At 37.1% G+C, this 72,089-nt stretch overlaps 4 protein-coding genes and 2 non-coding genes across 6 annotated transcripts; 4 read left to right on the forward strand and 2 right to left on the reverse strand.

The window, feature by feature from the left end:
- Positions 1–326: 326 nt before the first annotated feature.
- Positions 327–433, reverse strand: LOC116115298. Its single transcript, XR_004125652.1, has one exon. It is a non-coding gene; the product is annotated as a small nucleolar RNA R71 (small nucleolar RNA).
- A 16,538-nt stretch (positions 434–16,971) lies between these two features.
- LOC116115290 (probable xyloglucan endotransglucosylase/hydrolase protein 8) lies at positions 16,972–18,266 on the reverse strand. Its single transcript, XM_031401447.1, has 4 exons — positions 18,044–18,266; positions 17,778–17,878; positions 17,481–17,683; positions 16,972–17,390 (listed from the first exon to the last, which is right to left on the reverse strand). Exons 1-4 carry the CDS (start codon positions 18,225–18,227, stop codon positions 16,988–16,990), a joined length of 891 nt encoding a protein of 296 aa, XP_031257307.1. The 5' UTR covers positions 18,228–18,266; the 3' UTR covers positions 16,972–16,987.
- Positions 18,267–19,977: 1,711 nt separating this feature from the next.
- Positions 19,978–20,057, forward strand: TRNAL-UAG. The gene has a single exon. It is a non-coding gene; the product is annotated as a tRNA-Leu (tRNA).
- Positions 20,058–39,972: 19,915 nt separating this feature from the next.
- Positions 39,973–41,897, forward strand: LOC116115287 (pentatricopeptide repeat-containing protein At4g21170). Its single transcript, XM_031401443.1, has one exon. The coding sequence runs from the start codon at positions 40,036–40,038 to the stop codon at positions 41,743–41,745; it is 1,710 nt and encodes a 569-aa protein (XP_031257303.1). The 5' UTR covers positions 39,973–40,035; the 3' UTR covers positions 41,746–41,897.
- A 16,271-nt stretch (positions 41,898–58,168) lies between these two features.
- On the forward strand, positions 58,169–59,496 carry LOC116115280 (probable dolichyl-diphosphooligosaccharide--protein glycosyltransferase subunit 3B). Its single transcript, XM_031401435.1, has one exon. It carries the CDS (start codon positions 58,206–58,208, stop codon positions 59,256–59,258), a length of 1,053 nt encoding a protein of 350 aa, XP_031257295.1. The 5' UTR covers positions 58,169–58,205; the 3' UTR covers positions 59,259–59,496.
- Positions 59,497–62,305: 2,809 nt separating this feature from the next.
- On the forward strand, positions 62,306–63,080 carry LOC116115292 (nuclear transport factor 2B-like). Its single transcript, XM_031401449.1, has 2 exons — positions 62,306–62,880; positions 62,986–63,080. The coding sequence occupies exons 1-2, from the start codon at positions 62,578–62,580 to the stop codon at positions 63,058–63,060; spliced, it is 378 nt and encodes a 125-aa protein (XP_031257309.1). The 5' UTR covers positions 62,306–62,577; the 3' UTR covers positions 63,061–63,080.
- Positions 63,081–72,089: the final 9,009 nt, after the last annotated feature.

Below are 72,089 nucleotides of genomic sequence, written 5' to 3' on the forward strand. Positions count from 1 at the left end.
GTGGTCCAAGTATCACTATGCCACTAGTACAAGCCAACACTTTTGAGATAAAGCTGGCAATCATTCAAATGATCCAACAATCGGTACAGTTTGGGGGAAATGCAAATGAAGATCCAAACTCACATATTGCTAACTTCTTGGAGATATGCGACACATTTAAAGTAAACGGAGTGTTAGATGATGCCATCAGGTTGAGATTAATTCCATCTTCACTAAGAGATAAAGCTAAGGGATGGTTATTGGCACTACCAGCAAGAACAATCACCACCTGGAATGAATTGGCACAAAGGTTCCTAACTAAATATTTCCCACCAGCAAAATCAGCAAAGATGAGAAACGACATTACATCATTTCTGTAGGATAAGAACGAGTCACTATATGAAGCATGGGAAAGATATAAGGAACTAATGAGGAAGTGTCCACACCATGGTTTGCCTGTTTGGATGCAAGTCCAAACCTTCTATAATGGGTTGCTTCCAAATGTGCAAACAATGGTGGATGCAGCATCTGGAAGAGCATTGCAAAACTAGACACTTGAAGCAGCCAATGAGTTACTTGAAGTCCTAGCAAGTAACAACTATCAGAGACCTAATGAGAGAATACATCCGAAGAAGTCTATGGGTATTCATGAAGTTGATGCTTACATAGCCATTTCAGCCCAACTAGCAGCACTTCAGAAATAATTAAGAAGTATGCAGGTTAATTCTATTCAAGCACCTCAATTAACATGCAACTTGTGTGCAGGTAACCATGCAAGCATTGACTGCCAAGTGGGGAACACCTTTGCTTCATCATCTTCATCTTTAGAGCAAGTCAATTAGGTAGCGGGAAATCAATGACCCTAGAATAATCCTTTTTCCAACACCTACAATCCTAGATGGAGAAATCACTCAAATTTTTTCTGGAGCAATCAAGGCAATCAATCGAACCAAATGATAGTATCAAATCATCAACCAGTAGTGAATCTTCAACCAATAAAGTAGAGGGTATCAAAGTTGGAAAATATGTTTGGGAAATTCATGCAAAAGACCACATGTTAGAGTAGGTGCCCTAGAGCCAATCTATTATTGTAAAATTAACTCTGTAATAAATGTTTATTTATCAATAAAAGGCATATTCTTCTATATCGTATAAATCATAGTGATATATGTCCTTAGGATGGTAGAACCGTGACGAGAGTATCTAGTGTTTCAAATCTTGATAGTGAGAACCCTATGATCACATATGGTGGCTATTCTAAAAACGTTCGTAGCCCTAGTATTATTCTAACCAATGACACAGATAATACGATAAGGCTATCATAGTGTTGAACGACCATGTCGAAAGGTAGTGACTGATCTCACTTGTCAATGTTGTTTGCCGACAACCTAGTGCAACGCATGGGTGCTTGCTAGAGGCAAGTTCACTGGATAAACCGACCAGAGGATTCCATATGGATGATAACCCTAGTGTTTATGGAATAAATCCTCTAACAAATGGTGGTGCTGTTAGAGTAGATGCCCTAAAGCCAATCAATTATTGTAGAATTGACTCTTTGTAATAATGTTCATTAATCAATAAAAAGGCATTTTATTCTATATCGCGTAAATCATTATTATTGCAATATGTATTGATATATGTCCTTAGAATGATAGAACCGTGACGAGGGTATCAAGTGTTTCAAATCTTGATAGTGAGAACCCTATGAGCACATATGGTGGCCATTCTAGAAACGTCCGTAGCCCCAGTATTATTCTGAAGTAAGGGCACAGATAATATGGTAAGGCTATCATAGTGTTGAACGACCCTGTCGAAAGGCAGTGACTGATCTCACTTGTCAAGGTTGTTTGGTGACAACCTGGTGCAACACATGGGTGTTTGTTGTAGGCGATTACACCACAGCAAGTTCACTGGACTGACCCACCAGAGGATTCCATATGGATGGTAACCCCAGTGTCTATGGAACAAATCCTCTAACGAATGGTGGTGCATGTGATCCTTAGACTTGAGATCACCGGAGCGCCTTGTGCACCGATTGGTGTAGTTTGACACTAGCCTAACGCAGTTCTTTTCAGAGCTGTCAATACGGTGGTGATTGGCTGCATCAAGGAGTGTATCAAGACTATGGTGGATTGACAGAGGATTTATCACTCCCGGGTACGGGAGAAAGTTATCTCACGGCGCAATTCAGTATATGGCAATGACACTAAAACTGTGGCCACAGTGGGATTGAGTTGTTGCTCTATCCAGTTTATAATACGGGTCATTGGTCCAGAAACTGAATAAATAATATCGAGAGTAACCGAAGGTTGACACTATTTCTATGCCTTCGTCTCGTCGAGATAACGTATGATGAAAGGATCGAATTGCACGGTAACCATATCGTTGACAGGTAGCTACTTTGCTGAATCCGAATCTATCGGGTGGCCATGATGCCTTGCTAGGGGCCAATCTTGGTCTGTGTATTAGTGAGACGATTAATTGGTGTTAATCGCGATACTATACACTGCCGATATGATGAGGAGCCTATGGGTCACACACATAGAAGACAATTTAAGATCCAAGAAGAAAGAAGGGCGTTTTCGTCTTTTAAGGCGAAAGGGTATTTTGGTAATTTCACAGTGCAATTAAATTTGCTGAGGTCGTAGCCTTTATTTAATTTGTTAGAAAAATTAAATAAGTGAAATTACGTTTAAATGTGTGTTCGCACATATTTAAATATATATTATCATTATTGTTAAATGTTAATTAATATATATTTAAATATATATTAATTGATTTTAATTGAGATAATTATGAAAAATAAAATAAATCAAATTGAGAGTGTTTGGCAACATGGGGCGTTTGGGTTGGAGCCCAAGCCTATTCCGTATAGGATTAGGGCAAATTGATTAACTATAAAAAGAAAAGTGTGTGTGTGTGTTAATTAAGATTTTAATTAATTTTTCTTTGAAATTAACACACAGCAGCCCCTTTTGAATAGACTCCCACAGTAGAAACCTTTTAGCCTAAAATCAATTCAATTGATTTGTTTTCTTCTTAATCTTGAAGCCAAAGAGGATCTAGCAAATCCCTCTTTGGTTCTTTTGAAATTGTCTTCGTGTGGACTACACAGGTTCGATCTTACACTTGGATCGGTAGCAAAACAATCGTCGACAAATTTGGAGAAGCCTCCAACATGCGTTTGTTTCTCTTAACTCATGTTTAATATTTCTGCAAATTCTTATTATGATAAAATTGTAAAATTATACCCTTGATCTTGGCTCATGTAAACGATCCCTGAGTTATTTATTTTTGTTTCCGCTGCGTATACGGGACCGTTTACTAACAGGTGCATGTGATCCTTAGACTTGAGATCACCAAAGATCTTGTGCACTAATTGGTGTAGTTTGACACTAGCCCAACGTAGTTCTATTTAGAGCTATCAATATGGTAGTGATTGGCTATATTGAGAAGTGTATCGAGACTATGGTGGATCGACAAAGGGTTCATCACTCCTGGGCACGAGAGAAGTTATCTCACTGGGTAATTCAGTAAATGGCAATGACACTAAATCTATGGCCACAGTGGGATTGAGTTGATACTCAATCCAATTTAATATTCCTGTCATTGGTCCATTAACTGAATACAAACATGTCGAGGATATCTGAGGTTGACACTATTTATGTACCTCAATCTCGATGAGATAATAGTTGATGAAAGGATTTGATTGCACGGTAACCATACCGTTGACAGGCTATAACGCCCCATTGAGGTACGTAGTAGATTATGTTGTATGTTGTATGAATACTTACTGTTTTGCTCTTAGGTACATTGTTAATATTGTTTGGTTGGTCTTTGGTTGAATAGATGTATTGGGTATGGTGAGTAATTGCCTTGGAATTGCTTAAGACTTGAGGAATGTTGGAGTTACAGGCTTCGCCGGGGCGAAGAGGTGCTGCAGCCCACGGAGTAGCTGCGGGAGTGTTTCGCCGTGGCGACGGAATTGTCTTCGCCGCGGCGACGGGACGGCCAAAAAGTTTATTGAGTTTTAGATATTTTCTTCCTTTGGGGCACAATGACCATTCTACCCTTAATTAGCAGGAAAAGTGGGGAGTGAAATGCAAAAAAATTTCATGGAGAATATGTTAGAATGGGGGTGTGAGTGTAAAGATTGAAAGGACAAAGATGAAATTTTCAAGAAAGAGCAAGGGCAATATGGGAATGAATGATTATCTTTTGAGCTAAAAAGGGGATAAACTTCATAAACCCTTCATTCATTCTTCTCCACCGCCTCTTTCATTCTCCATTCCCTCTCAATTCTTCTTTCAAGCTTTCAAGGATTTTTTAGGGTTTTTAGTTGGTTTTTGCTAGAGAATCAACCTAAGGCATCCTAAGGTAAGGATCCTTGCTTTAGATGTGAAGTTGTGCATGTATTTGAGTATTGAAATCTCATGGTTTTATTATTTAAAGGGTAGAGAAGAAAACAAGTCTTGTAAAGGAAAGGAAGTGCTAATGTGATCTCTCCTTTTCAAGGTAAGTAAATCCCAATCCAAGTTGATAATTGTGAAATCCCTTGAGTAGAGATTTATTTATGCATGATATATATATAGTGTTAGTGAGAACTTGGGTTGAGATGAGTATTTATTTATTGTGGTTGTCAAATACACTTCAATTGAGGAGTGTGATGTGTGAGGAGAATGTAGTTTGTGATGAAATTGGAGGAGATTGAGAAACATTTTTGGAAGTGTTATGTTATAGCAGGAATTATTGCTTGGTGAGGGAGTTTTCTCCCATTTTGGATGGTTCAAGAGAGGGATATACTTATAAATAAAGTGGAGTGTGGGTATGCACACTAGTTGTTTGATGAAATGCCTAAGAGAAGTATGAGCATGAGTTGTGAACCTTATTTGTTGCAACATTGCATATTGGCATTTCCTAAGTGCATTCTTGAACATGAACCATCCATATGCATTAATTGTACATTTGAGAAATAGTGTGAGAAAGAATAGAGAATTTTGTGACTAACCTACTCTAAGCATTAAGCTACACTATGATTACTAGTTTGAGAAAGAGTAGAGAATTGTGTGAATGAGCTACTCTAAGAATAGAGAGAATGAGTAAAGCTATGAGAACGGGTTGGTGTTTTGTGATCTCCACCCAATAGGTATGAGAACGGGTTGGTGCTTTGTGATCTCCACCCGATAGGTATGAGAACGGGTTGGTGCTTTGTGATTTTCACCCGATAGTAGAAACAGTAAAGGGTTGGTGCTTTGTGATCTCCACCCGAAAATCACAAAGAGTGGGTTGGTGCTGTATGAACTCCACCCGGCCGTGCCTTCGGTAAGATGAGGCCGTGATATATAGCGGAAGTTAAGAAAGAGAGCTGTGTGAAAGAGAAAATAAAGGAAATGAGAAAAAGAGTAAGGGAAGAATTAAGAGAAAAAGTTACGGGGACAGTCGAGTAGAGTATTTACTTACTGAGCATTGTTTTGTGCTCACCCCGTTATTTTCTTTGTGGTTGTGGGTTCTAGGTGAGAACGCAGTTGGACGGGCGTCGGCAAGCGAGGAGCAATAGCTACACTGTCCACTGTTTTAATATCATTTTGTACATGATACTCTGTTTTGTATAAATAATGTTTATATGTAATAAAAGAGAATTTTGGGCCCATTTACTTATATATTCTACATGAAATTTTTATGAATATCTGAGTATAAAGCAGTCATTACACAGGCTGCGGTTTCGCTGAATTTGAATCTATCGGGTGGCCATGATGCCTTGCTAGGGGCCAATCTTGGTCTATGTGTAGTGAGACGATTAATTGGTGTTAATCGCGATACTACACACTGTCGATATGATGAGGAGCCTACGGGTCACACACTTAGAAGATAATTTAAGAATCAATTTGTGAGAAGGGTATTTTCGTCTTTCAGGACGAAAGGGTATTTTCGTAATCTCATAGTGCAATTAAATTTGCTGAGGTTGTTACCTGTATTTAATTTTAATATTAAAATTAAATTAGTGAGATTATATTTAAATATATCTATGTATATATTTAAATGAATTATTATTATTAATTGAATGTTAATATATTATTATATATTAATTGATTTTAATTGTAATAATAATTAATTAATTAAAATACCATAAAGGGTGTGTTTGGTTGCAAGGGTGAACTAGGGTTAGAACCCATGGCTATTACTAAGTGGAATGGGATTTTGATTGTTGCACTATATAATTGCAACTTAAAATTAAAACATAATGAGAATTATTCATTCAATTAAAACCCTAGCCACCTTCTCTCTCTCTCTCTCCCTCAAGAAGAAAATTTTTCTTGTTGTTCTTTCTTTATTCTTAAAGCCCTTGATTGTTCTAGCAAAATAATCAAGGATACTTTGGATTATCTTCGTGTGGACTTCCATGAGTGCAATCCTACTTTGGATCGATTGGCGAACAATCACGTGAACAGTAGATGGTAAACAGTAACTGTGAATAGTAGATAGTGAATAGTAACCATGAACAATATCGTTAACAGTAGACGATGAACAGTAACCATGAACAGTGTTCATGTCCTAAATCAAAGATATTTGAAGGAGCCTCCAAACGTACGTAAGTATTCTAATCCTTGAATGGATTTACTTTATACTGATTTTTGTTTATAAACATATAAACAGTATAATCTATACTCGGATCTAGGCAAAGAAAGGTAATTGATTTACCGATTGAATTTTTGTTTTCTGTTGTGTATGGTAAATCAATTACTTACAAGGAATACTGGTCACTACTTGCAAGGAATTCAAGAAATTGAAAAGTCATGGCAGAATCAGGTTTTTTAATCTTTAATTTTTAAATCTAATATTCTATAATCAATATGCAGATCTTGGGATTAATTGATAAAATTGGGTGGAATTCATGTTAGAATACCCATACACCACTCTCTTCATAAGTAGTCATCACCCTCTTAGTCTCTTCTAAGATCGACCTATTATCCTCTACAACGTCCATCTTCCTCCCACCTCCACGTTCCACAAGATTCTCAATTTTCAACCTTGCAAGACCAAAATCTCCAATCTTTGCATTAAAATCACCATCTAACAAAATCTCCGACTAGATCTTGGCCAAACTATGTCGTTCAAGGCAAGGCCAAAATGACCATCCCGGCCGTTTACTATCCAGTGAAGAGGATTTTTTTTTTTTTTTTCACATTGAAGAGATTGATCAGAAGAGCAGGAAAGTCATTTTGGGTGGGAAAGTGTACTGAGAAAGCAAGCAAAATGATTATTCTATCCTTCTGTCGTTGCTTTTAACAAACAGAATATATATTTTGGGTGGACATTTGTATTTTAGGCATTGAAGGGATGACAACTCTTATTTTCAGCAAAACTAGAGTGGGAACTAGGAACATATATTTCACTCTATCAAAAAATGGACGAAGTTTATATTACAAGATAGAGCTACATTCATGGCCATCCTGGCCTCTCAAAATTTAAAACATTAATTAATAAAGTCCTTATAAGTTCAGCTTTTCTTTGGCTACCTCCTAGTTTTTAAACTTTACACTTTGGACCATATAAATATAAATTCTATTTGGTCACTCTATTCATTGAAGATTACATTTTGAACCCCCAGAATATAATTCTGGCTTTGCCCATGTGTTTATAGAATAGTATTACACATACAACATTCTCATATAACATTTTTCATACAACATTATGTGGCAAAAGATGATTAGTGAAAGTTTAATTTTAATTTAAAATAAACCAATCATATTTTACCACATAATGTTGTATAAAAAATGTAGTATAAAAATGTCGTTGATGCAATATGGAAAGGAAATCATATTGACTGCTGGAATTATGCATCCTGGAATCAAGCAAATTACAAGATATCTAGGAGTAACTTCAGCAATTGCTTTATTAAGATTATTCTGTAATTACACTATTGATTACATTCCTTATTTCATTCTTACATTTTTTGTATAAATTGAATACTTTGTAAAGCACAATATATACAGTACAAATATACAAAAAAGTCTTCTTACATTTTGTCCTCTTCTTGCATTCTTGGGCAACTTAGTTGTCTCTTTTGCATCTTGTTGCTCATATTCTGACATGGTATCAAATCAATCCTTTAACTTTGCTTCCGCCCAGCAAACCCTGTCCAACCAAATTTTTAGAGTCAGTGAAACAAGGCACTTGGATTGAGCATCCTTCTCCCTCAGCAAATCCTTCCTAGCCAGATTTCCTGAACCCGCAAACAAGGTACTTGGGTTAGTAATTTGTCTACCAAAACCAAAAAAAAAATTTTCCCAGAAACTACAAAACTTTATCCAAATAACTTCCCTCATGGATTCAACTACTGACCCTCAAATCACAACTCCGCCAACAAACCAGTCCATACAAAGTGAAAACCAAAACCAAGATTCCAAACAAACCCAAACTCAATATGGCCCAAATCCATTCAGGTTCATGGGTCAAGCATCCAACCAAACGGGACAAAACCCCTACCCAATATTCCAGCTTATGCCAAACACCTCCAATCGGCCAGAACCCGGCGATCCACTCTACTCACCAGTGTCTGATGGATCAAAATTGGTGCTTGTCAAACAACCTCTTACTGGCTCCAAAAATTATACCACATGGGCATGTGACTTCCGGTGATCACTGATCACGAAGGCCAAAGTAGGGTTCATCAATGGAACCCTTCCCACACTCACTAAACCAAATCAAGCCAAGCACTGGATACGGTGTAACACTCTTGTCCGAGCATGGATCAGCAACTCCCTGACCCGGGAGATTGCCGTTGGACTGCCACAGAAAAAGAATGCTCAAGAGATGTGGGAAAATATAAAGGAGATGTACGGCCAACTTGATCTGGCCAAATTGTTCACCTTGCGGCAAAACCTCGCCGATATCAAGCAAAATAACCTTCCGATGACAACATATTTTAACCGATTATCGGCGGTGTGGAATGAATTGGATGCCACTGAAGAACCCCTTGAGGCGCCGACAACAATCCTTCAGCAGATTCAGAGAGGGAAGGATCAAGATAGATTGATCCAATTTTTGATGGGTTTAAATAATAGTTTTCTTCCTTTTAGGACTCAAATGCTAGCGACGTCGCCGGCGCCGCCACTCTGATGGACATACCAACTCCCTATACAAGATGAAAGTCAGCGCCTGATCTCCTATGATGGTCTCACCGATGACGCTGCTGCCTTCACAAATAGCTAACAACAAAATTTGGCAAAAGGAGTGAAAGGTGAAATGGGAAATATGGGTACTTCTCATGAACGGCGCTTAGGTTTGCAAAATGAGAAGATTGTTTTATATGGGAGTAAATATGGGTTGAATGGTTCAGATCCTATAGTGCAATCCCACGGGTCTAATGGCTCCAAGCCAAATTCCTTTTTAAATGCATCACATGGATTAAATTCTACTACTTCAAATGGGCCAACCTATTTCACATCAAATGGTCTACAACACATCAATGGGTCCACGCCAAATTCCTTTTTAAATGCATCACATGGGTTAAATTCTACTGCTTCAAATGGGCCAGCCTATTTCACATCAAATGGTCCACAACACATCAATGGGTCCAATGCCTCGGGGTCCAATAAATCTGGAAAAAGTGCACGATATTGTGATTATTGTAAGAGAAGAAATCACAATCATGACACTTGTTGGAAATTACATGGCCGACCACCCCATCAGAAATCTGGATCTACAGTAAATCAGATTGATACACATACCTCTTTGGGCAATGGGATTTTAGCACCCACATTCAGTCTTGAGCAATACCAACAGATTCTCCATATGATCAATCAGGTTCCCTAGGCTAATACGACATCTTATGCAGGTACATCATTTTGTTTAAATTTCATTAAAGATGATATTTAGATAATTGACTCAGGGGCTAGTGACCACATTATTTGCAATCCCAAGTATTTCTCTCATACACCCACAAAATCATCCACATCCATCCGTATGCCAAATGGAACCATGGCTCCCACCACCCAAATAGGATCTGTTCAACTCACTTCAGCCTTAGTTCTTCATAATGTTTTATTTGTCCAAGCTTTTCGCTTTAACCTTCTTTCCGTTTCCAAGATCTTTCAAGATAATCGTTGTTGCTTAAATTTTTTTCTTAACACTTGTGAGTTTCAGGACCCTTTGACTGAGATGTTGATGGGCTCGGGTAAGGTTCATAATGGTCTATACTACTGGATCACCGATTCTATAGGCACATCTCAAAATTTTCTGTCTTGTATTGCAAATAATAAATTTTCTGATTGTAATACAAATCTCAATAAAAGTTCTTTAATTTTACACCAAAGACTGGGTCATGGTGCTTCTATTCCACAACCACATTGTCCGATTTGTCCATTTGCCAAGCAATCTAAACCCACTTTTCCACACAACACCACACACACTACTCGCCCATTTTCCTTAGTTCATATTGATATTTGGGGACCCTATCACACTCCTAATAATGATGGGTCTCGTTTCTTTCTTACCATAGTTGATGATTTTTCCGAGGGACATGGGTTTATCTCCTAAGTTCAAAAACCCAAACACTTACCAAAATTAAGGCTTTCATCACCATGGTCAAAACACAGTTCAATATGTCTGTCCAACGCATCCGTACGAATAATGCTCGTGATTTCTTTAATCACCAATGCTCCTCATTTTTTTCATCCCTTGGCATTATTCATGAAAGTTCATATGTCTATACACCTCAATAGAATGGCATAGTTGAACGAAAACACAAACATCTCTTAGAAGTAGCCCGGGCTCTCAAACACCAAGCCAACATCCCTTTTTCCGTTTGGGGTGAATGTGTGGTCATTACTACTTGCCTGATCAATCAAATGCCTACCAAAGTTCTTAATGGTAAGACACCCTATGAACTTCTATTTGGTAAACTCTCGAACATTGATCATCTCAGAGTTTTTGGTTATTTATGTTATGCTACTCATTTGGGGACCCACGACAAGTTTGGTCCTCGTGCCACTCAATGTGTTTTTATGGGATATCCTATGCATCAGAAAGGGTATCGCATATACAATCCAATAGAGAACAATTCATGATTTCCAGAGATGTGGTTTTTCATAAAGGTAACTTTCCTTTTTTGGATACTACTGATCTATCTAGTATTGCTCCTCATCAGACATCTTCTTTCCTAGAATATGATTTGTCTCCATCGGGACCACTTTTCACTATAAATCCCACATTTGATCTGGGTTCCTCTACAACAACTACAGACTTTACTCTTGTTCCTTCTACATAGTTTGCTCCATTGACAGACTCGCCTCTTGATCTTACAAATAGTCTTGAGCATCAACCAGAACCGGCCCCATGTCGATCCACATGGTCCACATGACCACCCCTTTGGAAAGTTGACTATATATGCCCTATTGTTCAGAATGCCTCAGGTACTCCTTATCCTGCTTCTGATTATGTTAGCTATGACCGTCTCTTTACTACCCACAGGATCTGTATCAGTCAGATCTCTACCAATCAGGAACCTTCTTGCTATTCAGATGCTGTTCCTCATGCTCAATGGCAGCAGGCTATGGTAGATGAACTCCATGCACTAGCCCAGAATAATACTTGGGAAATTGTCCCTCGGTCGCTTCACAGGAAACCTATTGGATGCAAATGGGTTTACAAGATTAAGCACCGACTTGATGGTTCCATTAAACAGTACAAAGCCCGCCTTGTTGTCAAGGGTTTTACTCAGCGAGAAGGGTTCGTGTAACACCCCACTTGAAATACGTAGCCATTGTTTATAGTATGGCCTAAAGGATTACTGAATTGCCCCTAAATGAGTTTGTATATTGCTCATGTTGTGTGGTTGGCCTTTGGTTGAGTTGATGTTTTGGGTTTGATTGAGTGTGTATCATGGAATTGATCAAGACTTGGCGGATTTTGGAGTTACAGCCTTCGCCGGGGCGAGGAAGAAGCTTCGTCGTGGCGACGTTGGTTCTGTGTTGGCGGTGTCGGTTCTGGAATGTTTCGCCGGGGTGACAGGAAGTTCTTCGCCGCGGCGACAGGACGGCAGAAAAGTTCCTTGAGTTTTCTAGAGAATTCTTCATAAGGCTAAAATGACCATTCTACCCCTAATTAGCAGGAAAAGTGGGGAATAAAATGTAAGGAAATTTCTTGGAGAATAGTGTAAAATGGGGGTGAGTTTGTAAAGAATTAAAGGACAAAGGTGGAATTTTCAAGAAAGAGTAAGGGCAAAATGGGAAAGAGTGTATATTATAAGAGCTAATAAGAGTTAAGTTCTCTAAACCCATTCATTTCACCCATTTCCACCGCCTCTTCATCTCCCATTTTCTCTCAATTCCTCACTCAATCTTCCAAGGGAGTTTTGAGAGTTTTGAGTTGGAATTTGACAAAGAAGTGATCCTAAGCAAGAAGAGGTAAGAATCCCTACTTTAGAGATGAGTTTTATTCTTGTAAGGGTTAAGTTCTTACTAAGTTTATGCTTAGGAAATAAGGGAAAACTATGGTCCAACAAGAGTAGAGAGCTTTAGTGGAGACTACTCAAGTATGAGGTAAGTAAATCCAACTCAAGCTAAAGTTTAAGAAATTCTTAAGTAGAGATTTATTTATGCATGTATATATGATGCTTGTTGAGAAATTGAGTAGAGATGTATGTCTATTTGTTGAGGAATTGAGTTGAGCAGAGTATTTATGTTATGTTTGTTGGATATTTCCTTTTTGGGAAGTGTTAATGTGTGATGAGTTTGAGATGAAGTTTGAGGGATGTTGTGTAAACTTTTTGGAAGTGCTTTTCTTGACAGGGATTATGGTTATATGAGGGAGTTTTCTCCCATTTTGGATGGCTAGAGAATGAAGTATAGTAGTAATTTTAGTAGAGTGTTTTTATGCACATGAGTTGCTCGATGAAATGCCTAGGTGAAATCTGCCCTGTCACTGCCGTGACTTTGTAAGTGATTTTTTGGCATCTTACAGATTTAACTTGGCTGAGACCAAAAAATAGAAGTTATAGCCCTGATTCTAAGCTTTAAAACGAGACCAAAACCGTAGCAATCCGATGTGTATAACGCACGTTATGCCCTTTTTAGTGTGACCTGTGCAGAATGACGATTTTAGAGCCATATTGCATTTGACATGTCATAAGTGCATTAATGAGTATGAACCATCCATATGCATTAATTGTGCATTGAGAAGTAGTTTGAGAAAGAATAGAGAATGTTGAATATGAGCTACCTTATGAGTACTAGCTTAAGAGTAGAGAATTTTGAGTATAAGCTATACTATGAGTAATAGTTTGAGTGAGAAAGAGTAGAGAATGTTGAGAACAGCAACTCTTAAGAGTAAATAAATGAGAATACTTTGATAGTAAGAGAAGAGAAAAGATTGAGCACTAGCGAATAAAAGAGAGAAAAGTGCTACAGAAGAGAATAGAGTAAGTTGTGCGATGGGGAACTTGTGAGTGCGCAGTAGAGTCACGAGGGGGTGCTTGTGATCCCCAGCCTTGCCCCGTCAGATGAGGCCGTGACCGTCACGTAGAGTGGAACATGAGGTTCCACAGTGCCTCCGGTAAGAAGGTCGTGACATTTGAGAGAGATAGAGAGAAAGCATGTACACTCACATGGCCAAAGGTTCCGAATCCATGCATGACTAAATCCGATCGGTAGAGGAATAGCGGAAGTCACGTAAGTGGTAGCGCCCAGCCGTGCCTCCGGTCAGATGAGGTCGTGACATTCCAATGAGTAAGAATGAGAAAAAAAATAGAAAGAACAGAGATGAGAAAAGCTAAGAGTTAAGCTATATTATGAGTACTAGCTTGAGAAAGATGAGCAAACATGAGAAAGAATAGAGCGAGATAAAGACATAGAGTAGGTTATGCGATGGGGAACCCGTGAGTAATGGGTAGAGATTCCCGCATGTACGCCGCATTGAGAGCGGCATGAGTATGAATAGAGAAGTGGTGTAGCCCTGAGAGTGCATGCGGATGAGGGCTATACCCAGTACCCGGAGAGAGATTGTCACTCACTGGCCAAGGGTTCCGAATCCATGCATAACCGAGTCCGATCGGCTAGATGAGTAGAAGTCACGTAGAGTGGGAGCCGTCCCGGCCGTGCCTCCGGTAGAATGAGGCCGTGATTACTAAAGAGAGTTAACAGAAAAGAATTATGAGAAAGAGAAACAGAAACGAGAATGAGATAAATAGAAAGAATTAAAGAATGAGAAAGCTTGAAAAAAGCTTAAGAAAGAATGAGATATAGAAAGAGAGAGAGAGTATGAGAAAGAATGCGGAAGTTTGAGCTAATAAGAATAGAGAGTAGAAGAAAGAAACATGCAGTTCTTTTGTATTAATTGCATGTAGAGCTTATACAGGCGAGAACCATGATTTTTCCTTCATGGTGAGGATGATGAGAATAAGAGAGAACCATGATTTTTCCTTCATGGTGAGTATGATGAGAATAAGAGAGAACCATGATTTTCCTTCATGGTGAGTAAGAGTAAGAGAAAAAGAACAGAGAGAAAGAAAGAAAAAAGAGCAGAGCAGAGTTAAAGGAGAATAACAGTATTAGAAAGAAAGAGGAAGACAGTGAGAGATAGAAATAGAAGAACAGTAGAGTGAGAAAAGAACCAAATAGTGGGTTGCGGGAACAGGTAGTAGAGGTTTTACTTACTGAGCATTGTTGTGCTCACCCCATTGTTCTTCTCTATTTTGCAGGAAATAGGAGCAGCGGTCGGATGGACGTCAAGGAGCGAAGAGTTTTGGCACCACTGTCCACCAGCTATGATATTTTGTATTAATTAGAAAGTTTTGAAATACATAGTCTTTTGAGTTTGTAAAGAATTATATTTTATGAGTAAAGAAAAATTTGAGCCCACTATTTTCCATACGCTACGTATATTTATAATCTACATAGTATGTATAAGAATAGTACTAAAGAGGAGGTGTTACAGTTCGACTACCAAGAAACCTTTTCCTTTGTTGCTAAACATGTGATTGTCCAAGCTTTCTTATCTGCTCCTGCTATTTGAGATTGGTTGCTTCATCAGATGGATGTCATAATGCCTTCCTCCATGGCGATCTTCATGAGGAAATTTACATGGATCTCCCACCAGGACTTCGCCGCCAGGGGAAGAATATCGTATGTCGACTGCGAAAGTCCCTCTATGGTTTAAAGCAAACGTCTCGTCAATGGAATGCAAAAATTATAGAAGCATTTACAGGCATCGGATTTGTACAATCAAAAAATGACTATGCCCTTTTCACATGGCGTAAAGGTACCTCATTCATTGCTTTAATCATTTATGTGGAAGACATCCTTATCACAGGGAATGATGAACCCGCCATTCAAGCCCTAAAGAAACACCTCAACAGACACTTCCGCATAAAAGATCTAGGAGAGCCTAAATATCTCTTGGGAATTGAGATTGCAAGGTCTCCCACCAGCATATCCCTCAGCCAGAGAAAGTATGTTCATGAGCCCGTATCAGATTCTAGATTATCCGCATGTAAACCAAGCATGATTCTCATAGAACAGAACACTAAACTCACAAGCCAACAATATGATAAAGAAGTGCCATCCTCAAAAATTGATCCTCCATTAAAGGATCCAACCATCTATCAGAGACTTGTGGGAAGATTGATATATCTCACCATGACGCGACCAGACATAAGTTATGTTGTTCACATCCTAAGCCAATTCATGCATGGACCAAAGGAATCTCATATGGAGGCAGCAACAAAGGTACTCAAATATCTAAAAGGTTGTCCAGGTTTAGGCCTTCTTCTACCAAGAGATGGAAACTTAGAAATAACAACCTTTTGTGATTCAAACTGGGGCACATGTCCAATGACTAGGAAATCACTCACTGGCTACTATATAAAACTTGCGGGATCCTTGATTTCCTGGAAGATAAAAAGGTAGTCAACGGTATAATTATCTTCAGCAGAGGCCAAATACAGAGCTATGGCAAAAACCACATGTGATATTGTTTGGATTCTTGGATTACTAAAGGATTTGGAGATACAAACAAAATAACTTGTCAGCCTACACTATGACAACAAAGCTGCCAATGATATTACAGCAAATCCTATATTCCATGGAAACACAAAGCATATTGAAATCAACTGTCACTTTATCCAAGACAAAATTCAAGAAGGAGTTATCAAGACAAAGCATATCCGAACTTCAGAGCAACCAGCAAACATTTTTATGAAGCCATTGTGTAGTCGACAACATTCATATTTGCTTCACAAACTTGAAGTTTTTGACATCTACAAACCACCAGCTTGTGGGGGAGTGATGCAATATGGAAAGGAAATCATATTGACTGCTGGAATTATGCATCCTGGAATCAAGCAGATTACAAGATATCCAGGAGTAACTTCAACAATTACTTTATTAAGATTATTCTGTAATTACACTATTTATTACATTCCTTATTTCATTCTTACATTTTTTGTATAAATTGAATACTTTGTAAAGCACAATATATACAATACAAATATACAGAAAAGTCTTCCTACATTCTATCCTCTTCTTGCATTCTTCGGCAACTTAGTTGTCTCTTTTGCATCTTGTTGCTCATATTCTGACAGTTGTATGTGTAATACTACTCATGTTTATATAGCATACTATGTCCAAAATAAATTTATGATAAAGTGTAGGAGTTTGAACAATAATCCTTGAACTTATGGATGCAAATGGACTCTATTGTCCATCATTTGTTGATTTAAAAATAGCACCGTCACATTTTGGAATGTCGGTGAAGGAGATAGTTATTGAAAGGCTGAAATTCACGTTAGTAAGGGTTCAATACTTTGATTTTGAACAAAACAAAGTGAGCCAAGCTGGGAATATTTGCAAGTGGCATAAGCTCGATTCAAACTAAAATAATATAATAAAATTAAATAGATATTGATTAATGAAGTACAATAATAGCCAAAGAATTTAATACACATCTTTGTACTCATCACAAAATTGAAACTAAAGAAAAGAAAGAAAAAATCAAATAATTCTCTGGTTCATCAATCCCATGGACTCAATGAACACTCAACAGGCAATGTTGGGTACCTTTCAGTGTCCTTACAATAATCATAAATAACAAGGTTTCTCTGAACCCAAGCATAGTCCATTTTCTGAGAATCTGAGAGATGCCAAGCTTCGTATTGATCCCACCATTTCTTAGTGGTGGTTGATACACATTTAGGATATGGATCTTCCCATTGGCATCCATCAACGCTGAAATCTTTGTAAGTTGATACAAATGGAGCCCTTTTCCAATCTGTCTTCTCCAATCCACCGCGCGTTGCCCAATCATCCGCGTTCCATATGCTGGAGAACAAGTACATTGGCTTCTCATTAGGGAAGAAATTATTTTCTTCACCATTGTTTTTTAACACCCTCACCGGAACCCTGTCCACAAAAAACCTGCATTTTGCATACTTAATTTAGTGGAAGATTCAATTCAATGTGTTTGTGAAAATGATTTTGGTTTTTAATTTCTCTAAAGTTTCTTACACAATCTGGTGGTTGTTCCAGAGGATGGAATAGGTATGGAAGTCCTCAGTGGGGTCAAACCAAAGCATGTGCCTCATCTCACGTCCACCAGTTCCATTCTTGTAAACGTTTGTTTGAATAAGATAGGGCTGCCCGGTTCTATTCCCCAAAAACTCAAAATCCAACTCATCTCTTGTTGGCCCAGCCCCATTTTCTGTGCACATCTGCAACATTTTTAATCTTAAAGATTCCTCTCGCAAACGGCTTGAATTAAATGAAATTTAGACATACAAATTGTGTATATAATCAAGAGCTTACATAATAAGCAGTGACTACACCGGCTGAGTCACCTCCAACCAACTTGAGTTTCATGCTAAACCACCCGAATCTGTATTTCTGCTTGGTTTGAAACCCACAACCTATTCAAATTTGCTTCAAGAAATTAGTATTAATGCACTGCTATCAATGTAAACAAAAGCTTCAATACGAAGCAAGGTGAAAAAAAAAATAAAGCATTAAGCATTAAGAACCCAGAATATCAATTAATTGGTATTATATTTGTCATGAACATTAAGTCTGTGTACCTGTTTCTTTGTCCAAAGAGAGGTACCAGATCTGCCCATCTTCAGAGGTTTTAAAATGATCTTCAGACCACATTATACTGAAGTTATCTTGAAAAGATCCTTTTGATTCAGCGGCTACAAATGAAGAATAAGAAGCAGCCATTAGAGCTGCAATGAAGAGAAGAGTGGCCATGGAAGAGACCATTCTCTCTAATTTTAGATGCAGAAAATAATAAAGAAAATAATGAGCTTTCTCAGCTGGAAATCTGAGAAGATGAAGTTCATTAAATACTATAGTGTTTGAAAAAGGATTGTTCATATGAAGGGTATAACTGGCAACCAAATTGACATTATTTTAACCCAATTAAGAAATACTGACAATTGATATATTTAATTTAAAATAAATTGCATCAAGGTCAATTATGAAGTTACAAAGCCAAGATGGCATTTTGGGAAGCAAGAGAACATGGGGCATGTTAGAAGTGAAAGCTTGAGCCAGGCTGCCCTCCAATTGGTTTTAGCAGAATAAAACTGGAAGTGGGGACCCTGTGTAGCATGAATAAATGTGAGTGATTTTGATTGGCCATACAATAACCAGAAAGTTATTGGATTTGAACTGGATTCGGCGGTCGGGAACAGCGACCTGTTGTAGATTTAAGCTCAATGTTCACTAGTATCAATAACAACAGGATTAAACTAACCAACAATCGCTTTAACTTTAATTATCGAAAGTAATTAAAGTCCCTAATCAATTTTGTCTTTCTCTGTTTCTTTGTTTTACTTTTATGCAGCAACTTCAATGGTTTTATACGAAACAGAAACATTTACCTCAGTCATAGGGCAGTGTAAATGACCCTGCTTTTGTTGATTATAATATAAACATGACCAACATGCCAGTCACAGTCACCAAGGTGATGAGATAAAAAAATATAAATCATCTTCAGTCTTCCCTGTTGCCAAGATGAAAAACTTGACAAAGGGTAAGATGGAATAGTAACCGTTTGATGGAGTGAATGCATGAATCATTGACTTATGAGAAGTAGAAGGCTCCACATGCTATGCCGGAAAGCCAGATGGGTGATGAAGGATACATATATACATATAGAGGTCCCACCATTTGCATTATTAGGAGTTTATTGATGGATTGATTGTGATCTCAAAGATCTATATTAGCTGTAAGTTAAGAAATAAAATTGCAACTGTTAGTGAAATCCTGAAATCTGATACAATACAAAAAAGAAATTAAAGCATGAGTAGAAATTTTTTCTGTGAAAATTTGATTTCTTTTTTTTTCTTAAATGTTGGATGTATATGTTACTTGTATGAATGGTAGCTGGGAACCCTTTTTTTAAGTGTCTCTTTCTGGGTACTCTGGCTCTTTGCAATTGAGAACCTACTAGCTATTAGATATATCTACTAATCAATACTTACTTGATTTCAAACCAAAGTAATTTGAATTGCAGTCACTTTTTTTAATTTTTTTTGAGTTTTGGACTAAACAAGGTTGATGATTAAAATGTCAGCTTTAGTTCTGTGAGAAGATAATTTGATGATTTGGATTTAGATTTCAATTTAAATTTTGGTGAAAAAAAAAAAAAATGTAGTTAGTGGCAGAATGCTTAAGCCATTTAAGATGATCATGGTAGACTTATTTTACAGAAAAATTGTGAATTTAGTGATATGCTTGCTATCATGCACTCACAAAATCACATGCAGCAGATAAAGCAGTCACGTGAGAAGCCATTAAAAAAATAAAAGCAGAATACAAGTCTAGGGCTGCAGTGTCGGTAGAAAGGGAGCACCGCCATGTTGAATCTAAATCCATTACATTCTATAAGAGCCTGCGAAGAAAGAAATAGATAATTTCAGACATTTTTTCCTTTTTTGTTGATCATCATGATTGAACTGTACAACTATTATAATTATATATTAAATTACTAATAGTAACATCCCAAGACAGTTTGGCCGAGTGGTCTAAGGCGCCAGATTTAGGCTCTGGTCCGAAAGGGCGTGGGTTCAAATCCCACAGCTGTCAAATTCCAAAGTTCATTTTATTTAAATTTACAGTCAAATTGAAGTTTAAATATGTTTAAGTTTTACTATTCATTTCTATAATATAAGAAATTAATATTTTGAATACACTTTAAGAAAAAAGATTACTAAATATTGGTTCATAATATAAGACAAAATAAGTCAATAACAAATTATAATACTAATTCATAATTAAAAATAAAATAAATAACTCATGTAAGCATTCTAGTTGAATTTGAAACAACTCCACAGAATTTACTATTAGTGCGAAGAACTTTTTCACTAACTAAATTCGGCTTTTGTTTCTTAAAATGTTGATTTCTCTCAGGGCATAGAAAACGGAAATGCACAAAACAACTAAAAGATGTTTTCTCCCTAATTTGCATAACTCTTTCTCTTTGTAAGAGAATATTTATGCTGCTTTGGAATTGATGAAGTAAAAAATATTTTGCCTTATGCTAGCCGCTTTTCTCATATAAAATTTGTAGAAAAATACTACATATTAGTACATAACATTATTGAGCCTTTTTATAAATATTACATACCGTTGTGTAAAGACTTAACAAGTGCACTAAATTGATCAAGTAATATAGTGATAAATAAAATGTCAATGTTGTAGACGTAAAAATCTATCTGTACGGAAGAGGGGTCTGATCTCGTGAGGTTGAGGCCACTAGTGATCCGCTGTACCTGCACACGTAGAAAAACAAACGCGTGAAGCGAACGAGAAACACAGGGGTGGTGTTTGTCGTAGGCACTCCGACGCTCAAGTCAGCAAGGCTGAAAGAGGCTAGTATAGTGAGGGCTAGGGAGTAAAGGGGTTACCGAAAGTCTAGTCGGAGATTGTGACTACGGCAGTGATGTAAAGCTCTCAAGTAGGAGCTTCGGATGTGAAGGTGTAATGTCGTGTGCCTTGTGAGATGGCTGACCTCTGTTTATATAGTGACTGTCTGGTCTCCCAATCCTGGTAGGAGTAGGAGTCCTAATGTGACTCTGATGCAAACCCTAGAAGAATTAGGGTCGTGGTATGTTGTCTTACCAGTGTCCGGATAGGAAGGTGATTCTGATCAGGAAAGTAACTTTGAATAGGAAAGTGTTCTGAACAGGAAAATGACTTCGAGTAGGAGACTGATCAGGAACCGGAATGTGATTAGTGGGCTGTGAGCTCGGAACTCGCCTATAGGCCCATAAAGTGAACTAGAACTGGGAGACCCGTGCCCAGATGGTTTGGGTCGGTCGTATCTTGTATCAAATGGGACTAATCTGGCTTGGGCCTCTTTAGGACTGGGCTTGGTCTTTTCTTCACTAGTGGTCCTGTTTTCCTATTTGGGCCAAGGACGATTTTTGGCCCTAACAGTTTGTCCCCCATTCTCTGAGTTAAGAGTTTCTTGAGTCAGAGAGTAGGTAGTGATCGAGGCGAGCTCAGTCTTTCTTCATGGACGAAAGATTGTCGGGGTGGCCAATCTGACTGTTGTAGGTGATTCTTGGTTGGATGTCGTTCGGTATCCATTCTTGATCCAGAGTATGCCATCATTGCATAGTGTGCCTAGTCGGTGCGACGGGCCGAAGAGAAAGAGAACTAGGCCTCGGGGCTCATGCTCTCGTTCGGTACGTCAGACCGACTAGAACGGTGAGCTGCAGTGTTATAGTCGGGGCGTTCGCTCGTCATACCGGGTCGAACAAGTTGGGAAGCTTATTAAACTAAAAGCTTCAATCAGTCGGGATACAGGCATGATCAGGTGGATGAGACACATGGACCTCGACTGAAGACTGTCCGTTCGTTCGCTATGGAAGGATGAACGGGCGAGGACTCCTGCCTTGTTCTGAAGAGGGCTCGAACCGGGCCGTTCCAAGCTGATCGACCGGTTGGCCAGGCCTTCCGGGTCGGCGAAGCATGGGACATTTAGAATGCCTTCGGAAGCCGATTCGGGTCCAACTCGAAGGTGCGAGTTGTAGGTCGGGCTGAGCCGATTTGACTGTGTCTCTTCGTGGATCGGGCAAGGCCGATCCGAAGGTGTGATAATGTGGATAGAGTAGGGTCGATCCGAGGGGATGATTCCGTGGATTAAGCAGGGTCAATCCGAGGGTGTGATAACTTGGATCGAGCAGGGTCAATCTGAAGGTGTAATTCCGTGGATCGAGCAGGGTCGATCCGAAGGTGCGATTCTGAAACCAAACGGGGTTGATTCGAAGGTGTTTTCGTGACCCGAGCTTGGTCGATTCGAAGGTGCGAAATCGTGGATCGGACAGGGTCGATTTGAAGGTGTAAACAACAATTGATCAATCGGAGTCGATTTAGAGATGCAATTTCGTGGACCGGGCATGGCCGATCTGAAAGTGTTAAAAATAATTGATTGACCGGAGTCGATTCGAAGGTGCAATTTCGTGGATCGGGCATGGCCAATCTGAAGGTGTTTAACAATTATTGATCGACCGTAGTCGATTTGGAGATGAAACATTTCTAAATAATACTTCATTAATATTTGGCCATGAGGCCGACTGTCTAAGAGGAGGTGGATAGGCCCACTCATCCTTTTTGAAATAAAAAGGAAAACAGAAAAAAGATAAGTTCACCTAGAAGTAGTAGCATTTGAGGTGAACGACATTCCAACTGTTACTGATGTCTTTACCCTCGGGGGTCTGGAGTTTGTAAGCACCCTTCCCTGCTTCTTTGGTTATCTTGTAGGGGCCTTCCCAGGTGGGGCCGAGTTTGCCCGAGTTGATTTCCTTGGTGTTTTGAAAGACTTTGCAGAGGACCCAGTCGCCTATCTTGAAAGTTCGGATCCTCACGTTGCGGTTGTAATGTCGGACAGCTTTTTACTGATAGACTGCGTTACGAATGCTCGCCCATTCGCATAGCTCATCGATGGTGTCCAGATTCTGGCAAAGGTTCTGCTTGTTTGATTCCTCGTTCGCCCATTGGAGCCTGGCGGACGGGACTGATACTTCGGCTGGGATGACTGCTTCAGAATCGTAAGTGAGGGAGAATGGGGTCTCGCCCGTTGACGAGCGAGCCGTGGTTCAGTATGACCAAAGGACTCCGGGTAGCTCATCTGCCCATGCACCATTGGCTTTCTGTAACTGCTTCTTTAGTGTCTGAATGATGGTCTTGTTTGACGACTCGGCCTGGCCGTTAGACTGGGGGTTGCGGGGGGTTAAAAAGCTCAACTTTATCCTCCACATATCGCAGAAATCCCTGAAGCCTGAGCTAATGAACTGGGATCCATTGTTGGTGACGATCTCCTTTGGTATCCCGAACCTGCAGATGACATTTTCCAGATGAAAGCTTTTACCTCTCGGTCTCTAACTTGTGCGAAGGCTTCGGCTTCAATCCACTTCGTAAAGTAGTCTGTCACAGCTAACATGAAGACTCGTTGTCCAGGTACAGTAGGTAGTTTTCCCACGATGTCCATTCCCCACTTCATAAAGGGCTAGGGTGTGAGGATGGAATGTAGTCGCTCTGGTGGGAGGTGTGAGACATGAGCGAACCTCTGACAACTATCGCACTTCTTCACATAAGCGGTCGAATCGGCACGTATGGTCGGCTAGTAATATCCAACAATGATCACTCGGTGTGCAAGGTTGCGTCCCCTAGCATGGTTTCCACATTCGCCTTCATGTAACTCAGCAAGACACGTTGGGCCTCCTCTGGGCTTGTGCACTTGAGGTAGGGCCCCGAGAATGATTTTTTAAGGAGTTGGCCCTCATGTATGGTGAATTTGACGGCTCTTTCTTTTAGCCGTCGTGCCTCGTTCTTGTCAGCAGGGAGTTCGTCATGCTCCAAGTATTTCATTATCGGAGTCATCCAGCAGTCGGCTAGTTCAACTCCCATGGCTTCCTCAGGCGGCTTGTTTGGTTGTCCGTCCTAGTTGGCTAGCCACTGCATGAATAGTATAGGGATGGACGAGGAGGAAGAGCATTTGAGGGCTGAGCCAAGATTGGCAAGAGCATCAGCGTGGGAGTTCTCCACTCTAGGGACTTGGACGATAGAAAACTCATCGAATTGTGCCTGCAGCTCCTTGACCATGCTCAAGTAGGATGTCATCTTCGAGTCGCATGCTTGATACATGCCTTGTAGTTGATTGACCATGAGCTGGGAGTCAGACTTCACTTTAGTTTCTTTGCTCCAATTTCTTTGGCTAAGGAAAGTCCAACTATGAGGACCTCATATTCGACTTCGTTGTTCGTACACTTGAACTCACACCGTATTGCCCGCTGGATGATGTCTCCTTCTGGCGCAACCAGTACCACTCCAAGTCCACTTCCATTTAAGTTACTCGAGCCGTCCACTAAGAGGGTCCACTTAGATGGTGATCCGCCGTTCATGCATAATAACTCACTTTCTGCTTGGGTGGTGGTATTCGGGGTGAAATCAGTAATGAAGTCGGCCAAGACCTGGGATTTAACGGTGGTGCGAGGCCGGTATGATATGTCAAACTCACTGAGCTCTACTGTCTACTACAAGAGTCGTCCTGATAGTTCCGGTTTGTGTAGTATCTTCTTGAGTGGGAAGGAGGTGAGTACAACTATTAAGTGGCACTGAAAGTACGACCTGAGCTTCCTGGATGCATGGATGGGGGCAAGGGCTAACTTCTCCAGCTGACTGTATCGCGTTTCTGCGTCAAGGAGTGACTTACTTACATAGTAGACCGGCAACTGCTTCGTTTCTTCTTCCCGAACTAGTAATGCTGAGATAGCTGTCTCTGAGACCGCTAGGTAAGAGTAGAGCTTCTCCCCGTCCACAGGTTTGGATAGGAGCGGAGAGGAGGTAAGGTACCTTTTCAGCTATTGCAAGGCTTCTTCGCAGGAGGCGGTCCACTCGAACTTCTTGGACTTCTTGAGGGCATGGAAAAAGAGATAGCAATTGACTGCTAACCTGGAGATGAAGCGACTCAAGGTGGCTACACGTCCTGCGAGGCGCTAGACGTCTTTCACTCAAGTTGGAGACGGTATACCAAGGATTGCTCTGATTTGGTCGGGGTTGGCTTCTATCCCTCGATGAGTCACCATGTAGCTCAAGAACTTTCCTGACGAGACCTCGAATGAGCACTTGGCTGGATTTAGCTTCATATTGTACTTCTTGAGGACGACAAATGCCTGGCTGAGGTGGTCGAGGTGTTGTTCGGCCATCAATGACTTGACGAGCATGTCGTTGATGTATACCTCCATGGTGTCTCCTAGGTATTCGACGAACATTTTGTTGACCAGCCGTTGGTAGGTGGCTCCAGCGTTCTTCAGGCAGAATGGCATCACCTTATAGAAATAGGGTCCCCTTTCCGTGATGAAAGTTGTCTTCTCTTGGTCGTCCAGATGCATCAAAATCTGGTTGTACCCTGAGAAAGTGTCCATGAAACTAAAGAGCTCGTGACCTACAGTTGCATCGACCATCATGTCGATATGTGGGAGCGGGAAGGAATCTTTGGGGCAGGCTTTGTTTAAGTCTGTGAAGTCGATGCATAATCTCTATTTCCCGTTCTTTTTCTTTACGACCACGACATTTACCAGCCATTCGGGGTAGTGGACCTCTTTGATCATACCATTGCTTAGGAGCTTCTCGACCTCTTCGTTGACAATTCGGTTATGCTCTGGTGCGAATTTCCTTCTCTTCTGTTTCACTGGTGGGTGATCTAGGTCTACCTTGAGCTGGTGGACCATTGCTTTCAGACTGACTTCGGTCATGTCGGTGTGGGACCAGGCGAAGCAGTCTTGGTTCTGTTTAAGAAATTCTATTAGCTTCTCTTTTGTCTCGGGCTTGAGGCGGGACCCTATGTGTGTCTTTCTCTCAGGGTCATCCGGATGTATCTGTATCTCATCCAACTCTTCCATAGATGGTTGATCCGGATCGATCGGTGGGGTTGGATGAGACTGTAATTGCTGCGAAGAGTTCCCCTTGCCTTTGAAGGCGTTCTTGTAGCAATCCCTGGAAGTTTTGGGGTCGCCATTGATCTCTCATACCCTCCACTTGGTAGGAAATCTAATCATCTGGTGGAAGGTAAATGGGACTGCCCGCATGTCGTGGATCCAAGGTTGGCCCAAGATGATGCTGTATGGCGAGGGGCAGTCGATTACCAGAAAAATGGTATGTTTGTTCACTCCTCCGGCGTAGATAGGGAGGATGATCTCCCTGATGGTGTATTTCTGCTCAAAGTTGAAGCCAACTAGCAGCGTCGGCCGCCTGTTGATGGTTGCCTTTTCCAGTCCCATGGCCTTCACTATTTCGAGGAATAAGATGTTTGCTAAAAAGCCTCCATCTACGAATACTCTTTTCACTAGGATGTTGGCGACCTGCAGGGAGATGACTAGGGCATCGTGATGAGGAGCGGCCAGGGTGACCGGCTCTTCATCTTTAAATTGAATTACTTGATGAGTGTGTGACCGTGAGGCCGGATTGATGGACTGGACTTCATGGTGGTGGTTAGCTCTGGCATATCGCTTGGCTGATAAGTAACTTACCCCACTGATCTCTGATCCTCTGGAGATGAGCAAACAGAAACCTTTCGGTGTAAGTTCTCGTGGAGGTGGTGATGGTTCTTTTGAACTCTTATGGCTAATGGTGTTCTTCCCCTTATTAGTTAGCAGATCCCGAAGGTGTCCCCTCTTTAGAAGTGCAGCGACCTCTAGTCGTAAAGCGATGCAGTCTATGGTGTTGTGCCCATGATCGCCGTGGAACTCACACCATTTGGTCTTGTCTCTCCTTGCCTCGGGATTGAGCTTGCCTGGCCACTTAACAGTGGATCCCATTCCTTTCATAATCGCGACGACCTGGGTTGGCTCGACATTGAGGCTGTAATCTGGTATTTTGTACCGGTTCGATCCGAATTGTCTGCTATCGGTTCTTGTTGGCTGGCGATCATACGGTTTTCTGACTCCACTTGAATTATGTGCTGGGGGTTGGTAGCGGTGCTCCGCTGGCCTATGCTCTAGTTTCCTGTCATTCTGCCTTGAATCATATCTGGAGTGAATCGTTCGGTTTATCTCATCCTCCTCCCATCTTATTTGGATCACTGCCCGGGCCAGGGCGTCTTCCATTGTTGTGCATCCCAGCTTTGTAAGTTCTTTGTATAGCTCTCCGTCCGGGAGGAGACCCTTCCTGAAGGCATCTACGGCTGTCTTAGGGTTGCATGCAAGGATTGAGATCTTCTCTTTGTTAAACCTGCTGACATACTCTCTCAGTGGCTCGCCCCTTCTCTGGTATACTCTGTATAAGTCGGCTGACAGCTTCTCGAGTTTCTTGCTGCTGGCGAACTGTTCCACAAATGTGTCGGTGAGTTGAGCGAATGAATCAATAGATCCGTTCGGAAGGTTCGTGTACCATTGGAGTGCTGGACCGGATAAGCTCGAACCGAAACTTTTGCACATGCAGGCTTCCCTAAGTAGTCCGGGTATTGAGACGGTGAACATCCGCTGCTTGTATGAGGCTATGTGATCGTCCGGATCGATTGTGCTATCGTATATTTTCATGTTAGGGATAGTGAACTTCTGAGGCATGTTGGCTAGGGCGATCTCATCCACGAAGGGCAAATCCGCTTAACAATGTGGCATGCTCTTCTTGGTCGGGACCGGCATTCTTGGAATGCATTGCATCACTGCTTCCACATCGGCCAATCTCTTGGCTAGTGCCTGTTCCATAGGAGAAAGGGACGCCATTAGGTCATCCCGCATGACCGGGTCAGCCTTTGCATTTGAGTTTGGTACATTCCGTTGGGTCATCCCTCTTGGGGTAGTCTGACGAGTTGTTCCTTCGTGCGTTCCCTGGTAGCATGGATCTTCGGTCATTCCTTCCGGTTGGATGACTCCTATAGTAACTGTTCTGGTGTTTCGCCCTACATGGATGGTCAGGGGAGTCCTCTGATAGTCATTCGGTTGGTCAGGATGGATGGGCTCGGGTGCTGTTTGTTTAGTTTGGACGTTCATCCCGTGAGGATGAGCCGAGCCGAGTGGAGTATGTGTTGGGATGGTCGACTGGATGTAAGATGGGATAGTTAGATTGGGCTGGTCTTGTGGATGAGGGCTTTCTCCCACCGGGTCGTCTTGATCTTGATGCTGGGATGAATCGGCTGAATGATGTTCCACAGGCATATCTTTATCTCCATGGATCAGGACAGAATCGTCGAATGCAGACAGGTTTAGCAAACACAGCCTTTTGACCGAGGGTCGGTGCTCTGGAGTAAGGAGAGGTTACATGGACGGAACAGGGGTGCGAAACCGATTGGGGGGTGCCTGGCCAGGCAGGAACTCTAGATTGTAGAATTGACTAACCTTCTCCTTGAGAGACTGGTTTTCTGACCTGATGGACGCGTTTTCTGTCTGGATTGCATTGTTCTCGGCTTCCAATGCGGCTACCTTGTCCAAGCTTTGTTGCATGAGAGTGGTTAGAGCCTCCAGTTTGGCCTCGAGGCCGGGGTTAGCATTGTCGGAGTTGTCAGCCATGGAGAGTTCCTCTACGTAGCAGGGTTCGTCGAGCCGAATGATTGCTACAGGCCCCACGGTGGGCGTGGTGTGCTGTCGTAGGCAACCAAGATTAATACCTTTCTAACCTAACGACTAAACTGTAAATAGGATAAGCAATGATCGATCCCACGAAGAGCGTCTAGCCGAATTTTTCGATGATGTGAACAAAGCTGGGGGGTTTTGAGTAAAACAGAAAACAGTCTTGGCAAAAATCAAAACAAAAAAACAATTTAAATCGAAATCAATTAATAAAACGAAACTTGGTCTCCGTCAACATCCACCATCGGAATCTTACAACTGATCATTGATGCAAAATAAATCAATTCTTGCTTTAAATATTCACCGTTGGAACTATTTTCCTATCTCTCCTTAATTGTAATTAATTAGGAAACAAGCGATCTTAATTAATCTTACCATTAAACAACCCTAGACAAGCGCTAAAGATTTAATCTAATGGCAGCCTTAAGAATTAGAGAAATCGATGAAGCTAAACAACACAAACACAAGCGGTTGTATTTAATTTAGTTGAATGTTCCTCTTAAGATTACTAATTCCTGACGCAGCAAATTATTAACCCTAATTGCTTCACAAGTTAGAGGGATCAAACAATTACGGATTTGATATCAAACTTAGCAGTAGATTGCTACAAATAATCCACTAGTGGGCCTCCTAGTAATTAAATGCATCAATCATGAAGATATGCATAGAATAACATCAATACTCAAACACGAAAAGTGAACACTAAAATAAAATAGATTAACACTCACAGTTGGTTGATTCCGAGGTTTCCGTTTCCTTCGACACAGTTACAACAGTTTAGCGCTCAGGCCATCAAAAACTCAAAAGACAAGAGAAATTACAGAGAAGAGAAGAGAGAGGTGTGGCCCCCTTTTTCCAAAACCTAATCTCATCCCCTTAGCAAAAATCTAGTTCAAGTATTTGAATCCCACTCAATCTCCTAAAAGAAATATTCTAATATCCTAAAATAACATTAATCCTAATTTGATTCTAATTAATTTAAAATAAGATAAAATCCTAAAATAAAATAGGAAAGTGGTGATTCTGAGCTGTAACTTGTGTGCCACATGTCCTCAAATCTTCCAATAATAAACTGCCCAATTGATTTGCATGACAAGGCAGAATGCTCCAGGACGTCCAGTGCAGATGTGTCAACTTCAAGCTCGATTACAACCTTGATTCAGTGAGTATCTCTCCAAAATCAAAACATGAAAGTTGTAGATATATTTCTCAGCGTTCCACAGAATTTTGAATCATCTCAATCGGAGCTCGGATGAGAGAGTTATGTCCAGATTACGAAACAACGTCGAAACTGTCCAAATTCACTTAATTAGTTCCGTTTTGCAATTAACGCCTCCATTTGCATCCTAAATCAAAATAGAATAATAATAAGTACATTTAGGCAAAAAATACGTATAAAATACTAAACATTAAGGGGGGTGAATATAACATTTTGCATTCCCATCAGGGCGCCAAACTGTAGACGTAAAAATCTACCTGTACAGAAGGGGGGTCTGATCCCGTGAGGTTGAGGCCACTAGCGATCCGCTGTACCTGCACACGTAGAAAAACAAACGCGTGAAGCGAACAAGAAACACCGAGGTGGTGTTTTTCGTAGGCACTTCGACGCTCAAGTCAACAAGGCTAAAAGAGGCTAGTATAGTGAGGGCTAAGGAGTAAAGAGGTTATCGGAAGTCTAGTCGAAGACTATGACTACGGCAGTGATGTAAAGCTCTCAAGTAGGAGCTTCGGATGTGAAGGTGTAATGTCGTGTGCCTTGTGAGAGGGCTGGCCTCTGTTTATATAGTGACTGTCTAGTCTCCTAATCCTGGTAGGAGTAGGAGTCCTAATGTGACTCTGATGCAAACCCTAGAAGAATTAGGGCCGTAGTATGTTGTCTTACCAGTGTCCGGATAGGAAGGTGATTCTGATCAGGAAAGTAACTTTGAATAGGAAAGTGTTCTGAACAGGAAAATGACTTCAAGTAGGAGACTGATCAGGAACCGGAATGTGATCAGTGGACCGTGAGCTCGGAACTCGCCTATAGGCCGATAAAGTGAACTAGAACTGGGAGACTCGTGCCCAGATGGTTTGGGTCGGCCGTATCTCATATCAAATGGGACTAATCTGGCTTGGGCCTCTTTAGGACTGGGCCCAGGGGTGAGCGGCTCCGAGTACCCTGCATTTTTCGGGGGAACCGAAACCAGAACCGCACAGTGTAGGTTCCCAAAAAAAGGAACCGGAACCAGAACCACACAGTGCAGGTTCTTCAATTCAAGGAACCGGAACCTAAAATGCAGGTTCCAGTTCCTTTCCAGGGTACCCTGTAAAAAATCAATTACCCCCCTATTAGTTTAAAAAATAACAAAAACACCTTAAAGTTTACAAATACACCCCTAACAAATTTTCATTATTCATTCATTTGTGTCCAATGTAACTCATAACCTGTAATCTCTAAGCAACACTTGAATTCAATCAATTCATCACAATTCACGTAAAATTCGTCAATCAAAACCAAAACACAAACAATTATTCATCACAATTCACATAAAATAATTCACCAAAATCATTTAGGGTTAAATTTATTAATTTAATGTTATTATTGACAATTGGGTATTTAAATATACCAAAATAATTTAGTAAATTTAATATTAGAAACTAGTAATGTATAATTAAATAAGTGATCATATTACAATGTAAATTGTAATGTTATATTAATTAGGTGATCATACTACAATGTAAATTGTAATGTTATAATTAATAAGTAATATATTTAATTATAATTAATTAAACTGTTAATATTAATTAAGTATTGTAATATTGTTTATAACAGAATGTTATAATTATTAAATAATCATACATAAATTTTAATATAATGTTTAATTAATAAAATTATAATAATTTGATTAAGTATTATGTAAATTACTAAATTACTAATGTTAAATATAATGTCATATCATTAAGTAATCATTTAATTATGTAATGTATATTAATTATATGATCATACTATAATAGTATAATGTAATGGTATAATGAATTAAGTAATCATAATAAATATAAATTTATTATAATTAATTAAATTTCAAATCATTTAATTAATATACTAATGTTATAAGGAATGTTATAATTGATAAGTAATATATTACAAATATATAAAGTAATGTTATATAAATTAAATTTTTAATTGTTTAATTAAGTAATGTAATAATATAGTAAATTACTAATGTTTAATGTAATGTTATAAATTATAACTAATTAAGTAATTATGTAATCATTTAACTATATAATGCTATAATTAAATAAGTGATCATAATATAATGTAAATAATAATATTATAATTTAATTGAGTAATATTAACATATGTAATGTTATAATGAATTAAGTAATCATACTATAAATCTATAATAATATTATAATTAATTAAATTTCAAATCATTTATTAATATACTAATGTTTTAATGGAATGTTATAATTAAGTAATCATATATAAATATAAGGTAATGTTATAATTAATTAAATTTTTAATCGTTTAATTAAGTAATGAATAATATAGTAAATTAAAATTATTATGTTATAATGTAATGTTATAAATTCATAACTAATTATATAATTATGTAATCATTTAACTATGTAATGTAAATTAAGTAAGTGATCATAATATATAATGTAAATTATAATATTATAATTTAATTGAGTAATTATTTACTAAATGTAAGCTTAATTAATGTTATAATGAAAGTTTATAAGGTAATGTTATAATTAATTAAATTTCTTATCATTTAATTAATATTGTCCTAATGTTTATGTAGTAAATTAGTAATACTAATGTTTAAAATATAATATCATAACTCAATCAATTAAGTAATCATTAATTATGTAATGTTATATTGATTATATGATCATACTATAATAGTATAATGTAATGTTAAATGAATTAAGCAACATACTATAAACTATAATTATATTATAATTAATAAATTTCAAATCATTTGATTAATATACTAATGTTATAATGGAATGTATAATTGATTAAGTAATTATATTATAAATATATAAGGTAATGTTATAATTAATTAAATTTTTAACGTTTAATTAAGTAATATAATAATATAGTAAATTACTAATGTTTATAATGTAATGTTATAAATTCATAACTAATTAAGTGATTATGTAATCATTTAATATGTAATGCTATAATTAAGTAAGTGATCATAATATATAATGTAATATAATAATTTATAATTTAATTAAGTAATTATTTAATTATAATGTATGTTTAATTAATGTTATAATGAAATGTTTATAATGTAATGTTTAATTAATTAAATTTCTATCATTTAATTAGTATTGTGTTATGTTTATGTAGTAAATTAGTAATATTAATGTTTAAAACATATATCATAACTCATAATCAATTAGTAATCATTTAATTATATAATGTTATTTAATTATATGATCATACTATAATAGTATAAGTAATGTTATAATGAATTAAGGAATCATACTATAAATTTTAATTTAATATATAATTAATTAAATTTCAAATCATGATTAATATACTAATGTTTATAATGGAATGTTATAATTGATTAAGTAATCATATTTAAATATATAAGGTAATGTTATAATTAATTAAATTTTTAATCGTTTAATTAAGTAATGTAATAATATGTAAATTAGTAAATTACTAATGTTTATAATGTAATGTTATAAATTCATAATGAATATGTAATCATTTAACTATATAATGCTATAATTAAATAAGTGATCATAATATATAATGTAATATAATAATATTATAATTTAATTGAGTAAATTTAATATAATGTAATGCTTAATTAAGTTTATAATGAAATGTTATAAGGTAATGTTATAATAATTAAATTTCTTATCATTTAATTAAGATTATGTAATGTTTATGTAGTAAATTAGTAATACTAATATTTATAATATAATGACATAATCAATTAAGTAATTTTTTAATTATGTAATGTTATAATTAATTATATAATATACTATAATGTAATGTTATAGTGAATTAACTATTAAGAATTATACTGTAAATTTTTAATGTAATATTAAATTAATTAAATTTTTAATCATAATTAGTTTGTACTAATGTTTATAATAAAATGTTATAATTGATTAAGTAATTATACTATAAATCTATAACGTAATGCTATAATTAATTAAATTTCTAATTATAAGTCAATTATAACTATTTAATTATGTTATAACTTATAAGTCAATTAATAAGTAGTAATCAATTAATGTAATGCTTAATTAATTATACTATAAATCAATTAAGTAATGTTATAAAAATTATAATTAATTAAGTAATTTAACTATAATGTAATGTTATAAATTGATTAAGTATGATATTTAACTAGTAATTAAATTTATTAATGTTTATCAATTTATCATATATAATTAATTATTACTAATTATTATAGTATGCTTAGAATTGATAATTGAAGTAAATAACTAAATATATTATTACTCAATCAAATATACTATTTTATTCAAAAATAATTATTTTAATAACATTAAAAATGTAAAACACTTTTAATTGGATCATAATTCCAATTATTCACTTAATTGATCAAAACTTTAATATTAATGTATTATAATATATTAAAGCTTTTAATATGGTGTAATTTTTATGTAATAAGTATAATTGTATTCGTATATTTATTTAATTAAGTTATTCTAAAAATTTAACTTTTTCTATTTTAAATTTTTTTATATGTAAAATAATAGAAACTCCCTTATTATTTACATTTCACAAATATTTCACTATAGTCTAGGTTCCAAAATAAGTTCTAAACAGGTTCCAAAACAGGTTCCAAAGCAAGTTCCCAATAGGTTCCAAACAGATTCCAAAACAAGTTCCAAACCGGGTACCCCCTACAGGTTCCAAACAGGGTACCCTTTTTACAGGTTCCGGTTCCGGCTCCTCCACATGCAAGAACCAGAACCGGAACCGCACAGTAGCGGTTCCAAAAAATTGGAACCGGAACCTACCCGCACAGTGCAGGTTCTGGGTAGGTTCCGGTTCCGATTCCGGTTCTTACCCCCGGTTCCAGTTCTACCCGCTACCCGTGCTCACTCTGGGCCTGGTCTTTTCTTCACTAGTAGTCCTGTTTTCCTATTTGGGCCAAGGACGATTTTTGGCCCTAACAAATGTCATGAGTAAAGTTTACTTATTAACTATTAAAATTACTAGTTTTAACCATAATTGAATAATTGTGATTGATTGAACACTAACATAAGTAAAAATTAACACAAAATAAAAGCAGAAAATCAACTATCGCTAAAGTCTAACAATCTAAACTGGTTCAATAAAAAGAAAACACTAAAGCATCTAATTTACCTAGTTATTTCGATACAACTTATAAGATAGAACTTATAAATCCTATTAATCCAACCCTATCTTCTTGATTGATTATTAAATACTCATTCTCAGATTATATAGCCCCACCCTTCCTATTAACCTTCTGAACCAATTAATGAAGTTTAATAGTTTTTGGCTCATTAAGTTCTATGAAATTCTACCCTAGGTCACAAAAATCACGTCTATCTATCTCTAATTTTATTTTATTTTATTTTTTTATTTTTTTATTTTTTTGTTTTGGTAATCCCGGCAATTGCATTGGAAAAAGAATAAAGAAACATGGGGAGGAGAGTGAAGTCTGTTTTACGCTAACACCTTGGACATGCCCAATGGAAAGCTAATCAAAGAGGCCAAGGACTAAAAGGATATACAATCCTCTACATACAAGCCCAATTAAAAGACAGGCCTTAACAAAAAGCAAAACAATATTTATACAAGGCCGTATTGCCCACAAATGGACCTGTGCACAGTCCCTAGCAAGAGTCCAAGCAAAATAAAAATAAAAGATAATTCTACCAGCCCACTCAACAGCCCATTGAGATGGCCCAACAACCTGTCCGAGCAAAAGATCCACACAGCCTGCCCATCAGCCGAGAATTGCAAAAGGGAGCCCAAGGAGAAACAAGAAACGGGTTGACGAAACCGGCCCAAGCGTCTGTATCATTTAAATTTATGTGATTTTTTCTAATTCTTTTTTAGCAAAATTTACGTGATTTTAAGTTTAAGGTTTGTATTATTTAAAACTTAAAAATTTTATTAGTTATTTTATTTTGTTTTTAATTTAAAGTGATGTGTTAATAAATGTTAGGGAACTAAGTTTTAATTTGCAAGGGAATTAGGGTAAAAAGGTAAATTACCTTCTTCCTTTAGCAAAAAAAAATTGATGGAATTAATGGAAAGGGTAGTTTTAGCATAATATTTTGATAGTATAAGGGTGTTGTGTGAGGAAAAGTGTCAAACTTGACATGTGCATTTAGTTTCAAAATACACAGGGTAGAATGTGAAATATACTGTAATAACATTCCCTAATTTAATATTAATGTCGATGTAAAAATTAATATTAATTTCTAAAGGAAAAGAAAGTTAAAGAGAAAAAAAAAAATTTCTTAGAAAATTTTTCCTAGGAAAATGTAATGGAAAAGAAAGAATTTTTATTTTTTTAGGAAACTGGGAAATAGAAGAATTTTTGCTTTTAATTTGGTAAGTTGTATAAAAGGGTAAAATTTACTTTTACAAATAGACTAGAATATATATATATATATAGACAGTAAAATCTCTCTATAGTGATATTCTATATAAGAATAAACTCTACATAATCATAAAAAAATTTATTCCTAATTTGGGATAGTTATAAATAAGAATAAACTCCACATTATAATAAGTTATAATTTTTTTAATTCCCGTCTTAAGGAAAGTTACCTCCACATAGTAATAATTATCTGTATATTGAAAAAAAAATATATACTACCTTATATTAAAGGTTTAAGATGAAATAAAATATTTATCTAAAATTGTTTGCAAGAATGATTTATGTTTTAGATTTGTTACCACATCTTTTAACTTACGGGTATATTATCCGCTAGCATGAATATCTTCTTGTTGAAACCAAAATATTTCTAGCTTCTCAAGCATGTTTAGAGCTTATTGGCACAAAACTTTTTGTATTTCCTTACTATCATCTTCATGATTATTTCTTTTCTCTTTGTGTCTAATTGCAACAATGATTTCTTTTTCAGTTATAGTATATATGACTTGTTGCTCATTTGAATGATTGAGGAAAACATTAATATCCATTCGATTAATGTAGTAAAGTTGTTGAATCTGTTCACTCGATTCTACAATGATTCTTTGATTCTCCTTACCCACTTTATTTGTAACTTGCAATTAATCGACATCGGGAGTCTTAGTTTTGTAATGCTTAAAACAATTGGCAATTGTCTATGGCTTCACATTAATTTGACCATGTAGCAATTGCATTTACAATTTCATTAATGGCACTTATCTTTGTTGGTTTCAAGACACAATCTTCTATCTGTTTCAAAAGTAGGCAATTGAAGCGCTGAATTGAAATCATAATATTATACCACAAAAACATGAATTATAAAATAAGAAATTTTTGTAACTACACCTCTATTAAGTTATAACCTCTTCATAGTAATAAAATTAGTCAATCTCACCATTATTACTATAGAGAGGTTATATATATATATATATAATGGAAGGGTAAAATTGACTTTTATAAATATATAAATATAATGGATGTAATCATAAATTTTATCTGACGACAATAAAGGTGTATTGAGCTGATAAGTGCTTGAAAATACATATATACTTAGTGGTTTATAAGTATTGTTTGTGGAAAATTAGGGTTAATTTGCATGAATTAACTTAATTATTTCATAAATGCACTTTTCGGGATCACGGTATTTTTGTTGTGTCTTTTAGGGTATAAATGCTTAAAAATAATATTCGAATAAAGAATGATGTTGGCGAGAGAGTTTGTAATGACTAGAAACAAACGATTCAAGCATCGGGGAGTTGAAACGAGGAAGTTGTGACGTATTTAGCATGACATACAAAATCTAGAAAATGCTTGAGTTTTGAGCATGCTTCAGTATTTCCATGATAACTTGAGTTGTAGACCTTGTATTGGGAAGATTCTTGGATCATTGGAAATCTGACTCAAAGGGCTACAATTCTATATTTATGAATTCTTCAGATTCTGCCGTTTTCATGTTCAAAATTGAGGATCTTTTGGCATGGCAGCATGAACTTTCTGGTGTTGCCGCACAAGCTCTGAAGTGCAAACTTCATGAAATAGTCAATGCTGTAGCATGGAATTTTTGGCTCTACAACGTGGCGCTGGAATCCTATTTTTAAAAGAATTCCACCTAAGCCTAATCCAAATTTTATTCTCCTATTTTGTATAAGATTTTTCCCATTACTTTCCCAATACCCTATCACTATAAAATGATGTCTTTAGGTATTTTTGAAGAAGGAGAGGCTTCAACTTTGAGCAAAGGAGATCTTACCTAGGTTTTTCATCTTTTCTCTTGTACTTCATGTTTTTTAAGGGTTTGAGGTTTGATTTCTCTATGTTTATGTGTAACTAAATTCTTTTTTAGGGATCCAATGTAACCTAATATAAAGGTTTTATGTCTTTATTAATTCTATTTGTTTAATCAATCCAATGCAATTTTAGTTTCATTCATTGTTCTTTATTCAGTCTTTAATTGATATTATTGTTTGAGCACCTTTAATGTTAATTAATTGATTATGTGAGACAAGGTTATGTAGACGCTATATGCCAACTTTGAATAGCTCTTTTGAATAAATGATTTGTGTTTGTGTGCACACCTTGTCGGATGCGAATTGGTTAATTGTTATAAGTGCTTCTTGTTGTTAATGGGTTTTTAATTATTAGATTAGACTACACACTATAGCTAGCTAGTTTAGTGTTAAAGATACTAGATAAATCCAGATGCCAACCGGTAATACCTTAATAATGGAAGTACGAACCCTAAAAATTGGATTGAGATAACAATAGATTAATTATTGACATAAAATTGGACTATTATGGTGAAATTGGATATCTGGGTTTAAGTTCATTGGTTTTTAATTCATTTGATTTTTTTTTTTGATAGTTTTTATTTTATTTTATTTTAGTTATTAGTTCTTTATTTTACTTGAATTTATTAGTTTAATTAAGACATAATATATTAGGATTAATTGAGTGCTTACAAATCTCTGTAGGATCAACCCTTGCTTTTGCACACTATATTGTGATATCAAGTTGTGTAATTGCGAAAAAATAAAATTGTTCATCACAAGCCGAGTCGAGTTGAGCTGAGTATTGAGAAGTTCGAGCTTGGTTTGGCTAGAATAGTCGAAGCTCGACCGAGCTTCAATTGTTGAACTCGAGCTTGATAGATATATGGTCAGCTGGAGCTTGACTCGATTACAACTAAGTCAAAATCGAGCTTAAGCTCTGACCATTTTGGATAGTATTCTATACGAGCCCCTATATATTTGAAAACCTACAAACAAATTTTGTAATGCCCTACAGGTTTGAAAATCTGCAATCTGGCTCCTACAATCAGGATTTCTTCCTCTCTTTCGATGAAATCCTTGTACTATCAATGTTAGGCACCTATGGCATCAATAATGTGAAACCACCCATCACTTTTTTCTTAAGGCCAATCTTCATACACTAACAACAAAGAAAGAAAACCACACATCTTCTTCATTCTCCACAAAATTTTCTTTTTCAAAACCACCATAACCAAAACCATCACTTCCGACAATCAAACTCATCACTTTTAAACCCATGCAAGCAACCTCACAAGTTGTATAGGAACAAAAAATGACTTTTTTTAATTTTAATTTTAGGGAAGAAAAAGAGGAGTAACCGCAAATTGATTTGGGTTTGTAATTTAGGTGACTAAGTTGGCGATTAGTAATTTTAGGAGTGTAATCAACGAAGAGGAGTGAGCCAACTATCGGTGGAGTTACAGAGATTAGGGTTCGAAACTTCGAATTTTTATTTGTGCGACTTTGCAATTTGACATAATTTAGAAAACAAAATGGTAGATTACAGAGACCTCCCTAAGATTTGCAAAACTTTCATCTGGATCTCATAGGGTTACAATATGTCGAGCTTGAGTAAGCTCCCAAGCTACTCGAGTCGAGTATTGGGAAGCTCGAACTCTGCTCGAGTCTACAAGCAAGCTACTCAAGCCGAGCCTAAGTAGGTCGTGAGCGGCTTGGCTTGGCTCGGATTACACCCCTAGAAGACGGGAAGGTTTTTCATATTTTTTGAAAAGGGGTGTGCCACTTGTCAATTAACAATCCTTTAGGGACCAATAATGAAAACCATGATATTATATCTGAGGTTTTTGGTATGGGTAAGCCCGGCCTGGGTCTATGTGCTTTAATTTTTTGTCCCGGGCCGGGTTACATCTTAAGATACACAACCCGGATAAGCCCAGCCGCGCCCGAGATGTTACTCACTGAACGACTTGTTATGACCACCGTAAAATTGCCCTGGAATGGGAAGCCTAGCTTCCTCGCATGCTGCAGAGTTAGTTGAAGAGGACATTAACTGCTTCACTTCTCTGACATGCTTCTCCACAAAACTCATCATTTCGTCAAACAATTTTCCACTTCTATCAATTGGAGAAGACAAATCAAACAAACCCATTTGGTCCACCAAATTTCATCCATTCTCTTACAAAGAAACAACTGGACTTCTCTTCTGCAGAATCTCAATCTCTCCTCCAAACTAACCCCTTCTATCTTCCTCCAAATCCTTAAAAGAACTCAAAACAATCCACAAATGTCTCTCAATTTCTTCAATTGGACCAAAACAAATTTGCACTTCAATCCTGACCTCAAATCCCAATGCCATATCATCCTACTAGCGGTTGGGTCAGCTCAATTGCAACTTGTAAAACCCATCTTGGATTCTTCAATCAACTCGCACTCTGCAACAGTGTTTACTCGTTCCATGATTGAAGCTTGTAAAGGTAGAGATTCTCAATCTGATGCTTTAAGCTTAGTTCTTGAATGTTATTCAATTAAGGGTTTGTTTATTGATGGTTTAGAAGTTTATCGAATGATGAGAGTTTGTGGATGTGTTCCTTTTATAAGAGCATGTAATAAGTTGCTTGATGCTATATATAGAGAAAACCAGATAAGATTGTGTTGGTGTTTATATGGTGCCATGATCCGAGATGGGATTTTGCCAGATAAGTTTACTTGGTCAGTAATTGCTCAAATTCTCTGGAAAGATGGGAAATTTAACATGATTTTAAGATTGTTGGATTTGGGTATTTATAATTCATTCATGTATAATCTTGTTATTGAATTCTATAGCAAAAGTGGGGATTTTACAGCTGCATTTGAGAGACTAACTGAGATGTATGATAAGAGAAAAATTCACCCTGGTTTTAGTACTTATAGTTCAATACTTGATGGGGCTTGTAAATATGAAAATATTGAAGTGGCTGATAGGATTATGGGGATAATGGTAGAGAAGACAATGCTTCCAAAATGTTTTGTTTCCGGAAATGATTCTATTATTCAGAAGCTTTGTGATTTGGGGAAGACATATGCAGCTGAGAAAATTTTCAAGAGAGCTTGTGATGAGAAGATCGATTTACGGGATGATACATATGGGTGTATGTTAAGGGCCTCGTCTGAAGAAGGAAGAGTAAAGGAAGCGATTCACATTTATCAATTAATTTTGAAAAAGGCTATATCTGTGAAAGACAGTAGTTATCATGCATTTGTAAATGCTCTTTGCCAAGAAGATCAACCTGGGGGGGTACGAGAATTGTTAAGGGATCTCATAAAAAAAGGATATAGTCCTTCTGCGATGGAATTGTCTAAATTTGTATCATTACAATGTTTTGAAGGAAGATGGGAGGAAGTAGAGGAATTGTTGAATGCGATATTTGAGAAAAATGTATTGCTTGATTCTTTCTGTTGTTGCTCCTTAATGGAGCATTACTGCTCCAGTGGTCTGATTGATAAAGCTTTTGCATTGCATGCTAAGATAGAAAAATTGAAGGGCAGTTTGGATGTAAAAACATATAATGCACTTCTCGATGGGCTTTTTAAATTGAAAAGGATTGAAGAAGCAGTAAGTGTGTTTGATTACATGAACAAACTTAATCTGGTGAGCAGCTCAAGTTTTGGGATTATGATTAGGGGGCTCTGTGGTGTAAAGCAGCTGAAAAAAGCCATGAAAATTCATGATGAAATGTTGAAGATGGGTCACAAACCCGATGAAGCAACATATAAAGGATTGATTTCCGGATTTAAGTGATAGAGTATAAACAACTGAATGAAAAAGATAATCAGGTTGTACCCAATTTTTGAGAACATAAATCTTGTTTATACTGCAACTTCAGCTATTTATTGAGGCCAGTTGAGTTACAGCAACCGTTCTTATATCATTTGGCAATTTCTTTTCCATTTCTTCTTGTTCTGGATACAGTTTAGCAGTTGAATCATGCAATATTGCTACAGAATTATTTTAACTTCTTTTCAATTATGGTTGCTGCTTCAGTACTTCTGGAATCTATATTGAAATTTTAAAATTGGGTTCTTAAGTTATATGCGTGAGTGGAAACATGATATCAGAAATTAGTGATGTTAACTATGTGTTCTTAGTACACTATTATATTCAGAATGATATAACATTATTTATAGATATATATTATTTGATTATATTAACAACTATAACAACGTTAGATAGCAATTGGATGCAAATTTAAAACTCTTGACATTTTTTATGTATTTTTTCCCAATATTTTGATAGAAATGAACTCTGCTGCTTGACAGGGAATCCTCATGTATCATAACAAGAATGTTTGTATGTCTTCCGTTTGTGTATTATTCAAAAAAAAAAAAAAAAAAAATAATAATAATAATGGTGTTCAAAATCGGTTAACCGATTTTGTAGATCGAATTGGTTTGTCGGTTCAGGAATTTTCTTGAACTGAAACTGAACCGGTTAAGGGGAAAACTAGTTTTCATATTCTCTCAAATCGGTAATTGAACCGAAAATTAGGTTTTTTATTTTCTTTGAGTCGAAACCGAACCAGTTTTTTGGATAACCAAAAATTTGATTCGGTTACCGATTTAGTTTGGTTTCTAAATTTTTTTTTTCTCAGTAATGTTGCCGTTACACCATGTACACAATTCTCTTTATTCATGATGTGACAGCTGATGTGGTGTTGTCACCTCATTTAACATGTCAGCAAGTTACCACATGTCAGCAAGTTGCCACATCACTTCCCCAAATGTATTTTTTTATTTTATTTAGGAACCCTAATTTTTCCCCAAATTCAAATCTCCTCCCAAAATTCATCTGCCATAAATTTGCAAACCAAACCATAACCCTAACCCATTTAGCAAAATCCATTTAGCCCCCACCACCTAAAACCTTGCCGTCGCAACTTCGCTAGAGTTGCTGCTGCCGTCACAACTTCGCCAGAGTCGCTGCTGCCATCGCAACTTGCAACTTCGCCAGAGTTGCTGCTGCCATCGCAACTTCGCCAGAGTTGCTGTCGTAGCCGTACGCTAGGACACGACCTAATTGTAAAATTCTGCAAACAAGTCTGAATGGCAATGTGGTTATTGAAGGTCAGTTTTGGTTGTTGAAAATCCAATTTTGAAGTTGTATTGTGGTTATTGAAGTTCAGTTTTGAAGTTGTGTTATGGTTATTGAAGGTTAGTTTTGGTTGCTGCAAATCCAATTTTAAAGTTGTGTTGTGGTTATTGAAGTTCATTTTTGGTTGCTGCAAATCCAATTTTTGTGTTACTAAAGTTGTGATTGGATTATTGAAGTTCAGTTTTGAAGTTGTGTTGTGGTTATTGAAGTTCAGTTTTGGTTGCTGCAAATCCAATTTTTGTGTTACTAAAGTTGTGATTGGATTATTGAAGTTTTCGATTTTGTTGCTGCAAATTGTGTTTGCGTGTTTTCTTTTTTTTTGGTTACTAAATTGATTTTGTTGTGTTGACTATTACGCAATTATGGCTGACTATCTAACTTGTCTTTGAATTGTGGCCCTTGGTGGTTGTATGGGACTTTAATTTGTTCTTGGATCCCATGAAGAAAGGTGGCTGCCCCTCTTTTCAACTGCTTGCAGTGCTTTCAAACAAATGTCTGATTTGGTAAATTGATTCATCTTCACACCATTGGAGCTCCCTATACTTGTCAGATGGTTGAGAACTCGTGGTCATTGAACTCGTCTGGAGAGTTACTGAAGTCATTTGGTTATTAAAGGATGTTGTAGCAGAGAAGATTTAGCTAATGCAGAGAATTGCTGTAGAGAATGTGCTGCAGAGAAGTTAAGCTAATGCAGAACATATTTTTTTTGTTTAAGATGTTGCATTACTGAAAACTGGAAAAGTTAGAAGATGTTTAGTTTGAGGGGGAGTTAGAATAAAATGTAAATGAAGTTAATTAGTCTTATAAAGCCTACCTTGTACAGTTTTATTTAGTTGAAAATCATTCTTGTTTTCTCTTCATAAGTTTTTCTTTGTTTGACCCCACGAAGCATAAGAGATAGCCAAAAGGTTGAGACAGCCATGATGGTCCTGTATTTTTGTGGATATACTGACTGCTTGGGAATGGTATCATTTGGGAATGTTCTTCATCATTATGCCAAAGAAAATAGTTTCTGTTAATCTGTTAGTGTATGCATTTGTGCTTTAGATTGCTACATTTTGCAGAGTCCATGATTTTTGTGCAATGGTGCAAATTGGTAGGTGTTGGAAATGAAGCCTGGCATGTTGTAGTTTTTGCACTGTGCAGATTGAGCAGGTGTGAGAGTTTGAGTTTTGTTCTGCAGTTTCCAAAGTCTAGGCAGTATGTGCAGGGTGGTGTGTGCTAGAATTGAAGTAGTGATCTGGACAGTGGTTTGTATGGAGCGACATCGTGATTGCTGCATTTTCTGCAGTTTTGCTGGAGTCTTCAGTTTGGTTGTCTTGTGTTTGTGTTGCTTTTGTGTATAAGGATTGTATATCCTTGCTTGGTTTGTTTCTTTTTGTGTAGTTTGGTCCCTTTTAATGTATTCCTTGTATTTTATTACAAGTTTCACTCTTGGGGAGATACCCTAGTTTAATGATTCAGTTGTAATTTATTCCCAGATTGCTTGTAATGAACAAGTTGAGCCTTATGATAATGTATAAATTTCACATCGTTATTATCTGTATAAATGCACATATATTATGCATGGATGGTAATGTAGAACAATGTTGTCTTCACCTAAAGGACCAAAAACAGGCAGTTTTGGTCAATTAGTATAACAATTTTTTTTGGTAACTTGTAATTTTATAACAAAGAATAAAGAATATCCCACAAGAAGAAAGAAAAATGAAGCTGCATGCCCCTACTCACAAGTAGGGCTACAACGAACCGAACAGTTCGCGAACGTTCGTTGTTCGTTCGATTACTGTTCGATAATGTTCGCGAACAAATGTTCGCGAACAGTTCGATAATTGTTCGATATATGTTCGATCGAGTTCGAACAGGGTTGTTCGTTCGATTATGTTCGCGAACACTATATGTTCGACTAATTCATCCGTTCGCGAACAATCCTTCGATTGTTCTTTCGTTATATTTCGAAAAACATGTTATGCATTTTATAATTTTTAAAAAAAATTCCATTTTTATATTATGTTTGATTGAGTTTGGATGAATTTTTTTAATGGTAATCAATATAAAATATTATGATACTTTTGTTTTTCTTATAAATAATATGTTGGGATTTTTTTTTCCAAATGTCATCAATAATTAAATATATAAATGTATAGCATTTTAATTAAAAAGTAATAAATTACTATGATCATAGCATGACAATTTAATAACATAATAAATTGTATAATCAAGTGATAATAATATAGTAAATCCAATAACATAATAGCTTCATATTTTCTAAATGTAATCATATTAAATATTATAAGATAACATTTCAATTAATAAATAATAAATATAGTATGGTAAATTGATAAACATAACATATTGTATAATCAAGTGATGTATATCATACCAATTTAATAATATAATGTTTGATTAAACCTAAATTAATCACACATTTGTATGATCACATATTATAATAACTCTCATCACTATGAATTTATATGTGTTGGTACAAAATAAATATGTAGACTAATGATATAATATATATATAATTAATCACACATATGTATTGATCATATATTACAATAGATTTTCATTTTACTCTAAATTTATGGGTGTTGATACAAAATATATATGTAAACTTTAAAATATTTATGATATTTATGTAATGATAATAATATATGATAACCTATAATTTTGGTATTTCATAACATATTTAACCTATATTAATATATGTTGATAATAATTTTGTATATACACAATTACCATTATATATAACAAATTAATCACACATATGTATTGATCATATATTATAATAGGCCATCATTTCACTATGAATTTATGGATGTTGATACAATATATATGTATGTATGTATAACAAATTAATCACACGTATGTATTGATAATATATTACAATGACTTTCATTCCCTATAAATTTATGGTGTTGATACAAAATATATATGTAAACATTTAAAATATTTAGGTATTTACAAATTAATCACACGTATGTATTAATTATATATTACAATGACTTTCATTCCACTATAAATTTATGGGTGTTGATACAAAATATATATAAACTTTAAAATATTAAGATAATTTATGTAATGATAATAATATATGATAAACTATAATTTTGTAATTACATACATATTTAACCTATATTAATATAGTATGATAATAATTTGTATATACACAATTACACATTATATATAACAAATTATCCACATTTTTATGATCATATATTAAATAGGCCATCATTTCACTATAAATTTATGGGTGTTGATACAATATATATTATATATATTATATATATATAATATATTATATATAATATATATATTATATTATATATATATATATATAAATATTATATATATATAAATATATATATATATATATATATTATTAATTAATCACACATATGTATTGACATATTACAAAGACTTTCATTCCACATAATTTATGGGTGTTGATACAAAATATATGTAAACATTTAAAATATTTAGGTATTTACAAATTATCGAACGAGTTAGTCGAACAGGTATTTACAAATTATCGAACGAATTAGTCGAACAGTATTTATAATTATCGAACGAGTTAGTCGAACGAGTTAGTCCGAACAGGTTAGTCGAACGAACACGAACGAGTTGCGAACGAACACGAACGAGCTTTTTGTTAATCGAACGACACGAACACATCCTGTGTTCGTTCGAACACGCCACGAACACGAACAATCGAACATGCTTATCGAACGATTTTCGAAGGGGCCCGTTCGAAAATGTTCGGTTCGATTGAGGCCTACTCACAAGAGGGATGAAACAAACAATCGGAGACAAGGAAAACTAGGATGCACAACCCTATAGACACCCAATCAAGCCCCAAGAGCAAACAAAAACTAGCTAGGGGCACCTAAGCACAACAACCCTTAACAGCCCCAATAACAGCAAAAAAAAAAAAATCCCAACATAGTACCCCCAACAGCAGCTAAAAGACCAACAACAGTAAGCAAAAGGCCCTAGCAGCAGCAGTAACAAAAAAGCCCCAGTAGCAGCAGTGAAAACAACCCAGGATAGCCCAAAAACAAGCCCAACAATGGCAGCCCCAACAACAAAAAAGGAACACCACCACAGCAAAAGGCTCCAACAACAGCAGTAGATCAACCCAGGAACAACAACACAAGCCCCGCAGCAGCAACAAATGCCTCAGCGCAACAACCCCAGCCGCAGCAACAAAAGCACCCCATGAGTAGCAGCGAAAGCCCAACAACAGCAACCTGCACAACACCATATCCGCACAACCAAACCCAAGACTAGCAAACCATCCACAACCAAAAAGAAACACCGCCTCACAACAAAACCATAGAACACCCAAAGTGCCCAGCCCTAGTAGAAAAAATCTTTCATTAAAAAAAATGACAGTAGACCATCACTTGAAGTACACTAGGTGCCAACCCCACAAATGTTCAAATTTATTCCCAATTCACAAACCAAAGCTTCCTAAATTGTCAAACAAGCAACTTCATCACAACCGACAACAGAATCTAAATCAGAATAAGTAAAAACTTTAGTTGCATCTTTCTAACGTGCATAAATTTGTGCGAGAAAATATATCACAATGGGCAATATAATATATCATTCCCCTTACATGAATATTACAAATATTACACAATCATCAGATTCCAAAAGTATGTATATATATTTAACCAAAAAATGATATATGTATATATATTTAACCGGAAAATGATACAAGAAAAATACTCCTATTGGGTCCAAAAATAGGGGAAGGATTAAAATAAAACAACCCATATACTCCATGGGATCAAGGACAACTATTGCGGGATATATTTTATTGCCATCTTTAGTTTATTGTCATTTGTAAACTTACACAATTATAGGGATTGTTACCATTGTTAGTAGGATTGGATTGGATTTGATTTGATTGTAATAAGTGGATTTAGACAGATACGCAAGTTGTATATATGAAGTTTGTTTTGAAGTTTCAAAGCAAGTAAAACAAAATATTCAGTTTTTTCATGGTATCAGAGCAGGTTGAGAAAACCTGAATTTTTTTATGGCCAACAAAGATAGCAATGACGAAGATGGCAAGAATACAGGGGACTTGGGAGTGAGTGCCAACATTGATCAAAGCAAGGTAGTCAACTACATCTCTCCATAGTACTTGCATCCTTCTGATCATCCTGGCCTGATTTTTGTGACGAATCCTCTTAGTGAAAGTGGAGATCATTATTTCACTTGGAGGCGTAGTTTTATGAATGCGCTCCATTCCAAAAACAAGGCAGGATTTGTGGATGGAACGTTAAAGAAACCGGACGTCGCTTCCCCAGATTTTCAACCATGGATACAATGTAATGCTGTGGTTCTTTCATGGCTTTTAAATGCACTTTCTAAGGAACTTCAAAGTAGTGCTGCCCACATCGAGACTGCGACAGAAATATAGGAAGATTTGGAAGAGAGATTTATCCAAGGGATACCACCAAGAGTTTATGAATTGAAGCGCACCATCGTTTTTTTGCAGCAAGAGAGGTCCACAATCTCATCTTATTATGCAAATTGAGAACTGTTTGGGGGTGAGTTACAGGATCTTAATTCGATACTAGTTGTAAATGTGGTTGTACATGTGGAGCGGCAAAGAAGATGCAGACTATGCGTGAAGAGGAGAAGGTTTTTGATTTTTTGATGGGCCTTGATGAAGCTTACACAACTGTGCGATCTCAAATACTGAGAGTCGACCCCTTGCCCAAACTTGGAAGAGCCTACGCCATTGTTGTGCAAGAGGAGAAACAACGTGCTGTTGTTGCGAACCGTGCGCCTCTCATCGAAGCCACTGCTTTGCTGACTAAAGGAAGTGAATCACGGCCAAAGAAGAATGGTAATGGAGATTGTGGCCAATTTCCACCATGTGTGCATTGTGGAAAATTAAACCACAGCAAAGAATATTGTTACCAAGTAATTGGTTATCCATCTGACTGGCGCAAACCGGGAAAGCGTAGCAATAAACAGATCAGGCCTCAAGGGAATAACATAATAGATGGCACAACATCAAGCGTATTCTTGGACGCTGCTTTGGCTGCAACTGTGGATGGCATTGGTTCACCGATTCCGGGTTTAACTCCTGCCCAACATCAACGATTGTTAGCCTTGTTGGGTAGTCATGTGGCATCACCAAGTAACCCATCTGCGAATGTGGAAGCCACCAATTTTTCGGGTAAGATGGAAGATGACTGGGTTATTGATACAGGGGCAACTAATCACATAACCTACAATATAGACTCATTATCCGATGCAATAAATTGGCTTGATATACCGCCAGTACAGATTCCTAATGGTGAAACAACTGCAGTTCATGCTTTGGGTCGAATTGCTCTTGGAAAAATATTGACTCTTGAGTGAGTCCTTGGGGTTCCCCATTTTTGTTTCAATCTATTATCTGTTAGTAAATTGACACGTGATTTAAATTGCTCTCTAACTTTTTGGTCGAAATTTTGTGTGATTCAGGACTTACCATCGAGGACGCTGATTGGAGTGGGTAGAGAGCGTAATGGCCTTTACTACTTGGAGCCAATGAAAGGGGGGCAAGCATTATTAGCAAGCAACTCAGTTAAAGCAAGTTTATGGCACCGACGCTTGGGACACCTACCAGTAAATCACATCTCTTTGGTTCCAAATTTATCTATTCTTTTGATTGCAAAAAGACTTTGTTTTGTGATGCTTGTTATAAGGCAAAACAGACGTGGTTGTCTTTTCCTATCCATTTGAATAAGACTATGCATGGGTTTGAGTTAGTTCATTGTGATATTTAAGGTCCATACAAAACGAAGTCATTCTCAGGTGCTCATTATTTTTTAACCATTGTGGATGATTACAGTCGAGCGACTGTTAGTGCATGCCCTAGGAACCAATCGTGTCGTCGGTTCCAAGGCATTAAGTTTTGTATATATATGTGAATGTATATAGTTTGTATATACATTTTATCTTATCAATAGAAGAAAGTGTTCTTATTTCACATGTGGTTTATTGCTTCATTTATATATATGTATTACATGTGAAATGTCCGGATGATACAAATCTTTAGAAGATCAAAATCATCAAAGTATTCCCTACATAGGTAATATTAATTGGGCAATAATATTACATAGTAGGCATGCTGAATGCCTCCGTAGAATATCATGTGATGGTATTGGTGTGGGTGATTATAAAAGTTATATCACTAGGGCATTAGCATGGATACGCGGTTAGTGAACTGTTTATCGAATATGGCCATTTATGATGAATCACATGGACATTTAAAATGTAGTCAATGATTTATCATAAGATCATACTAGGGTATTTTTAATCCTTAGACCTGAGATATCACGGTTGGATTCTGCATAAACGCATATGGTTCATATGGTGTATAAACATGAGGCTAATCATGCCATGTGTTAATAAGCCGATTTGGCCATGTGTTGTTTATGTGTGAGGACAAGTGATAGTCAAGATGGGATCCGTTGACTTGGTATAGATTGATATCAAGTTCCTAGACAAATGTCAAGATACATTGGAAAAGGGAAATCTCCGGCCGGGGTATATAAAATGTTACATGAAAGGTTGTTTCATGGTGACACGTTCCATATGTATTGAATTAAAATTAAGATAAGGATTTTGACATACCATGAATCCATTCTTAATTGGGATTAGACAACGGAAGGATTTGATTATACAACATGTATGATTGTAAAAGGTTCGTTGGAGTATATCTTCATTGTGACTTAGGGGTTATGGAGCATTGCTAGATGCCTACCATAATCAGTGGGAGTTTTGTTCATAAAGAGTTATGACAAAACATATCGAAATAGTCTGTGATATTGGGCCCACGGCTAGGCCACAGTGAACCTAAGAGGTCACACATAAAAACTAAGGAGAATGAAGAAATAGCCAAAGAGAGTTGATTATCCAAGGTTGGCTAGCACCTACCAAAGGTAATAAAGTTATTTATATTAATCATTTTCTTTATATTAAATTGGATTTTACAAGGGGTTGTAATTGTAAACAATTTAAGGGTTAAATTGTTATGTAAACAATTTAAGAGTTAAATTGTTAATTGTGATTAAATGTTAATCCAATGTTATAATTTAAAGAAGTTTAACAACTTCATAACAATTATGGAATTGTTTAAGGAAGTCCAAAACAATTATTGAATTGTTTACAAGGATTCCTATATAAAGAAAATGATATATGAATTTTTGTGTAGAGAAAAATCTCTAAGAACCCTAAATTTTCCTCTTGGTCAAATCTCTTCTTCCCTTGGTGTGGATACTCTTTTGCTTAGTTTCTCTTGAAATTAAGAGTCTACAAAATTGCTAAGGACTTAAGGTAACATGTTCTACCTTACTTATTTCAATTTGATTGAAATTTTTTTTTTTAAACTATGACTATACTTGTTATAGCATGATATGCTTGATTCTTCATGCATCCATCTTTCAGCGACATGAGACTTTCTTATGAAATATAAGTTAGAAACCAAGTTATATCTACTGCAATTTTTAATTGGGTTTATGCACAGTTTAATTTGCGTATCAAAATCATAAGGACAGACAATGGTCTGGAATTCACTCATGCTGATTTAATGACTTATTATTTTGATCATGGCATAGAGCATCAATCTAGTTGTACTGACACGCCACAGCAAAATGGAATTGTTGAGCGCGAACACAGGCATCTCTTAGAAGTTGCACGAGCATTGCGATTCCAAGCCAAACTTCCTATTTCATTTTGGGGCGAATGTGTTCTTATTGCCGCATACTTGATCAAATGCATGCCGCTTGCTGTACTACAAGATAAAACCCTAGTTGACGCTTTACTTGGGAGGACTCCGACATATGATCATTTGAGAAGTTTTGGATGCCTTTGTTATGGGCATGTGAATGGCAAGTCACGTGACAAATTTGCTCCTCGTGCTAAACCAGGTATTTTTTTTGGATATCCTAATGGACAAAAGGGATACAAAATCTATGACCTTGACAATAAAAGGATTTATGTTTCCCGCGATGTTCAATTTTTGGAGGAAATCTTCCCATTCGCCATATCTCCAGACATAGGTAATGTTCACCAAATCAATTTGGATCAAACAAACACATTGGCAATGTTCAATACCCCTGACCTTGAGCCTAGCGCACTGCCTACAATAGCTCCTCAATCTAATAGTCCAACTACAGTCGTATCCCATACAGTTGAGCCCATGTCACCAACCACTGAGCACGGATCTTCTACAGTTCAACATAGGTCTCCTCAATCTGTTAGTAATGTTCCCGAGTCGATTGGGTCTGATTTGTCAACAATCAAGACACCATCTCTTGACCCTATTGATTCTAGCGTGATCAATGAGATTGGTAGTGTTGTTCCAACAGCCTCAATTGTTTCTGGCAAACGACAACGCAAATTTCTCGCTCCTTATCCGGTTATGATTATACGTTGCCCCCCTCTCTTGCTCCTCCAAGCATTACGCAACCCTCTGCCTCTCCTTCGGCCAACTCGACGATACATCCTTTATCTCATTCTATTTCCTATTCTAAGTTTTCACATGCTTACACTGCCTTCTTAGCGGCCATCTCATCCACCGATGAGCCGAAATCATTTTTTCAAGCAGTCAAACATACACATTGGAGAGATGCCATGGCTAAGGAAATTTCCACTTTAGAGGCAAATCATACTTGGACTTTGCAACCTTTACCTCCTGGTAAACGGGCTATTGATTCCAAATGGGTTTACAAAGTCAAATACCATCCAGATGGTAGCATTGAACGCTACAAGGCGTGCCTCGTTGCCAAAGGCTACACTCAAATCGAAGGTGTAGATTTTCATGAGACTTTTGCCCCAGTCGTCAAATTAGTCACTGTCCGGTGTTTATTGGCAATTGCTTCGATTAAACATTGGGAATTACACCAACTTGATGTGAATAATGCCTTCTTGCATGGTGACTTGGCAGAAGAAGGGGAGCACCGAGTTTATCGATTATAGAAATCCCTTTATGGCCTTCGTCAAGCATCTCGAAATTGGTATCATAAATTCACTAATTCTCTTCTTGCTATTGGTTTTCAGCAGTCTGATGCGGATCACTCTCTTTTTTTCTCTTTGGGTCCTGCGGGATATTTTATTGCTGTTCTTATCTATGTTGACGATGGTATAGTCACGGGAATAGACTCTGCTCGTATTTCTAAGCTAAAATGCTACTTAGATACTAAATTTCACATCAAAGATCTTGGCAGACTCAAGTATTTTCTTGGAATAGAGGTAGCACGTTCCGCCAAAGGGATCTCATTAAGCCAATGCAAATATGTTCTTGACATTTTAGCCGAGAGTGGTCTTACAGGTTGCAAGCCAGTTTCCTTTCCCATGGATCAACAGAACAAGCTTTCATTGGATTCTGGCGAGATTTGCACTGATCCCGGGCATTACCGTCGGTTGATAGGTCGATTGCTTTATCTCACTATCACTCGTCCAGACATTAGCTATGCAGTCCATATCCTTAGCTAGTTTATGCATGCCCCACGACAACCACACATGGATGCTGCTTATAGGGTATTACATTATCTTAAGGGAAACCCAGGACAAGGTATTTTGGTTCCTTCAAATAGTTCTTTGTCTTTGCGAGCTTATTGTGATGCAGATTAGGCAGGATGTCCAATGACTCGTAGATCAACTACTTGTTATATTATCTTTCTTGGACATTCTCCTATTTCATGGCGATCCAAGAAACAATAAGTAGTTTCCCGTTCTTCTGCCGAGGCTGAATATCGTGCCATGGCCACTACCACTAGTGAGGTCATTTGGCTTCCACGACTTTTACAAGACCTTCAAGTGACATACACTTCACCGATTCCCTTGTTTTGTGACAATCAGACTGCCATTCACATTGCGGCTAACCCGGTATTCCACGAGCGAACAAAGCACATTGAAATAGATTGTCATTTTATCCGACAACATATTCAATCACGAACTATTGTCACTCGGCCCATCTCCTCGTAGCAACAATTAGCTGACATATTTACGAAAGCACTTGGACGCAATCGATTTCATGAATTATTGATCAAGTTGGGCATTTCCATGCTTCATGCTCCAACTTGAGGGGGAGTATTGTGGGATATATTTTATTGCCATCTTTAGTTTATTGTCATTTGTAAAACTTATACAATTATAGGGATTGTTACCATTGTTAGTAGGATTGGATTTGATTTGATTTGATTGTAATAAGTAGGATTTAGACAGATACGCATGTTGTATATATGAAGTTTGTACTAAAGTTTCAAAGCAAGTAAAACAAAATATTTAGTTTTTTCAACAATAGCCACACAACCCACACCCTATGCATCAGTCACAAAATCCACACCACAAGCAGCAGCCACGAAATCCACACCCCAAGCAGCAGCCACACAACCAACACCCCAAATTGATTTTGGATGGTTGTTGGATTCCGTGGGAACAAGCTGTGATTAGAGATTGAGCTGGGTTTTCAAAATTGATAGGATTTTTTGGAAGAAATTTTGGGGTTTCTTTGTTTTGGGAGATATGAAATTGATTTAGAGAAATTAATTTTTGAAATTTTGGGTTTTTCACAGAATTTTTTTCTAAATTTGGAGGGAAGTGACATGGCATCCGGATTATGTGACAGCTGAGGTGGCATATACCACATAGGATGTCACGTCATGAAGTAAAAAAAATGATATAAAGGGTGGTATAAAGGTAATGTTACCTTTTTTTTTTTTTNAACGCAATTCATGAATTTTTATTTTTGTGTGAAATTGTTCATCAACAATATGCATGGACGATGTGATGGATCATGATTTTTGATATACAAAATTGTTACATTGACTATATGCATAGATGATGTGATGCATCATGACACCCATATATAAAAACTCTATCTTTAAAAAAATTCTATGGAGGTTCCCTTTTTACAAACTTAAAAAAAGCCAATATATTACATCATCCATCAAATAAAATATCATCGTATATGCATTTTTAAAAAAAATTAATTAATCATAATAACAATTAATAAAGAATGATGCTATTGGCCCCCTATATTTTATCTTTCAATTTCTCATTTACAAGTTTATCTTATTAAAATGTTTTAGCATATGTGTTGTGTGATAAATCTGGAGCGGATAATTCTTCTTTTGGCCTAGAGATATCTTGCGATATGGACTCCACGATCAAAGTCGAAGATCTCGCTATTTCTTGTTTGAGTTTATATACCAAATTATAATCTGTTTTAAGGGGGTGAGAAAAGATCTAAGATAGAGGCTCAGAAAAGAGAGAACTCGAGAGGGAAAACTCATTGAGCTAACTCTTTGTAACTCAGCTCGTCAGTGCACTTAATAACATAACAATAAATGTAGATTTTGCATTATAAGCAACCGAACCACTTTAAAAAGTCTTTCTTATTTCTATGTTATTTTATGATTATTATTGTACGATCATCATCATATAACCTCCATCACTGATCCATTAGAATCACGCACACATCCTACATGGTTCTAGCATTGTCAATCACGTATCTTCAATTGTTGCGGATTTTTCCTAACAACGATATGTAAATGTCTTTATGAAGTCCACTTACTTCTAAAAGTACCCTTTTATTTATCTTTTCAATGTTTTTTATGCTTTTTGTTTTGAATATAATGTTCATAAATAAAACCATTCACATGTATTTTTTACTTTCAAGATTGTAAGAATAATACTTGTGTTTGGTTCAAAGAATGTTGTATTACTGGAAACATTAAATTAATTGAAAGATAGATTACCTTCAAGATTATTGGAATGTTCAGGAAAATGTGTTTGATTAGGTTGAAATAAATTGGTGGGTATAATATATTCATATGTTTGGTTGGGAGGATAAATTGGTGGGTATGTTATATTCATATGTTTGGTTGGGATGATAAATTGGTGGGTAGGTTATATAGATTGCTAAATTGCCCTCCTTTTTAAATATTAATATAATATTATTTTTTGAATCATTTCTTTTAACCCCCTACATTTGAAATTTTGCTAAAACACCCCAGCCATATAAAAGTTTAATTTGTAACAAAATCACCCCCATCTACCCCAAGCCACTATTGGCCACTAGCCACCAACACCGCTGCCATTGGCATTTGTCGGAACAGCGCACAATCGACCAGATCTGGTCAGCCATGCGCCGTTGTGGGTCATGGATCTAGCTGTTAACGGCCAAATCTATTTTGACATTGTGCACCGAAAATCTAAGAATCAACGGCCATAATAGATATGGGCATTAACGACCAAATCTATGGCCATTTGGCCATTTCTGGCCATCGAACTGGTCGTAGACAGCCAGATCGACGTTTGGTCGCCCAAATCTGGTCAATTGTGCATCGTTTCGAATACTTCTAGCGGTGGCTACCGACGATGGTAGCTAGCGGGCGGCGGTAGTCTTGGGTGGCTTGCAATTTGTTTTAAATATAAGAGCATATTGCCTAAAAACTTAATTAATTATGGGTAAAATTGTAATGGCAGCCTGGCAGGTTTACGTAAATTAATTTCAGAATAAGGACATTATTGTTTAAAAAATTTAATAGTTAAGGGTAAAACTGTAACAAAATAAGATTACCAAGTAATCTTAAAATACTTAAGAAAATTGAGATATTCAAATTACAACCTATATAACCAACAGTAATTGCTATTGGTTTTGGAAGATTACCGGAATCTTATATTACTTGACAACCAAATGTGGTAATTTAATTAATATAAGATGACATTATCTCAGTAATGGGATATAACTCCCAACCAAACAGCCTCTTAAGGATAAGTATTTGTGATACAATAATGCTAGATGTACAAATAGATTTTACAAATAATTCTATACAAGCTAATGTAGCAGAAAATAAATGGAAGAATTAATACAATAATGTTAGATGAACAAACAAATCTTAAAAAAATTTCTATACAAACTGATGTGATAGAAAATAAATAGAAGAGTGAATATAATGAGTTGGACTTTTTGTATTCACTCTTTCATTAATTTTTTACCACATCAATTTGTAGAAAAATCTTTGTAAGATTTGTTTGTACATCTAGCATTATCGATTATGAGAAATGTTACTCTTACAAAGAGTCTTTATACAAAGTAATGTAGCAGCTGCCACACCACCAGTTTGTGAAAAGAAAGAAAAGATTGATGTGAAACTGGTGGTGTGGCAGTTACCATATCATTTTGTACAAAGACTCTTTGTAAAATTCTTTGTACATCTAGTATTTCTCATTAATTATACTCTTAATAATATTATATGTCCAAACTTTCCATACAAACTTACAAGTTGATGTGTTTTAATGTGATAGTATAATTTTAAATTAAAGATAATTCAAAAAAATTAAGGTAGATATATGTTAAACATGCAAGGTTGCTACATCAGTTTGTCAAGAATAGTTTGTAATATATAGCATTACTCATAAAATGAGTGGTGTTTAAAATAACAATTTGTTTTTGAATTACAAATAAAAAGTCTCAAATAATATGTTTTTTTATTCAACCTCTAAGAGATGAGGAAGTTTCAAAAGCCTCAATGGTTTTTGATAAGTATTATATATACCCCAATTAGCGGGGTTTTTGATACTTTATCAAAGGGGTAAATAATAATTTCAAATTTTCAATGGGATAAATAAGAATTTTAAGAGAAAAAATGATAATCTAGGGAGGTATGTAACATCTTCCTACTCTCTTAGAGGGGTATATGTAAAAAAAAAACCCCAAATAATTGTTGGGCCTCCATTATATTACAGCCCAAACATTGACGAACCACTCAAATGGAATGATTTAGTAGTGAAATTGAAACAAGGAAAATGTAATGTCATGATTTTATCAAAATGGGTTATCTTTACTCAAATTAAATATTAAAACGTGATTAAACAACTGAAGAACCACCAGCCGTTTCCCACAAGAGTCAAAGAGTATCTTACAAATTTACGCGCGTAAACTTATATTAGTCTTATTCAACTTGGTCATATAAGAAAGAAGAATCCAAGTTNCCAGAGAGAAACGACACCGTATTGGAAAAAGCTAATTCGAAGTCAAAGTCTTTAAGCTCCTTCAATTTCTAAAAAGCCAAAGCCAAACCCTAAGAATGACCAAACATCACTCTGGAAAAATGGCGATCTCCCTAAAATCGTACCACATGATCCTCTTCACTGCCATCTTTACAGTGCTGATCTCCATAGCCACCTCCAATTCGCAGACGGACTTAGTCTCGGAGCTGCTGAGCCTCCAGTCTCAATCAACATCAGGCATTATTCACTTAAACGACCACCTAATCTCCCGTTTTTTGACCTCTACAAAAACACCACGCCCTTACTCTATCCTCATCTTTTTCGATGCTCAACAACTCCACAGTAAGCCCGAGCTCCACCTCCAAGATCTACGCAATGAATTCTCCATCCTTGCCTCGTCATTCATCACCAACAACCCCTCCGATCACGGAAAACTCTTCTTCTGCGATCTCGAATTCAAAGAATCTCAATCCTCATTCGGAATGTTCGGAGTCAATTCTCTCCCTCACATCCGCCTGGTGGGTCCCGATGCTAAATCTCTCAAAGATGATTCGATTCAGATGGACCAGGGAGATTTCTCACGGATGGCTGAATCAATGGCTGATTTTGTCCAATCAAGAACCAAACTTATTGTGGGACACATTCACCGTCCACCATTGCTTTCAAAGAAACAACTTGGACTCATCGTTTTAATATTTTTAATCTGGTTACCGTTTGTGATTAAAAAGATCATCGCTGGCGAGACTTTGTTGCATGACCGCAAGATTTGGCTATTGGGTTCTGTGTTTGTTTACTTTTTCAGTGTGTCCGGTGCAATGCACAATATAATTCGCAAAATGCCTATGTTTTTGGCGGATAGAAATGATCCAAACAAGCTCATATTCTTTTACCAGGGTTCAGGGATGCAGTTGGGAGCAGAGGGGTTTGCCATTGGGTCATTGTACACAATTGTAGGATTGTTATTGGCACTTGTGACTAATGTTCTTGTTAAGGTGAAGAATGTGACGGCGCAGAGAGTGGTTATGACTTTTGCGTTGTTGGTTTCATTTTGGGCGGTGAGGAAGGTTATTTACTTGGATAATTGGAAGACTGGATATGGGGTTCATGGGTACTGGCCTTCCAGTTGGTGAGGAAGGTTGTTAACTTGGATTATTGGAAGACCTTCCAGTTGGAAGTGATAGTGAAATCAAAATGCGGTCAGCACTTTTTTATGTTTATTGTTCAAAAATTTTCATTAGAGATTCTGATTGAACTTTGATGTTTTATATGTATAACTATTAGATTGTTATCACTTAACTATGTTACTCTTTCGAAAAATATGGGATGTTGAATAATTGCTAGAACTACACCAACACATAATTTTGAGAATTTCTTACTATAGTGGCGTCCCTGATATATTTTCTTCAAAATCTGAAATTTTGGAAATGGACTGGTAACGTTTTGATTGTTGCCATTCTTATGGCTTTTTACTCGTGGTATGTAGTTTGGCAGGAGTTCCAAAAGTCTTATGGACTCAATAATTTATATTAGGGTTTGGTTGCTTGAATGAAGGTGTTTCGAGAATCCAGTTACTTATGTTCTGATACCCGTACGAACCTAGGTGGCAATGTGTATTTCCCCTCCATACTTCTTGAATATAACTTATACTCTTAGATGCCAATGCAATGTTGCTGGCATATAGATATTGAAATACAACTATATGTGAGTTGATGATCAGCCATTTGATTGAACACAATGTTTCCAGACAAGAGAATAAATGGTCGCAGATGATTATGCTTCTCATTCATATATGAACTGTTTGCAAATTTTGGTTTAAATTTGTTACCTAATTTACTCTGATACACCACATTTGTCAGAACAGTAATTTTAGTTGAGTCTTCCATGTTAGATATTGTTTGTGGCATTAATCTGAAGACAGGAAAATTTAACTTTGTTGGTTAAGCTTATGTATGATTCCCATTTATGTCATCTCCTTATGAACTCTTGTGGAGACAATCTGTGATTCTTGTTATAGTATTATTAAATGATTCTGGTAGAAGCTTGATAGTGAACATCAGACACTTATTTTCGAACATCTGACACTTATTTTGAAAATATAATGACAGCACCTTTATCACTTTGAGCAGTCAGAGTAGAAATGTGACCACGAGCTTCTTACTCTATCTTTTCTTTAAAAGCTTTTGTCCCAATTTTTGTGCAACTTCTCATAATGTGGAGAATAGCCATCGTATCTTTCTTGTGTGCTTGCCAGGGTATACTTATAAGGAGAGATCTTATTCTTTAAGGAGTTCGATGGCTATGAACTGTGCTTAGTATTGATGTAGGTTCATCTTGACCAAACACAGTCTTAACTAGTGGCCTTAAGTACTGGTTGGGGGACTTGGGGTTGCTGAAGTCTTCAGCCACTTTTTAATCTTTTAATGATTTAGGGGATCCTGAATCTTTATTTGTTAACTTATGTGTATGTAGGAAAAGCGTATGCCATAAAGTAGGAGTTTGAATTTCCACTCAGCAATTACCTTGGGGATTTTCTCTGTCGCCTGGGTGTAAATTGGTTCCATCAGATTGTAAAGCCAAATTTCATTTCGTCCAACAGAAGACTTATTTGATTTTGGTTTTGCTTTCTTTTACCTTATACAAGATTTTTACATTAACAGTAGGTAGTCAGGTTTATTAACAAAATAACAGAATAACTAAGCTTAAATTTTAGTTCTGATGTACTTAGATGAGTTTGTTTGGTGAATGAATAGCATAGAAAGAAAGAGAACATTTATTTATTTATATTTTTCTGGTATCACTAGGCTCTTTGAAGATGCTGATTGCATTTTCTTTCATAGCACGTTCTTTTTCTACTGGTTGGCCTGGAAGTTATATGAGGGTTAGTTGTTATGAACATAAATTCCAGAGTATGTTCATCTATCATGTTTTGATAGAGCCTGGTAGCTTGATCTATGTTAATTAGGATATGAAAACATGCTTGTCCAACTTTTATGTTGAACTGGGAACAAGAGGCATGGTTTGTCAATTCTCTGTATTATTTTATTTGCGATGTAATTTTTCCTTTATGAAACCATATGAAGCTTTTCCTCGCCATTATTTCTGGGACACACTTGTTTTCGGTGCTTTTTCTGCCTTCCCGTTTTCATCATCTTCTCAACCTCATAGTAGTGTGAAGTTATTTTCCTGAATGTAATTTCATCCTGAAATCTACATCCAGTTGTGACTCTGCGTTGCCAGTGAAATTTAAGCAGCTCTAAATTATAGTTTGTCTATTGGTTTACACCAGTATAAACAACTTTTAGCAACAATTGAGGGGAGCGCCATATTTTTATCATGCATGAAGCAAACTTTCCCAGTTCTGTTTCACTTGATAATTTTAGATCTTATAATATTAGAAGAGTGTGATATTGCAGATGTTATACATGGTGAAGCTGACTGCTGAACCCATAATCTCTAAGTTCTACCAGTAGCAAGTTAAGTTTTAGCTTTAAATATGCAAAAGCCTTTCCAGCTAGGTTGCGCTATTGTCCCATAAATTTGTTATGCACTCATGGCACATGCACAACGCTCCTGCCCACTTCCTGTGGTCGGTTCTGCATTTACTAAAAGACGTACAAGCGATTAACCTTCACCCGTGCAGACAGTAGCAGAATTTTTTCGTCTTTTGAATTATACTTCATTTGGTCGGATGCACATTTGCGGTTTTGGGTTTTGTGAAACTGGGTATGCGCAAGACTTTATTTCAGGAAAGCATAAAGCTTGAAAACGAGTATTGACTCCCAAAATTGCAAAATTCGTTAGTTCTATAGAATAGCTTTATAAATACTCCATAAGGTATTACTATTCAAGCATCCAAGTTATAAAGAATGATTATTTCACAAGAGTATATATTCCCTACTTTCGGCTTAGCAAAGAGCCACTGGATAATGTTGATAAGAGCAGCGTCTTCACCACGCTTTGACCCAAGAAGTTTTAGTTTCAAGTCTATGATAATCTCCCTTCAAGTTCTTAACACCTTTTCAGAATGTTATTAGTAATTGTAATTTACTAAAACGTCTACGAAAGCTTAATTCAAAAAGAAAAAGTGCATCTGGACGGCCAAAAGATTTTGAAATGCGATAGCCACCTCAAATCCACACCAAGTTGATGCCATTGAGACTTTTACTTTGCGTACGAAGGCAGCAGTGTGTCTGATTCTCTTCAGCATTATCAAATTACCGATTGGCCTCTCTCTCATCTCATTCACAACCCATGCTTGGATAATTTTGCACTCTACAGAGGGGCATAACAGTCATGATATAGTGCTAATGCAGGAGACAGATCAATATCATGCATCTTTTCTCTTTATAGTTGCTTAGCCTATATGAAATGAAGTTTTGAGCACATCTCACCTCCCTTATATTTTGGTAGCAAAGAAGAGAAGTAGATAAGTATTGAGGGATAGAGAGAATGGAAGAACAGATTGATACATTGGGAAAGTCATTTGTTGATCATTACTACCATCTCTTTGATAGTGATAGACCCTCTCTCTCGTCTCTATATCAAACAACGTCCATGCTCACCTTTGAAGGCCAGAAGATATTTGGGGTTGATGATATCTCTACTAAGCTTAACCAGTTACCTTTTGATCAATGCCGACATTTGATCAGCACCATTGATTCTCAGCCTTGTACCTCTACTGGTGGCATAGTCATCTTTGTCAGTGGCAGCCTCCAATTGGCAGGAGAGGAGCACCACTTAAGATTTAGCCAGGTTATTATTATCATTTTTTTTATGAGAGGTCATTAATCAGTTTAAAGAGCTTGAAAAACATGTAGAAGTAGTGATATGAAATTAACATATTATATCATATTGCAGATGTTCCACCTGACGCCCACACAAGAAGGAAACTTCTTTGTGCAGAATGACATATTTCGCCTCAATTACGGTTGATTTGTTCTTCTTCAAATTGATACTGGTGCTGTGTAATTTTTTTTCGATAACATCGTGTTCTTCAAGGAATAAAACTAATCCGCATCACCTATTCTGGTTTCTTGAAGCTGTTTTTATTTATTTTAGACAGCACTTTCTTTCCAGTATAACACACGTAAAGTTGGAACAAAAGCGAAGCAGCAATAATCATAAACCTATCATTCATTGATGGGTATCTAGCAAAGGAAATTTGCGTACAATTAATTAATTAACTAATTATTTTATGGTGTATTTCTATATTCAAATTGTTCATGTAACACGTAAATTGTCATCTTGGATATGATGATGTGTCAAATGAAAATTAATTGTTATACATGCGTTTTTTACTTTTTAATGGACTTGGCAAAACGGGCAGGCCAGGTAGGTGCGAGTCGGGTCCAAACAAATATGAGTTCAGCTGGTACAGGTAAAAAATGATTGGTTCTAACTTCTAAACAGCTAAAGAATATTGGACCTATATCCTACCTTACGCAAGTACGGGAGGATTTGTGGGTACGTGTTTACTGTTCACTACAATTTTCATTCGTTACAATCACACTTCACAATTTCTGTAATTTTCATTTGTTACAATCACACCCCCCACAATTAAGCTAATTTTCAATTTCCCAAAATTTGGACAAATACAAAACAAATACTTATCTGAAATTACATCACACAAATGCATAAACAAAAACAAAACAAATACTCATATGATATTACATCACACAAATACAAAACAAATACTCATATGATATTACATCTCACAAATACAAAACAAATACTCATCTGAAATTACATCACAGCTACCACTTGTTACTAAGTAAGTAGTAAAATTATTCAAGAGACTTGTGTCTAAACCATATATATATAACTAACCACTGTAGTAGCGTCTCAATAGTATTTGGATAGTTTCCCTCAGAAAAGCTTTCAGCACTGGTCCCTGCAAAATCAAATGAAATGTTCAGCCAATAAAAAATAAGGTTAAAAATTAAACCATGGCTGCATTATCCCACATAAATTCTTAATTATGCTTACAGAAAATGAGTTAAGTATGCATACAAAAAAGTCAAGGCAGGTATGTTGGGTGTGAATCTGATATACCCGCTTGGGTTCTCAAAGAGATGAGAGAGTCAAAATGGATCTAATAGTACGAAATCATCGTTATTGTTTTCACTGGAGACTTAGGCAATTACAGATCTAAATCAATACAAGACCCATCTCTCTGTCACTTACAATCAGGCCACCAAATGAACCAGAAAACACATCCAAAAACAGACATTAAACACAATTGGACCTTTTTGGTTATGTCTGCTTGTGTTTATCCTCCAAATCGCATCCTCATAACTTTCACTTATTTTCATTTCCGATTAACCAAAACAATTATACATACATCTAGCAAACAAGGTAATAATTAGTTCACAATTTCATTTCATAACGGCAAAGATCAAGTTACCAAAACCCAGTTTACATACAAAAATTTAGAAAACAAAGTCACAACCCAAATCTATATATCTATATAAATCCTTAAGTCTAAGTTTTTTGAACGCCATGTAGGACTCTAAAATTGCTATAAGTGTCTGCATGTCATTGGTTTATGCTATTTTGGATTATTAATCATAGATATTAATATAATAACAAGATTCAATGTTTGTTGGATGTTTTTAATTATGTAAATACAATATTTGCTGGGATATTTCTGAAGCCTCTTCACCTCCCATAGTTTTTATCATTTCAGTTACGTTTTATTTAATTTGATTCGATGTTTTTGTTTAATTGAATTTGAAGGGCCAGAGATATATGAATATTTATCATTAATATGAATTAATGAATGTGAATATTAAGGGATTGATAAGAAGTATTATTGGATTTAACATTAATATGAATTAATGTTTATGTGTATTTAATATGAAAGGTTAGATACACTTATTTTTATTATTATTTTAGTGAATATGAAAGGATTCATTATTTTGAATCCTATTTATATGTCGATGTATTAATAGTTTGTTACATTATTCATCTGAAGAAAGAAATGTATTCAATTTTAAATTGTTATTTGTAATTGTTTTCTTTTGTTTTTGCCAGATTATTGTTAACCTTTTTTGTTCTGATTTGATGTAGGTATATACTATTGGTTGAAACATAATATTTGTTCTCATAATTGCAAATAACGTTCTATTGAAGGTGTTGATACAAGATTTTGTACCGATTAGAGTGATCCGACTGACCATGACAGAATCGGAATTGATATGAGCTTGATTACGGGTAACCAACAATGTTATGAATGAAAAACAGTAAAATAATGACACAAAGAGTTTTTAAAGTGGTTTGACGAGTTAAACTCTTGAGCCTATGTCTACTGTTTTTGTATTTGCTGTGAGAGCTTACAATAATATTCCTAGAACAATTTGCTAACCCATTTCTCATTGTTGGAGGGGGTTTATATACAATTTTTGTACAAAGGAAAGAGCGAAAATAAAGGGATTACAATTAAGATTGAAATATAACTCCGATATTCTTATGATTGAGCGCTGAGATTGCACCAAGATTGTTGTCGATCTGATCTCTTCTGAGATATCCGAGATCTGAAGTTATCTATGAGCTGGTTGAACAATTGTGAGGATTGGTCGCAACTAGCTTGTGCTAGGTCGAGCTACATCTGAACGAGCTTATGTTGGGTTGGACAATCGATTAAGTCAAACTGATTCTGGATCGAGTTATAACCTCGCTAACCTCAGACTTCTTCGAGCTTGATAGAAAAATCATACACAACATTTGCCCCTAGTGTTCGGTGCTTGTTTCGAGCTTCGAAGACTATTGCTCGATTTGATATCAAGCTTGGACTTTGTCGGTTGTATGCTGAATGCTGATGTGGTCGAGCTTCATGAGTCGGACTAATCTCTGGTCGACATACCCAACACTTGGCTTTTCTTTTGCTATGATATTCTTGATAAACTCGGAATTTGAAATGAGGGGCATATGTGAAACTTCCACGTGGTCATGTCGAATTAAATGCAACAGCCTTTGACAGTTACTTTTCATTGTGCATGGGCGACTACAACTGTCCACATGCGAAATTGAGGTGACGTGAGACGACAGTTACGATTGTAGCAGTCTAACGGTTGATCGACCCTCATAGATGATTGACACGTGGCCACGTCCAATGGCTAGGATTGCTCGACGAATGAAAGGTCGAGATTCACTATAAATCGACGGTTACGATCGAATCTCCATGCAAACTACTATAAAAGCGGGCAACCTCGTCAAAACTTCTACACACTTTGCAAAAGTTTTCAGATTTTTTTGCTTATTCCGTCACTACTCTTTCATTTTCACGACACTTTTCCGGCGAGTTTCTTCTATTTTAACACTTTGGTAAGGCTTTTTTCTCTTCCTTTACTTGTTTTTATACCTTTTTGAGGTTGACGGTGGCCATTGTTGTGGCCACATTGAGTTTTTTAGGACTTTGTTAGGGTTTTTTAGGTGTGTTTCTGGTGGTTATGGTTTTAAGGAGGGTTTACGGTAGTGGCTGTCGGAAGCCTAATAGCTCGTTTGTGTTTGTTGTCCGATACGAGCTACCCTAGGTGCCTGAACTGAAAGTAAAGTGTGGATAAGTCACCGAATTTTTGAGCTCTGACACATGTTTGCTTTTGTTTTAGGTACCTAGAGGCGAGCTTTCACCATGTCTTTGTCGAGTAGCCATAGCATTGATCGCATGTTCGACTCTCCAACGGGCTTAGCGGTTCTTAGGAATGTAATCTAAGAATTTTGAGGACGTCGCTGTGTAGAGCTTGGACCCCAATGCAGCGGGCTCTTCTGACCACACTTTTGTGGAGATTTCTCAGCCGAAGAAATCTCCAACCCATAGGCCTTGGAAGGAACCACATTCCTTGGTTGGGGCCGAGGATATTAGGCGCATAAATAAAGTTTATGCGCCTCAACTTTCTTTAAGGGCTCTGGGAGGCTTCTCTCGTAAAAATCCCCCCACCGATTATGTGGCGGTTTCTGATACACTCTTGAGGTGTGGGATGTCCATTCCCTCTCATTACTTTGTCACCAATGTTTTGGAATGATTGGGTATCGTTTCTCTTCAGTTGTCGGCAAACTCGTATATAGTCATAGTCGGCATGTACATAGCGTACCGAGTAGCTAACTTGTGCGAGCTTTTTGTAGAGGAGCTTGTCCACTTGTATAGATTGAAAAAGAGTTAGGACCAAACGTACTAACTTTCCAAGGCGAGAAAAGTACAATTTAATGGTTTGGTCGATGTCCTAAAGAATGTTTCACACTGATACTCTCATTACTTTTTCTATGAGGTCGGGGAGACCGACATTTTTGCTCCAGAAGCTAGTAAGATTCTGACCCTTATGCATGTAAAGAATGTTTCGAAGCTCGATTGTCGACCTAACCACATTCTTTCATTTTGAAGTAAATGTCAAGAAAAACTTTCTTCCTATAGCTAGCTTAGAGTGGCTTCAACAATCTTTTTGAGGGCAAGCGCAAATGATCGAGCTTATCACGCTTCCTTGGTTGAGAGAGTACAACTTTTGTGTCGACGAAGGCAAATTCAAAACAATTCTTGAGAAAGGTAAGTGCTTACTTGCTCACTTATTTTCTTTTTCGCTCTATTAGGTCACTGACTATTTGAATTGCTTCGCAAACATATGGGCCGAAAAACCTAAGGGCCTAAAGAAGAAGATGGCAGCGCTTGAGGCTACTAAGAAACTGTCGGTTGCTCTAGCGAGGAAACAACCCGCTGACATTGTTGGGGCGTCTAGGTAGGGTACCTTGCGCCTGGTCCTCAAACACAATAGTGGCAAGCTTGGGGAAGGCCTAAGTGCCAAGAAGCTCGTGACTGCTTCTAAGGTAGTCGGGGAGAAGGGTGCCTTCGAGCTCTAAAAGGGCTCAGCGAAGAAAACCCCAGATCAAACTAGAGGCTCGGGGTATTCGAGCAGCATGATGGCTTGGGTAAGAAGAAGGTCTTGGAGTAGCAAGAAGAAGGTCTTGGAGTAGCAAGAAGGCTTTGACAAGAAGAAATCGATTGGGTCGTAAAGGGGCTCGGGAAAGTAGAAAGTCGCAGAGCAACAAGGTGGCTCGGGCAAGGAGGTCTCAGGGCAAGCTGGTGGCCTTAAGAAGTCTTCGGCCAAGGACTTGGCCAAGAAGAAGTTTTTTGCCACGTGTGAGGCTGCCATTCTTGTGGGAAGCAAATCAAGTTTGCCTCAACAAGGAGGCCAAAAGGCGGATGAGGCAATTTAGGCCGCGCTTGATGCACTGATCAATAAGCTCTCTAAGCACATTGGCATTGGGGCTCGGTGCTCAGGAATGCCGTCACCCCATGGACTTTCGCAGGTATTAGAGATTCGTCTCTCCACCAGTAGCTTGCTTGGGCATGCAGTTACATGACTAAGATATTAATAGTTCGCCCTTTTTACTTTTTTTTTTTTTTTTTATATATATATTATTCTCCTTCTCCTCCGCTGACTCTTTTTCCTTTTCAGGCTTGCATGGAGACCAAGCTTCTCTTCTATGAGAGCTACCCCACATTAGAGGGTACTCATCTGGGGTGGCAAGAGGCGGAGAAGCTAAAGGAGGATGCCTTGGCTAGGGCCGACTTGGCAAAGATGGAGAAAGACTTGAAGCAGGCCGAGCTTGATCGGCTTAAGAAAGAGGTCGGGGCCTTTGAGGTCAAAGAAAGGGAGTTCCTTGACAAGATCAAGGCAAGCGAGACCGTTTGGGCAAAGGCTGAGGCAAAAAGGGCCGAGCCTGAGAAGAGTTTGGCACAACAGCAGAGTGCTAACAACAAGTTGAACTTCGAGCTTGCTTTGGCTCAGAAGGGTGCCTTGGACTAGGAAGCTAAGTATGAAAAGGCCTCGCTCGAGCTTACTAAGGAGGCGAAAGGTTGCAGAGGGGCCGAGGGTGAGGTTGAACAACTTAGGCTCGATGTCTGGGAACTGAACTCGACCATCACGAGCCGTGATTGGGAAACGTATGTCTAGCTCATGCAGAAGTTGTGGGAAGCTCACCCTTCGCTTGACTTGTCCTTCCTTCCGAAGGCTTATCAAAAAGAGGTCAACAGGATGAAGACTGAGGCCCAAGGCATTGAGTGCATTTATTCAGATGACTACGAGCCCGATGGCAAAGGTGAGGAGAAGGTCGGAGAGGGAGAGGAGGATGCCGGTGTTAAACAAGAGGTCGAAGATCCAGCTACTCTAGCCACACTCCCGCCCATTGCTATCGACCTTCCTCTGGTCGAGCATCCAAAGGAGTCCTAGCTCTTGCCCCTGAAGAGGCTGCCAAGACTCCCGCTGTCAAAGATCCTTCTTCCCCTATTGGTGATGAACTCCCCGGTCCTGCCGGCGACGATGCCCTTGCTCCTACTGCTTAGAGATTTTTTTTTTAATCTTTTTTGTTTTTTTTTTTTAGTTTAGTTTGTAACTAAACTAGTACTATTAATGAAAAATTCACTTTGCCCATTTCTGCTGAGATATTTTTTATTTTTGCAAAGTTGTTTCGATCGTCCTAATCAGACTTAACATAAAAAATTTGAATTTGCTCCAAGTTATGCGTAGCTCGCTTTTTCAGGAACTTTTCGAACATATAAGAAAATCGTGTGCAACAACTCAAAGTTTAGACCAGTTGTCTATCTCGAGTTTTGGTCACTGGTTTATGACTGATTTTCCTTCGACCTGTTTTACTTGAGTTTTTCAAAGTTTAACTTCATCGATTCAGAGAATTTCTCCCTTCATGAGTTGAATTCTTGGCTTGGCTTATAGAGTTAAGCTGCCTTTTTTTTTTTTTAACTCTTGACTCTGAGTTTTGGATGTGATCGCATAGTTTGCGATTTTGAAACAATAGATAATAAATGACAAACAAAAGAACAATAAATAAAAAGTGACGAACAAAATAAAGTTCACGAATAATACCTCTTTTTATTGAAAGGAATTTGGCCATAAACGACCTTACATTGAATATGGAAGAATAACAAAATATGGTTGAAACCCGAGCCACTTATTGGTAATATCTTCGTAAATGCTCGACATTCTATGCTCACATACAGCTTCACTATTAAGTTGTTCCAAGTAGAAAGTTCCTGGTGCAAGCTTTCAGAGATCCTAAAAGGACCTTCCAATTTGGGCCTAAGTGCCCCCAAGTTCAGGTTTTGTGTACCCTGGACAACCTTTCTGAGGACTTAGTCACCTATTCCGAAGTCCCTGTTCTTGACTTTGAATTTGAAGTATCATCTGGCTCGTTGTTAATAGGAGGCGAGCCTTAGTTGAGACTTAGCTCGATGTTCTTTGATTAGATCTAGCCTCAGGTAGAGAAGATCTTCATTTGTTTTTTTATTAAAGACCTCCCTCCGGAACGAGCTAATCCCCACTTCAACTGAGGCCACTACTTCACACCCGGATGAAAGTGAGAACAAGGTTTCTCTAGTCGAGCTTCTAGCTGTCGTTTTGTAAGACCATAAGGCCCTAGGTAATTCCTCAGCCCATCTTCCTTTAAGGGCATTGAGCTTCTTTTTTAGGGTGTGCTTGATCACTTTGTTCACAGCCTTTACTTGGCTATTGGCTTGAGACCGATAAATAGCAACAAAGCTTTTCTTGATACCGAGCCTTTCGCAGAAAGATTTGAAGTCCTCACAATTGAACTGTTTCCCATTGTTGGTTATTGTGGTATGGAAAATTCTAAATCTACAAATGATGTTTTTGTAGACGAAATCCTCCAGCTTGTTCGATGTGATGGTTGCCAAAGGCTCGGTTTCTGTCTGCCTACTTAGTAAAGTAGTCCATTGCAACCACTACGAACTTAACACCCCTTCTTCCTTGAGGCAAATGACCTATTAGATTGATTCCCCAGATCGCAAATGGCCAAGGACTTGTTAAAGTAGTTAACTCTTGGGGTGGAGCTTGCGGAACATCTATAAATCTTTGGCATTTATCGCATCTGTGCACATAATCTGCTGTGTCATTAAAGACTATCAGCCAGTAATAACCCCGATGAAGCACCTTGTATGTTAAAGATCTACCCCCTGCATGGTTCCCACAAATACCTTCGTGGACCTCTCTCAGGACATCATTCGCGTCCTCATGATCAACAAACTACAAGAGCGGCGAATTGTATCCATGCTTATATAGTTTGTCATTGATGAGCGAGCTAACTTTGCTTGGAGTATCTTGGCTTCACTTCTTCCTTTAGGCATTGTTCCATCTCTTAAGGAAGTAATTATTGCATTCATCCAGTTGTATCTCTGCCCTGTTACTAAGACTGATTCCTGTGAAGCGAGGATGCTAGGACTTGGGAGGAATTTAATAGGAATGGAATCAGTCGCTTCTTTGCTCATTGCCAAATCAAGGCGAGCCAGAGCATTGGCCACTGAATTCTTTTCCCTAGGGATCTGTAGAACAGTGAAAGTCTTGAACTACTCGGGTTCAGATTGTACTTGCCGAAGATAAGATGCCAAACTGTCCTCTTTTGCCCAGTATTCCCCAAAAATTTGATGGAATACGAGCTGAGAGTCATTGTAGATCTTTATAGACTCTACCCTCATTTCTTTGGTGAGGTGGATCCTTGTGAGCATTGCTTCATATTCTATCTCGTTGTTCGAGGTAGCGAACCCAAATTTGACTGCAGCTCAGATCGGGTTCCCTTCAAGACTTTCGAGAAAGAGCCCAGCTCCATCCCCCTTCTCATTTAAGGGCCACTTTACATACAAAGTCCATTACCATAGACTGTTAAGCCTTGGGTTTCTTTTGCTTGCTTGCTTCTGTGGTGCTCGCCCTTGGCGGGCTTACCTCTCCCTCAAGTTGATAGGAAAATTCTGAGATAAATCTGCCAAAGCTTGACCCTTTATTGCTATCCTTGGGATGTACTTGATATCATGTGGACCCATCTCTATCGTCCACTGAATCAATCTATCAGATTCCTTGGGTTTCTGCATTATTTTTCTCAAGGAAAGTTTATTAGCACATGTATGGAGTGTGCCTAGAAATAGAGCCGCAGCTTCCGAGCAGTGA

Source organism: Pistacia vera, unplaced genomic scaffold (genome assembly GCF_008641045.1).
Source record: "Pistacia vera cultivar Batoury unplaced genomic scaffold, PisVer_v2 Contig735, whole genome shotgun sequence".
Classification (NCBI taxonomy): domain Eukaryota; kingdom Viridiplantae; phylum Streptophyta; class Magnoliopsida; order Sapindales; family Anacardiaceae; genus Pistacia; species Pistacia vera.

Coding starts and splice junctions, on each gene's coding strand:
- LOC116115290 (XM_031401447.1), bottom strand. CDS start 18,227: ATGGTCTCTTCCATGGCCACTCTTCTCTTCATTGCAGCTCTAATGGCT. Junction 17,879..18,043: donor CTCTTTGGACAAAGAAACAG/GTACACAGACTT, acceptor AAATTTGAATAG/GTTGTGGGTTTCAAACCAAG. Junction 17,684..17,777: donor GTGTAGTCACTGCTTATTAT/GTAAGCTCTTGA, acceptor AAAATGTTGCAG/ATGTGCACAGAAAATGGGGC.
- LOC116115287 (XM_031401443.1), top strand. CDS start 40,036: ATGCTTCTCCACAAAACTCATCATTTCGTCAAACAATTTTCCACTTCT.
- LOC116115280 (XM_031401435.1), top strand. CDS start 58,206: ATGACCAAACATCACTCTGGAAAAATGGCGATCTCCCTAAAATCGTAC.
- LOC116115292 (XM_031401449.1), top strand. CDS start 62,578: ATGGAAGAACAGATTGATACATTGGGAAAGTCATTTGTTGATCATTAC. Junction 62,881..62,985: donor ACCACTTAAGATTTAGCCAG/GTTATTATTATC, acceptor ATCATATTGCAG/ATGTTCCACCTGACGCCCAC.